The sequence below is a fragment of the Humulus lupulus genome, chromosome 6 (assembly GCF_963169125.1).
Source record: "Humulus lupulus chromosome 6, drHumLupu1.1, whole genome shotgun sequence".
Taxonomy (NCBI): Eukaryota; Viridiplantae; Streptophyta; class Magnoliopsida; order Rosales; family Cannabaceae; genus Humulus; species Humulus lupulus.
Window position 1 is genome coordinate 198,879,892 of NC_084798.1, and position 72,089 is coordinate 198,951,980.

The 72,089-nt window shown below is 37.5% G+C and overlaps 1 protein-coding gene across 4 annotated transcripts; it reads left to right on the forward strand.

The window, feature by feature from the left end:
- Positions 1–18,724: 18,724 nt before the first annotated feature.
- LOC133782935 (sister chromatid cohesion protein PDS5 homolog B) lies at positions 18,725–41,431 on the forward strand. 4 transcript variants are annotated; one of them, XM_062222411.1, is made up of 31 exons: positions 18,725–18,959; positions 19,375–19,605; positions 19,903–20,084; positions 20,495–20,615; positions 27,094–27,315; positions 27,475–27,691; positions 27,795–27,940; positions 28,062–28,219; positions 28,306–28,455; positions 28,576–28,624; positions 29,720–29,908; positions 30,254–30,433; positions 31,289–31,428; positions 32,925–33,051; positions 34,711–34,857; positions 35,001–35,069; positions 35,443–35,564; positions 36,507–36,624; positions 36,933–37,055; positions 37,153–37,343; positions 37,416–37,563; positions 37,652–37,762; positions 37,862–37,939; positions 38,040–38,513; positions 38,602–38,669; positions 38,753–38,804; positions 39,030–39,116; positions 39,210–39,253; positions 40,095–40,219; positions 40,792–40,862; positions 41,135–41,431. In XM_062222411.1, exons 1-31 carry the CDS (start codon positions 18,864–18,866, stop codon positions 41,165–41,167), a joined length of 4,269 nt encoding a protein of 1,422 aa, XP_062078395.1. In that variant the 5' UTR covers positions 18,725–18,863; the 3' UTR covers positions 41,168–41,431. The 4 variants fall into 4 exon arrangements, with proteins under 4 accessions (XP_062078395.1, XP_062078396.1, XP_062078397.1 ...); XM_062222412.1 differs by having other exon boundaries at positions 38,043–38,513; XM_062222413.1 differs by having other exon boundaries at positions 34,711–34,851.
- The last annotated feature ends 30,658 nt before the right edge of the window (positions 41,432–72,089 follow it).

Consider the following 72,089-nt stretch of genomic DNA (forward strand, 5'->3'; position numbering starts at 1 on the left):
ATCTATGACTTAGATTTATGATTTAGAATTATGACTTAAGATATGATATGATCTAGATGTTTGTGTTTGTATGACTTTGGTGAATATATGTTATGTTTGATTATATGACTAACTCTTGTTTGTATTTTCCTTACTGGGCTTAGAAGCTCACTCCTTATGATGTTGTTATTTCAGGCAATTAGGGATAGAAAGGCCGGTGGCGAGTGGGACCTAAGAGCTTCGTGATGTATTAGTTGGGGACCATATAGTCGAGCAAGATCAAGTGGGCCAAATTATTTATTTATTTTTTAAAAAAAGTTTATTTTAAAGTCTGTTTTATTTAAATATTGCTCATTTTTATGTTAAAGACAAGTATTTTATTTTTATAATACCATGGATCCATGTATTTTTTTAAAAGTTTTTATTAAATACAGAGCAATATTTACGATTATAACCCAACGCTGTGTTCTCGGTAGTCTATGAGAAATTAGGGCGTGACATTATGCAAATTCAAATGCAAGTTTGGGCGATTGTTTATGGTGACTGTTTTTTTATTAATAATATTATCATTATTATTAATGTGTTATTTGATTTGAATAAAAGAATATTAATGATATGATTTTCTATTATGGTAAGGATTGGTTTGTGATTGTTATTAATGCTAACCATGACTTTTTTATTTTATACCATTTTGCACTAATAGTGTAAATAGAAAATTGTGTCATTATTGTTGTTTATTTAAATTAGTTGTACGCTTATAAAAAAAAGTCTATTAGATAATGATATACATAAATAATACTGTATATTCTTATTATAATAATAATAATACAAAGCAGACCTCAAAATAAAAAATATTAGTGTTATAATAATTGCATACAAATAAAACATTCATTTGAATTCTTTTAGCCATACATAATTGTTGGGGTTTTATGCCCTAATTAAAACTTAATTTCTTTGTAATTTTATTTTATTATCAATAAAAGAATAGAAATCATTTTTTGACTTAGTCAATTACTTTGCTCACATATTTTATTTTCATGATTATTTGTTTAATATAAACTTTTATTAAATCTCGAGCATATAGCTAATCATATTTATAGTGACGTAATCACAGTGGAATATAAATATGATTATATGTTCATAATAAATCAGTCCTAAGATTAGCCAGTGCACAGGATTTACACTGACTTGTCAATCTACGATATGATCTACTTACACATTATAGTGTTATGTTCTTTCCAGAACATTAGCATAGTTGTAACGCCCTCCTAATCCAGGACTGTTACACTGTGTACTTTCAATTGTGTCAGACTCGCTAATCAAGTCATTTGGTTATAAACGTGTAACTAAGGTTAACGTCAAGGGTTAGGGTTAATAATTTTGGTCAAATGAACTGTTGAATTTTATTTAGAAAGTTTCATACGTACATGAGATCCCAAAATATTACAAACAAACATTTAAAAGGGTGTATATACATAAAAAATTATAGCCAGCTGACCTAAGTGGCAAAACCAGGGCTACAACCCTAGTTCCTCTGAGATATCCTCGATCGTGGTGGACGAGCAGCGGCATATGTACACGCCGCCACTGAAGCTCTCAAACTCATGGCTGGTCAAGCTTTCCTTTTCCCTTACGTGCACCACAAAGCACCCGTGAACCGAGGCTCAACAAGAAAACTTAAACATGTTCATGTACAGATTTCTAAATACTTATCTAGCATGCCTAATAGTAAGAACCTACTCATGCCTGCATATAATCACAAATAATTGGTCATTTGACCATTCTGGGGCCGCTGCCCCAACTAGTTGACCATAGAGTCAACCCCGGGGCCCTTTGCCCTAGCTAAGTGACCGTAGAGTCACCTAGGGCCCTCGCCCTTAGCTCTGGGTAACTAGCCATAGAGCTAGCCAAATGCCTTGTTTTCCAACGACCATTGGGTCGGCCAACGTAGTAGTACATTGCTGATTTGGGCCTAAGCCTTTTGACCAGCGTGCAGTGTGCTATTTCCATCCTTGACTAATAAGTCAAGCCCTGAACCAGATATTCGAATATAGATACAGAAACAGATATGGATAGGCATACTTCAACAATACAAGCATTCATATATATATATATATATTAATTACATAACATCATCAAGTAATCGCAAACATAGTAATAAGCATGCTCCTTAACGGGGCCAAGCCCTAGCTACACAAACCATGTGAACAGTCATGTAACACTTAATTAGGTACAATATATTCAAGTATGTTTCATCAACAAGAGAAACAATAACTTAAACATAATCATTCTCAGGGGCCCGGCCCAAGCCCTATTCATAACTATTATTAACAGTCGACCCAAGCCCTAATCACATATATCACGCATTGGGTGCATTTTTCCTACCTCAGGTCCGAGTATAGCGTAAAGTAAGAACGAACATTGAGCACGATCCTAGTTATGAGCCCCTAGCGATAACCTAGTCACAACCATAATATAGGATTCCATCAATAATGAGCAAATAAAGGCTTTTAGACTGAGTCCTAGCCTCCGGGACCTCGAATTCTACTAAATCAGGTAGTAGAATAGATCATGAGCCCTTGGCAATAAATTCCCATCACTAAAAACTCACAGTGGCCAAACACAGCCCAAGCGGGCTGTGACTTGCCCTTAAGGGTCGCGACACGCCTCCCAAACAGAAGCCCCCTAGGGCCCTGGGTTTGGTTGGGTCGCGACGCCCCAAGAATAGGGTCGCGACCTGACCTAGTGAACCCAGAATTCCTCAATTTTTCCCCAACCAAACTCAATCAAAACTATCCCAAAACCACCCTAAAACAACAATTAAATCCTCATAACCGATTCAATATCCTCCCAACAACAAAACCCAACTAAAATCCAGATAAAAAACTCATCAAAACTCCCAATTCAACACTTGAGCTACAAATCTCAAGAACTCCTCAAGAACAACCAAACTAAACAGAATTTCAATGGAAAACAAGATCTAAAGCTTACCTCAACTGTGAATGGTGATTTTCCCCTAGCCACAAGCTATCCCGAATCCTAACTCGAGCCTTCAGTTCCTTGGTTTCCAGCCAAAATCTTCTTAATTCTTCAAGAACTTACTTAGGAAGTTGAGAGAGAAAGAGAGAGAGAGGGAGAGTCGGTTGGGTGAGGGAGTGTTTTGAGTGTTTTTTTTTTTATCTATTTTCCTAAGGCTTAAGTTTACTTAAGCTAATCTCGAGGCTCGGGGTACCAAAAATGTCCCCGGGGGCAAAATGGTCAAAATCCCCAGTATTCCATCATAATCTAACTAACTCCAAATATATCCTCAATTATTCATTCCCATTTCCCGATAACCCGATACTGTGCTAAATACCTAAAATACCCCTTGATTTGCCCCAAATCAGGTATTGGGTCTCGTTGTGACTTTCTCACTAACTCGCTCCCTAGGATAGTCTCGTGTCGAGTAACCCAAATAAACCCACATAATAATGTGGTCTCTCACATATATCACATATATGCAATTATGCCCATAACGGGCCAAAGACGAGAATTGCCCTTCTAATAAGAAACGAGCCCACATGCATATTTAACATTCCTAAATATGCATAACTAGTTATATTATCATATAACTCATATAATCACATAATCATACTCAAGTATATCATATAAGCATATAATTCCATATATTGCCATTCTGGCCCCCTAATCAAGGCCCTAAGCCTTATTATGTAATTTGGGACGTTACAATTATCCTCTCCTTACAGAAATTTCGTCATCGAAATTTTACATAAACAGCTCGGGATACTGAGTCTCCATATCTGCCTCCAGCTCCCAAGTCGCTTCCTCGACCTTACTATTCCTCCATAATACCTTAATTGAAGGTATAGTCTTGTTCCTCAAGACCTTGTCCTTTCTGTCTAAAATCTAAATTGGTTGTTCCTCATAGGTCAAGTCTGTCTCCAGTTCCAAATCCTCATAACTCAATACATGAGTCCCATTTGATACATACTTTCTCAGCATGGAAATATGTAATACATTGTGCACACTAGACAGTGCAGGGGGTAAGGCCAACCTATAGGCCACCTGATTGATCCTCTCTAGGATCTCAAATGGTCCCACAAACCTAGGGCTCAACTTGCCCTTTTCCCGAATCTTTTCACTCCTCTTAGTGGTGAAACCCTAAGGAAGACATAGTCTCCCATCTGGAACTCCACGTTTCTCCGCTTGGGGTCTGAATAACTCATTTATCTACTCTGAGATGCGAGCATTCGAGCTCTAATCTTCTCAATAGCCTCAATGGTCCTCTGAACTACCTCAGGACCCAAATATTTTCTCTCACTCATCTCATCTTAGTGAACGGGCGATCTGCACTTCCTACCATACATCATCTCATAAGGTGCCACTCCAATAGTAGACTGGTAGCTATTGTTATAGGAAAACTCAATCAGAGGCAAATATTTACTCCAGGACCCTTCAAACTCCAATACACAAGCTCTTAACATGTCCTCCAATATCTGGATAGTCCTCTCAGACTGACCATCAGTCTGAGGATGGTAAGCTGTACTGAACTTCAACTGTGTACCCCTTGCCATCTGTAAACTTCCCCAAAGCTTGGAAGTAAAGATAGGGTCCCTATCAGACACGACACGATAGACCTCGGAGTCCCATGAAGGCGAACTATCTCTCTCACATAGAGATCTGCATATTGGTCGACTGTGTAATTCGTCCTCCATGGTAGAAAATGAGCTGATTTTGTATACCGATCCACGATGACCCAAATCGAATCATGATGGCCCACCGTCCTGGGCAATCCTACCACAAAATCCATCGTGATATCCTCCCACTTCCACTCTAGGATATCCAGAGGCTATAACAGCCATGCTGGCCTCTAATGCTCCACCTTGACCTGCTGACAGGTCAGGCACCTTGCCACGTATTTAGTCACGTCTCTCTTCATCCCAGACCACCAACTTTTAGATCCTGGTATATCTTCGTGGTGCCCAAATGTAGAGAATAAGGGGTAGTATAAGATTCATCCAGAATCTCTTGTCTGATCCCAGTGTCCATCGAAACGTAGATCCGATCCTTGTTTCTCAACAAGCCCATGTTTGACATCGTATAGTCCTTAGCTACTCTAGCTAGGACATCCTCTTTAATTTGTCCCAACTGTGGGTCATCTAACTACTTCACCTTAATCCTCTCCAAAAGAGTAGACTATAGGATGATGTTGGCTAACCGGCCCACTAATAACTCAATTCATGCTCTAGCCATATCGTCAGCCAACTCACTTGATATCTGCCTGGCACTATATAACTGTCCCGGACTCTTTTGGCTTAAGGCATCTGCTACCATGTTAGCCTTCCCAAGGTGATAAAGAATCTCACAATCATAATCCTTTACCAACTCTAATCAACGTCTTTGCCTCATGTTCAGATCCTTCTGAGTAAAGAAATATTTTAAACTTGTGTGGTTAGTGTATATCTCATACTTCTCACCGTATAAGTAGTGCTGCCACTCCTTCAGTGCAAAAACCACTGCTGCAAGTTCTAATTCATGTGTGGGGTATCTCTGCTCATATTCTTTCAACTGGCGTGATGCATAGGCAATCACCTTCCCTGTCTACATAAGAACACAACCCAGGCCCTGCCTTGAGGCATCACAATAAACTACAAATTTGTCCTGATCTGTAGGAAGACTCAAAATCAGAGCGGTGATCAAACTCTTCTTGAGCTTCTGAAAGTTGTCTTCACACTTGTCTGACCATATGAACTTCAGATTCTTGCGTGTTAACTCTATCAGTGATGATGCAATCTTGGAAAACCTCTCTACAAAGCATCTATAATAACCTGCCAATCCCAAGAAACTTCTGATCTCTGAAGCGTTCTTCAATCTTGTCCAATCTCTGACTACCTCAATCTTTGCTGGATCCACCATAATTCCATCCTTACTGACTATGTGACCTAAGAAAGTCACCTGTGGCAGCCAAAACTCGCATTTCTTGAATTTTGCATACAACTTGTGCTCTCTCAACCTTTGTAGTACCAATCTGAGGTGCTGCTCGTGTTATGTCTTTGATTGAGAGCATATCAGTATATCATCGTTAAAGACGATCACAAACTGATCAAGGTAATCCTTGACACCCTGTTCATTAGATTCGTATATGTTGTTGGGGCATTAGTCAATCCAAATGACATCACCAAAAACTTATAATGCCCGTACCTAGTGCGAAAAGCTGTCTTCGGTATATCCACCTCCCTGATCCTCAGCTGGTGACAACCAAATCAAAGATCTATCTTGGAAAATACCGTCCTACCCTGCAATTGATCAAACGGATCATCAATCCTTGGCAGAGGATATCTGTTCTTGATAGTTAACTTGTTCAGTTCTCTATAATTGATACACATTGTAATGCCCTGAATTCTCCGATGTGTTTAACGGCGTGAATAGTAGGCCGGGAGGGCCATACTTGCTTAATTATGTTATTAATTGATAAAATGCATGGACATGTTGATTATATTATAATATGATGTGAAATGCATGCATGTGAGTCCATATTTTTAATTACAGGGGTGTGATGGTAATTTGGCCCGTTGAGGGTGAATTGTCTATTTGTACGCATGTTGGTGATATATTTCGAGACCATATTATGATGTGGGTTTGTTCGAGCCATTCGGCATGAGACGATCATGGTATGTTAATTATCGGTTTGGTCATAACGGGCTTAAGCTCGGGGCTCGGGGCTCGGGGTGAGTCTCGGGGTGTTTTTAATGATTAGAGTGTTACCGGGCATTAAAGGATAACGGGATGTGAATTATTGGTGTTTGAGAATAATGAGATTAGCGGGAATTGGGAAGCGTTAATTATGATTAACGGGATAGGTGGAAAGTACCAATTTTACCCTTAGAATGGTTTAAGAAGCTTTAGATGACTTAAGGGTATTTTGGTCATTTGGGGTTTGGATATATATGAGTTTGGAGGGCTGTAGAATAAACAGAGCAAAACAGGATTTTCTTCTTCCTTCCCGTACACTACTCTTCTCCATTTTTCTTCTTTTGTGTTCTTGAACTCTAAGAGGGGTTTCAAGCTAGGAAATCCAAGGGCTGGGTTGGTGGACTTAGTTCAGCCATTGAAAGAGGTTCAAACTTGGGTTTAAGGTGAGTTTTAGTCAGTAATGTTTAGTTGTAACGCCCTGGTTACCCCAGAACAGTTACGGTGAACGGTGGACCGGAAATTTGACTCGCTACCCGAGTCCTTTGGTAAAAAACGTGCTCTAAGTGTAATTAACGGGTTAAGGTATAAAACTAATAAAAAGGAAAATGATATTTTCATTACAAACTGCTCTGCAGAGCTAGTCTAAACATTTACAAGTGGTTCTCAGTACAAAATGGTCATTATTGTTTTAAATTTACAATCCTGCTGACCTAAGCGGCAAAAATAGGGTAAGCCCCCTAGTTCCTTTGAGAACTCCTTGGCCGTGGTGGTCAAGCGGCCGCATATGTACACATCACCACCTAAGCTCTCCACTCAAGGCTAGGTGAGCTTCTCTTTTCCTTTACCTGCACCACATAGCACCCATGAGCCAAAGCCCAGCAAGAAAACATAACACTATTCATAAACATTATCAAATGATTATCTTTATAATCACACTGAGCATAAAGCTTTCAAACAAATGAGTGAACATCACATGAGGTCCTGATAAACCATACTGAGTCACTGACAAGCAAGTCACTAATTCAAATGGAAGAGTGACTGCTAGGTAAGCCACTAGCCTTCAACAGGTTCTGGTAAACCATACTGAGTGACTGACAAGCATGTCACTATTTCAAGTAGGAGAGTGGCTGCTAGGTAAGCCACTAGCCTCCAAGCGCTTATTTCATTCATCGACCCTCGGGGTCGGTCTGGCATTAATGCTCTTTGAGCCATTCAATGCTGATAGTCGATTAGATCTAATCTTTGTTCGCTTGCGTGATACACGCTAAGGCCGTCCTGACTAATGAGTCAGCGCAATGTGACCAGTGCCCAGTACCACTGCCGAACCTGACTAATAAGTCACAGCTTCACAGTTGATACTAGCACCTTTGCCAAATCTGACTAATGAGTCAGTTCCATGCACAAGTGAGCAACAGATGCTAAGCATTCTATATTCAATCCATGTCCATATTTACACAACCAACATGCCTCATGTATAACCATGCATGTCACACTTGGGGTGTAGTTTTCTTACCGCTGGTTCGAGCTAGAAATAATATAAGAACGACCCCTGAGAACGATCAACCTTTTGGTCCTTTAGCGGTTACCTGGTCATAACCAATTATGGGATTCCATCAATAAAATGAATAATAAAAGGTTCCCAAACCAAAACCTAACCTCCGAGACCTCAAACAATACTCAACCGAGTAGTAGGTTCAACCCTGAGGCCTAAGGTTTGAATCCCCAAGCTAAAAACACTAATTTGGCCAAAATGACCTTAAGGGTCGCGGCCCTCCCCTGCTGTGCCGCGGCGCGCCCTCCAGACAGAGAGGGCCTTCCCTGCCAGACGCCAAGGGCCGCGGCGCACCACAGCCGTGCCGCGGCGCCCAGCCCAGACCAGCCATAAGGGCTACACGCACCAGAAATTATCCCCTGTGTTTTTCCTCTCAAACCAGCCCTTCAAACCAACTCAAAACCTCCTCCAAACACCCATTTTAATCTCTAAACACCACCCATAACTCACCCTCATCAAAACCCAAACTTATCTTCAATCAAAACCTCTTCAAATCCAACTTTCATCAAGAAATCAAAAGCTGAAAACTCAAAACTAAAACAGGGTATAACCAGAAATTACTGACTAAAACTCACCTTAAACCCAAGTTTGAACCTCTTTCAATGGCTGAACTAAGTCCACCAACCCAGCCCTTGGATTTCCTAGCTTGAAACCCCTCTTAGAGCTCAAGAACACAAAAGAAGAAAAATGGAGAAGAGTAGTGTACGGGAAGGAAGAAGAAAATCCTGTTTTGCTCTGTTTATTCTACAGCCCTCCAAACTCATATATATCCAAACCCCAAATGACCAAAATACCCTTAAGTCATCTAAAGCTTCTTAAACCATTCTAAGGGTAAAATTGGTACTTTCCACCTATCCCGTTAATCATAATTAACGCTTCCCAATTCCCGCTAATCTCATTATTCTCAAACACCAATAATTCACATCCCGTTATCCTTTAATGCCCGGTAACACTCTAATCATTAAAAACACCCCGAGACTCACCCCGAGCCCCGAGCTTAAGCCCGTTATGACCAAACCGATAATTAACATACCATGATCGTCTCATGCCGAATGGCTCGAACAAACCCACATCATAATGTGGCCTCAAAATATATCACCAACATGCATACAAATAGACAATTCACCCTCAACGGGCCAAATTACCATCACACCCCTGTAATTAAAAATATGGACTCACATGCATGCATTTCACATCATATTATAATATAATCAACATGTCCATGCATTTTATCAATTAATAACATAATTAAGCAAGTATGGCCCTCCCCGCCTACTATTCACGCCGTTAAACACATCGGAGAATTCGGGGCATTACAACTATCCCCTCCTTACTGAAATTTCGTCCTCGAAATTTACCTGAATAACTCGGGATACTGACTCTGCATATCTGACTCCAGCTCCCAGGTCGCCTCCTCGACCTTGCTGTTCCTCCACAACACCTTAACCAAAGGTATTGTCTTATTCCTGAGGACCTTGTCCTTTCTATCAAGTATCTGAACTGGCTGCTCCTCAAAGGAGAGATCTGGCTCAAGCTCCAGATCTTCATAACTCAGAATATGGCCCACATCAGATACATACCTTCGAAGAGCTGATACATGGAATACATTATGCACGGCAGACAACGCCAGAGGCAAAGCCAATCTGTAAGCCACCTGACCAATCCTTTCCAGGATCTCAAATGGACCAACAAATCTGGGACTTAGCTTGCCTTTCTTCCCAAACCTTCTCACCCCTTTCCATGGTGAGACTCTGAGGAAAACATAGTCTCCTACCTGGAACTCCACGTTCCTGCGCTTGGGATCTGCATAGCTCTTCTGTCTACTCTGAGAAGCAAGCATTCTAGCTCTAATCTTCTCTATAGCCTCACTGGTCCTCTGAACTGCATCAGGACCTAAGTATCTCCTTTCTCCTGTCTCATCCCAATGGATGGGAGATCTGCACTTCCTACCATACAACATCTCATAAGGTGCTACTCCAATGGTAGATTGATAACTGTTGTTGTAGGAGAATTCTATCAAAGGCAGATACTTACTCCAAGATCCACCGAAATCCAGCACACATGCTCTCAGCATGTCTTCCAATATCTGGATCGTCCTCTCAGATTGCCCATCTGTCTGAGGATGATAAGCTGTACTGAACTTCAACTGTGTCCCCATGGCTTTCTGCAAACTCCCCCAGAACTTGGAAGTAAAAGTGGGGTCCCGATCCGATACGATCGACCTAGGTGCACCATGGAGCCGCACGATCTCTCTCACATAGAGATCTACATACTGATCAACTGTATATGTAGTCCTCACTGGCAGAAAGTGAGCTGACTTAGTGTAGCGATCCACTAACTCTCCAGTGGGCAACAAAGTACCAAACCCCACAGCATAATTAACGCTTCCCAATTCCCGCTAATCTCATTATTCTCAAACACCAATAATTCACATCCCGTTACCCTTTAATGCCCGGTAACACTCTAATCATTAAAAACACCCCGAGACTCACCCCGAGCCCCGAGCTTAAGCCCGTTATGACCAAACCGATAATTAACATACCATGATCATCTCATGCCGAATGGCTCGAACAAACCCACATCATAATGTGGTCTCAAAATATATCACCAACATGCGTACAAATAGACAATTCACCCTCAACGGGCCAAATTACCATCACACCCCTGTAATTAAAAATATGGACTCACATGCATGCATTTCACATCATATTATAATATAATCAACATGTCCATGCATTTTATCAGTTAATAACATAATTAAGCATGTATGGTCCTCCCGGCCTACTATTCACGCCGTTAAACACATCGGAGAATTCGGGGCATTACACACATCCTCAAAAAAACCATCTTTCTTCTTCACGAAGAGAACTGGTGCGCCACATGGCGAGAAACTGGGCCTGATAAAACCCAAGTCTAGTAACTCCTGTAGTTGAACCTTTAGTTCCTTCAGCTCAGCTGGAGCCATCCTATAGGGTGCCCTAGACACTGACTCTGTCCCTGGCATCAAGTCAATCACAAACTCAATCTCCCTGTGTGGAGGTAACCCTGGCAGATCCTCTGGAAACACGTCCAGAAACTCATAGACTAATTGGGTCTGTCCTGGTCCCACTGGCACGACCTAAGTGGTATCCACCACGCTAGCTAAGAATCCCATGCATCCCCCTGTAATAGGTTTCTAGCTCTAAGTACAGATATCATAGGTATACGGGGTCCATGCACAATGCCAACGAATACAAAGGGGTCCTCACCCTTAGGCTCAAAGGTTACCATCTTCTTCTTGCAATCTATCGTTGCCCCATACTTCTCTAGCCAATCCATACCCAGAATTATATCAAAATCAGTCATCACCAATTCCACCAAGTCAATGGATAATTCTCTGCCATCCACTGTAACTGGTAGTGATCTAACCCGTCTCCTGGAAACCACTAACTCCCCGGTAGGCAGCATAGTACCAAACCCCACAGGATAAAAGTCACATGGTCTACACAATCCATCTATAATCCTACTAGCAACAAAAGAGTGCATAGCACCCGAATCAATCAAAATAGTATAAAAGGTTCCAGCTCTAGAAAGTTGACCTGTGACCACCGAGGGACTAGCCTCGACCTCTTCCTGGGTTAAGGTGAACACCCGAGCTGGCGTCAGGCTGTCCACCTTCTTGGGCTCTTCCTTCTTCAAATGTCCCACACTGCCACAAACAAAACAGGCCTTCACTTGGCATTCCCCAATATGGCGCCTCCTGCACCGGGTCCACTCTGGAAACGCTCTCCAAGTCTCATCGCCACCCTGGCAGCCCATCTGTATGCCCCGTGGCCTCCTATCTGGCCCTGGAGCTGAAACTGTATCTAAAGTCTTTCTCTTTTGGTCACTGGAGCCTCCTCCCCTACCAAAGCCTGTAAATCCTAGAATCCCTTCTGGCCGCATTCTCACGCCAGATCTTGTTTTTTGCGCTCTCAGCTATAAGCCCCTTCTCCACAGTAACTTGTGCATAGGTGGTCAATCCTGTCACAATAGTAATACGAACATCCCGGGCTATCATAGGCTATAGCCCCTAGAGAAACCTCTCTCTTCTGGTCCCATCAGTGGGCACCAAATCTCAAGCAAGCTTTGCCAATTTATCAAACTTCAGGGCGTAGTCAGTCACTGTCATGTTACCCTAAAGCAACTTGCTGAACTCCTCAACCTTCGTAGCTTTAACTGCGTCATTGTAGTACTTCTCATTAAACAAAGTTTTGAACTCTTCCCATTTCATGGTGTTTACTGCTCTGGTCTGGGATACCACCTCCCACCATATTCGGGCATCCTCCTGAAACATGTAAATAGCGCATGCCACTCTCTCATTACCACCTACCTTCATAAAGTCTAGAATGGTGGTTATCATGGTCATCCATTGCTCAGCCTTCAGTGGATCTGAGCTGCCCTAAAAAACTGGAGGGTGCTGTTTCCTGAACCTCTCATACAGTGGTTCTTATCTATCTCCCCTTGACTGGGGCTGCACTACCGTCGGTACCTCTAGCTGTATCATTACCGGTACTACGGGTTGTGGGTTCCCTGCTGGAACCTATTGCTGTCTCAAGAGGCGAATCTCTTTTTCCTACCTCTCTAATCTGGCTTGCATGTCAAAAAGCACCTATTGCCAGTTTTCTAGAGTTGGCAGTGGGGCTTGGCCCTGGTCATTCCCTTCCCTGGCCTGTAACTCTAGGGCTAGCCAACCTCTCTGACCTTCGAGGATTCATGCTAATATCTACCCACTCTGCAGTAACCAAATCGGCCGTTAGGTAAGTAATAACCATACCTCTTGCCGCCTGACAGTCCAAGATCAAACAGATAGACAAACAGATGCAATGTTATTAAGCATGTCAACACCTAATATATTCATTCATGGTGCTAATAAGCACTTTCTGATATCCATCAACAAATAATGATGCTAATAAGCATTTCTGGCATCCATAAACAATTAACGATGCACATAAACATATTAAGACATTTACACATGTATAACAATGCTAATAAGCATGTTCTTTATCATTCATGCAACAGTCAAGGGCCAAGCCCTATCAGATTATCTCATGCTTCCTAAACAGGCACGCAGATAAGTCATTTATTTCATATTTAAGTAGTTAAGCACATAATCACATAAAAATTTACCAAACCCTAAGTCAAGCTTGTCTTTAGTGGCAAGTGTACATGCCCGACCAGTCTTCAGGAACCCTTAAACGGTGGCAGCTTTGATACCAAGTTCTAACGCCCTCTTAATCTAGGATTGTTACACTATGTACTTTAAATTGTGTCAGGCTCGCTAATCAAGTCATTTGGTTATAAATGTGTAACTAAGGTTAACGTCAAGGGTTAAGGTTAAAAATTTTGGTAAAAGGAACTGTTGAATTTTATTTAGAAAGTTTCATACGTACATGGGATCCCAAAATATTACAAACAAACATTTAAAAGGATGTATATACATCAAAAATTACAGACGACCAACCTAAGCAGCAAAATCAGAGCTACAACCCTAGTGCCTCTGAGATATTCTTGATCGTGGTGGATGAGCAGCCGCATATGTACACGCCACCACCGAAGCTCTCAAACTCATGACTGGTCAAGCTTTCCTTTTCCCTTACCTGCACCACGAAGCACCTGTAAGTCAAGGCTCAGCAAGAAAACTTAAACATGTGCATGAACAAAAAATACAGATTTCGAAATACTTATCTAGCATGCCCAACAGTAATAACCTACTCATGCATGCATATAATCACAAATAATTGGTCATTTGACCATTCTGGGGCCGCTGCCCCAACTAGTTGACCATAGAGTCAACCCCGAGGCCCTTTGCCCTAGCTAAGTGACCGTAGAGTCACCTGGGGCCCTCGTCCTTAGCTCTGGGTAACTAGCCATAGAGCTAGCCAAATGCCTTGTTTTCCAATGACCATTGGGTCGGCCAACATAGTAGTACATTGCTGATTTGGGCCTAAGCCTTTCGACTAGCGTGCAACATGCTATTGCCATCCTTGACTAATAAGTCAAGCCCTGAACCAGGTATTCGAATATAGATACAGAAATAGATATGGATAGACATACTTCAACAATACAAGCATGCATATATATTACTCACATAACATCACCAAGTAATCGCAAACATAGTAATAACCATGCTCCTTAATAGGGCCAAGCCCTATCTACACAAACCATGCGAACAATCATGTAACACTTAATCAGGTACATAATATTCAAGTATGTTTAATCAACAAGCGAAACAATAACTTAAACATAATCATTCTCAGGGGCCCGACCCAAGACCTATTCATAACTATTATTAACACTCGGCCCAAGCCCTAATCACATATATCATGTATTGGGTGCAGTTTTCCTACCTTAAGTCCGAGTATAGCGTAAAGTAAGAACGACCATCGAGCACGATCCCAGTTATGAGCCCCTAGCGATAACCTAGTCACAACCATATAGGATTCTGTCAATAGTGAGCAAATAAAGGCTTTCAGACCGAGTCTTAGCCTCCGGGACCTCAAATTCTACTATATCGGGTAGTAGAATCGATCCCGAGCCCTTAGGAATAAATTCTTGTCACTAAAAACTCACAGTGGCCAAAACAACCCAGGCAGGCTGCGACCTGCCCTTAAGGGTCGCGGCGCGCCCCTCAAGTTAGAGGCCCTCCTCTTGGAAATGGGAAACGGGCTGCGACCTGCCTTTGAGGGTAGCAGCGCGCCTCCCAAACAGAAGCCCCCCTAGGGCCCTGGGTTCAATTGGGTCGCGACGCCCCAAGAACAGGTTGCGACCTGTCCCTGCGAACCCAGAATTCCTCCATTTTTCCCCAACCAAACTCAATCAAAACTATCCCAAAACCACCCTAAAACAACAATTCAATCCTCATAACCGATTCAATATCCTCCCAGCAAAAAAATCCATCTAAAAACTAGATGAAAAACTCATCAAAACTCCCAATTCAACACTTGAGCTTTGTAGCTCAAGAACTCCTTAAGAACAGCCAAACGAAACAAAATTTCAATGGAAAACAAGATCTAAAGCTTACCTCAACTGTGAATGGTGATTTTCCTCTAGCCACAAGTTATTCCGAATCCTAACTCGAGCCTTCAATTCCTTGGTTTCCAGCCAAAATCTTCTTAATTCTTTAAGAACTTACTTAGGAAGCTGAGAGAGAAAGAGAGAGAGAGAGGGAGAGTCGGTTGGGTGAGGGAGTGTTTTGAGTGTTTTTTTTTATTTGTTTTCCTAAGGCTTAAGTTTACTTAAGCTGATCCCGAGGCTTGGGGTACCAAAAACGTCCCCAATGGCAAAATGGTCAAAATCTCTAGTATTCCCTCCTAATCTCACTAACTCTAAGTATATCCTCAATTATTCATTCTTATTTCCCGATAACCCGATACTGTGCTAAATACCTAAAATACCCTTTGACTCGTTCTGAGTCAGGTATTGGGTTCCGTTGTGACTTTCTCACTAACTCACTCCCTAGGATCGTCTTGTGCTGAGTAACCCAAATAAACCTGCATAATAATGTGGTCTCTCACATATATCACATATATACAATTATGCCCATAGCAGACTAAATACGAGAATTGTCCTTCGAATAAGAAACGGGTCCACGTGCATATTTAACATTCCTAAACATGCACAACTAGTTATATTATCATATAACTAATATAATTACATAATCATACTCAAGTATATCATATAAGCATATAATTTCATATATTGCCATCCTAGCCCCATACTTAAGGCCCTAAGCCTTATTAGGTAATTTGGGATGTTACAATAGTAGATAAGATCGGATGTATTTGTTACATCAGACTAGACCGATATTGATAGTAGATGAGATAAGTTAACTTACCGTTATTATTTATTATAGTCCTTCCTTCCGGTTCTCTAACCTGTGTATCATTTTTGTCGTAGGGTATCACCAAGAAACTGAACCGTTCTTCAATTTTCTTCACAACCTAATGTTTTATAAACAAAAACAATGAATGTAATGTCGTTAAGAAATAAACAAAAGCGTTTATTAAAAAATACTTGTATGTTTGTAAATATTTTTTTTATAATTTTGGAATGCAACATGACAACCAAACCCGTTAAAAAAAGTTTATGAACGATTTTAAAAAATTAACATGATGAAATAAACGAATTGGTTAAGTTATATATAATGAATAAAAAGAAAATTGTGGGTGTTAAAAAAAAACGTTAGCGCATCTTAGGTAAACATAAAAATTTATTTAGTGACCATTCAACTTACATTAAACAATATTGTTTATTTACTTGTTTAGTTGAGCAATAAAATCATATAATAACCTAATTAGTTTTGTTTAATTTATAACCCATTAGTTTGATGCACATATAACACTTACAATTCGTGCTCCCGAATTTTTCATGTTGTTAAAAATAACTATGCACCGTTATTGAATATGAGACTTTCTTGAGTTTCTGGGTGACGTGGCTGATTTGGCAATGCCACATGTATAATTAATTAAAAAATAATATATATTTTCCTTTTTTTCTTTTTATTTAAATATTAAAAAATTAAAAAAAATCATATATACAATAGTAACTTTAATAATATTTTATTTGTGTAATTTGCTTTAGTTTTATTTGCATGTACAATAAATTTATTGTTTGATTGATTATGTTTTAATTTTTTTCCTCAAAGATAGTGAATTTTAAAAATTAAACAAATAAAAAAAAATATTTTATGAATTGGAGTAGAAAATAACATTTTATAAATATTGTATGACCATAATATGACCCCGACCACCACTATCTAATAATTTACAATTTTTTTTCTTCTTTTTTCCTTCATGAATATCACTTAAATACTAGCCGCATCATCATTTTCTATTGTAATTCATAAAACATTATTTTTTTAATTTGTTTAATATATTTAATTTTTAAAATTTGCCATCTTTGAGGAAAAAAATTAGTCCAAATATATAGTTTAATGTGTATATCCGAATATCAAGGTAAATCTTGTCAATTTACCTTTTCAATTACTTTAATAAAAAAATACTTTAATTTGAGAAAAAAATAAAAATCATCATTAACTTATCATAATTAAACACAATACAAAATAACATTATAAACTAATATTTATGTAATTAATAGTATTATTATTGCATATCTTATCATATTTTATTATCTAAAATGTAATTTTTTAACTGAAAAATTAATCCCTTATTTTCTAAAATATTTTTTCTATTAATAAATATACTATCACAATATGTTTATATATTGTATGTATGGTATGATTTTGATTTTTATGTGTGTTTAAAGGGTATTTTTTTTTACATATCAAGTCACTCCCTTCTAGTATTTTGTTTTGTTTTGTTCTGTTAAGTTTTGTTTTGTGGTGTCGATGGAACTTTTGCAACCTTGAATGACTCATTTTTTGAAGTATTACCATTGATAAGATAAGTTTTTTTTTTATATTATCTTCTAAATTTTTTTATTCTTATTTTTTATTTATTTATTTATTTTATCAGTATAGCTTTTGATTTTTTTTAGAAATTATTGGTTGTTGCCTTTTTTTTTTCAAAAAATGTGTTGGTTATTCTCTACTAGTTATTTACAAAGATGGGTTATTGATGGGAGTGACACGAGATGAGAGTTCAAAACAATATTCTCACATTATTATTATTATTTAATTAATATTATATATATTTTTCTTTTTTCATCTTGTGCACTCATCTACTTTTTATGTATCTTTTTTAGTTTGGTTGGAGAAAATCATTACCTGTCATTTTAATCGGTTTCTGTTTATTATACAAACTTGATGATAATTGCTTTTGAAGTGGGCTATTTTTCGAGACTTTTGGACTAGATTAGTATTGTTGCAGTTATTTTCATTGATCTTGGGCCTTGCTTTCTTCTTAAATTCTTTTTGTCCTTAGGTTGCTTATCTTATATATATATATTTTAAGTTTGGTATCCCATTGTATAGACGTATCCCTAACTTATGTTCCTCATAGATTAATTGTATATAGTCTCATAGATTAGTTGTACATACAATACAAAATCTTAAAACTTATTTCTATGAATTTTTTTTTCTTTTTCTTTTCCACTTGGTTGTAAGACTATCTATATATTTTAATGTGGAACTTGATTTCAATTTTAAAAAAAATAACGAGAGACGAATGATCTCACCATATAAATATTAGCTAAAAGATTTATTGTTAAAATTTTAACCTAAGTATTTTTTAAATTGCCCCTAAAATCTACTTTTAAAATGGTTATTGGATTACCTCTTGGTTTTTGGCGTAATTTCAAAAATTAAAATAATAGTAAAAAAAACGTGAATTTTAATATAACAAATATGAAATATTTATTTTTTTGGCATGTCTGTGAAATATTAATTAGTTTCCACCAAATTCTCTTATTTATTTTATTTAAAACATGAGTACACTAAAATCTTATTTTGCAAATATGAAGGGTGAAAGAGTAATTTCACGATTTTCTAACGCAGTCAGTTTCTAAATGCAGAGAGCACTAGCAAAGAAGGAACGTTCAAATCACGCGCGCCTGAAGGAGGGAACTCGGAAGCAAAACCTCTCTCCCTGAAGGAGCAAGCAATGCCCTTAAAATTTCACTGAAACCCTCATTTCTTTCACTGAATCAGGCCTTGTCATCCATGGACGAGTCAGCGTTGAAGCTCATCTCCACAATCGGCACCCAACTCAGCAAACAAACTCGCCCAAACAAGGATCTCATTGTCAAATCTCTTCGAGTAAGCTCAATTCACTACTACACTTCTATTCTTCTTCGATTGTTCTCCAAGAGCTCGGATAAAACCAATGGATGCTCAACTTTATTTTTCCATAGAATTTCGTAGTGGTTACTTTTGATGTTTCATATCAATTTAGTGGTCGCTGAATTCGGAGGTATCGTTTTGTTCTTTGGTTATCGAAGTACGATATGTTGGAAAGATCAACAGATCATATTTTGTGTAGCATGGAGTTTTGTTTGAAGTGAATTGACCATGTTGATTTTCATTTTCTTTTCTGGTAATGTTTCGAACATGTTATGAGAATTTAGTGTTTTCAAACAGGTTTCTCGATGTTCATCGATTTATCGCTATTCTTTATCGTCGTTCTTGACTTACTGTTTCTTCTGTCTGTGATTTTCTTGGTTTCTGTTTGCAGCAAGCTGCAAATGCTTTGTCACAGTTGGAACAGCCTTCTTCTCTTGACGCCAATCAAAAGTTGGAAGATGCCAGAAAGATAGAGGCTGCGATTGATCCTCTGAAAAAATGCATCACACGCGGATTGCTTCAGCATAGAGATAAGGATGTTAAGCTATTGGTAGCCATATGTGTCAGTGAAACTTTTCGGATCCTGGCACCCGACCTACCGTTCGAGGATGAATATCTTAGGGTAAAAGCGTTTCACTTTCGTATAGCTATGTTGCCTGTGCTTATCACGTTCGTATAATTGATGCATATTTTAGCGTTAAAACGTTATCATTTTCGTAGAATTATGTTTAATAATTGATATTCTTGTCCATGCTTACTCTATCAACGCCTTCTTAAAAGAAAAAGAACAGAAGATTTATGTTATTGTGTATGTTTTTGGCAATCGTTTTCTTCTTGTCTCTCCATTTGTGGTTATGCAGTGTAGTCTGTTAAGATTTCGTGGGGACTGATTAGTGCAATATACCTAACCTTATTTCAGGATGTTTTTAAACTTATCATTAGCATGTTTGCGGAGCTAGCTGACACCACAAGCCCATACTTTTCTAGGAGGGTTAAGATTCTGGAGACTGTCTCAAGATGTAAATGCTGTGTGATAATGTTGGATATTGACTGCAATGACCTGATTATGGAGATGTTCAGTATATTTTTCTCTGTCGTGAGGTCAGCATCTTCTCTCTTTCTTTACTCTATGTTCCATCATTTTGGTATCCGTCCTTTTTTTTTTCGTGTAACCTTTCTGTAATATTACTCATTGCAGATTGTTGTTACACTAGTTCAAATAAATAAATTCGGTACTTGTTTCTTCTGGTGATTTTATTTTAAAATTATTTAGGATAATGAGAAACTTACTCTTATCCCAAGTACAGTTGTAGATCATGTAATGTTGGACTTCATCAAAGAAAGTTTGCTTTTCAATAGTTAGCCATTCACATGTTTTAGTAGGTTATAATATATCTCATATGTGAATATAACTTAAGTTTGGTATTTGTATTTGTTATGCTGGGTTTCAAAATTTTGGTGATACAACAATAATGGTATTAATTTTTTTTTGTTATTATTAATTTTTTCAGAGAGCATCACCAGCGGAGCTTGATTAATGATATTTTGTCTATAATGACTCATATTCTTAACGAGGAGGCTACTCAACCGCTTTTGGACGTGATTTTACAAAATCTTTTGAAGGAGGAAAAGGTGAGTGTCAGTTTAGTATGCATATGTTTGCTCTACACTGTTTTATTTTTTATTTTGATACAACTGTTATTTTTCAATTTAATATTCATGATTGAGTCTAGACAATGGATACTAAAATCATGTTTGGATAATTTTTATAATGTAATTTTGTAATCAAATTAAAGGGCATATTGAAAAAAATTAATCCAACAACCTAAATAATCCCCTATAACTTAATCCTATTGAAAAATTTGAGCCAATTCTTATCTTCATGCATTTCTATGGTAAGAAAAAAGAATTGTTACTTTTCATCCAACCTATTTTCTATTAACTTATTGTTGACAAATGATCAATTCATTCATTTTTCTACATTTTTTTGTTATATTTTTTATTCCAATCCTATCCCATTTTCTATACGTGACCTAAATGTATTGTCTCGAAACAACATCTTATATAGTTTTTCCTGTCTTCATGGTTTAAGAAAGTCATAATTTTGTGGTATGGGTTACAAGTCCTGGGACACTGGTTGCCTTTGTAAGATTCTGATAGGCCACCCTTGACCTATGTGTACACGAGGAGAGCAAATAGGGAGCAGATGGTCAGGTCAGCTTAGGGAATATGTTTGTGAGTCAGCCTTGAGTTAGTTATGGGAGAGGGTTTAGTGTGTGACAGGGTACACGTGAAGAGGTGTGTACCAAGAGAAGTAAGAATAAGATAGGCAGGAGAGGAGTGTGTTAGGTGTGGAGAATTTGAGTAGATTGTAATGGGAGAGAACCAAGCTCTCGAACTCTTGGATATTCAATACAATTTATGATTGCATTTGTTCCAGTTTTCTTTAGCTGTGCCTTTATCTCTCTGTTAATACTAGATTTAGCCTATCAATTTGTATCAAAGACTTCAATCTTCCATGGGCCCAAAGAAGGATCTACAGCTTGAAGTGTTAGACGAAAAATTGGAGAATCTCCAATTTGAACTTTGTACTGAGCTCACGGCAGTCAGAGTAGATTTCCAGCATCTGCCGAAGGAGATGGAGTTGCTGAAATCAGAGATGGAGTCGATGCAATAGAAGATGGACTTCTTGGTGGGGCATTTGACTCGGGGGTTACTGGTTCCAGGACAGACGCGTATGGAGACGATCAATGCAAGCGACGATCGTCGGTGAAAGACGGTAGAGGGTGATGTTTCGTCCACGGCGGCGCCGACGTCATTGGGTCGCCAATCTTCTCCACCATTTCAGCAACCGACAGGGAATCCATTGTCGTATACAGAGCAGTGTTTTGGGAAGGATTACAGGCCACCAAGGATGGAGTTACCTCTCTTCTCTAGTCATAATCCGGATGGATGGGTGTTTCGAGTGGAACATTATTTTCTTCTTAACAGATTGACAGAGCTTAGATGCTTGAAGTAGCCATGATTGGTTTGGAAGGTGATGCGTTGACATGCAGTGGGAGAACCAACGCAGGCCGATTACTTCTTGGGTTACTCTCAAAATCTGTTGTTGTTGAGGTTTTGTGCGGTTCCGGTGGGTTCTACGGCGGAGGAGTGGCTGTCTATTTCACAGGATTTGTTGGTGAGGGAGTATCGGGTAAGATGGAAAGCTCTAGCCTCTCGGGTTCATGGGGTACCCGAGCATATTTGGAAGGAAGCTTCATCAAGGGCCTCAAGGATGACATTAAAGGAGCCCTGCACGTATTGCAGCTCGTGGGCCTGGCCCAAATTATGGAGATGACCCAACGTGTAGAAGGAAACCCATTGTTGGCTATAGCCCAAATAACGAAACCAGTGGGATTGAAGACCATTCCCAATCCAATTTCATTACCCAAGCCATCGTATAATCCCTTCCCTATGAAGTCAGTGACACACATCCACCATCAACTTACTCATCGACAGCACCAGTAGCAACCATCACTGCAAAGTCCACGAAAGCCACCAACCAGCCACCTATAAAGCGGTTGTCGAAGGCAGAATATCAGGACAAGAAGGCTAGAGGGGTGTGCTTCAAATGCGATAAGAAGTTTCATCGTGGGCACCAATGTGAGCAAAAGTTTCTGCAAGTGATGCTGATATTAGATGACGATGAGCCCCAAGGCAGCTATGATTCTCCTCCTCTGACTCCAGACTCTTCAAATGAAAGCTTGGCTGAGGAAACACTTGCAACATTATCGTTGAATTCTTTGGTTGGGATATCCTTAGCACACACAATGAAATTGGCAAGAAAGATAGGAGAGTGACCAGTTATGGTACTCATCGATAGCGGGGCTACACAATTTTGTTTCGACAGAGATAGTAACAACGGGGCAGCTGCCAATCACTGCTGCAACTTGCTACGGAGTACTATTGGGCATCGGTGGGAAGGTACAAACGGAGGGAATTTGTGCTCAAGTGGAACTTGATTTGGGGCTCTCAGAGGGTAACTGATTTTTTACCACTAGAATTAGGAGCAGATGTAATTTTGGGAATCAAATGGCTGGAAACATTGGGCAATATACAAGTCAATTGGAGGACAATGATAATGAAATTTGAGATGGGGGTTTCGTGTGTGACATTGTAGGGTGACCCAAGCTTGTGCGAAACTCAAATTTCTCTCAAGGCTATGTTAAGAATGGTTCAGCAAGAAGGTGAAGGTTATTGGGTGCAATTGGGAACTTTGTCATTGGAAGCAAAACCAGTGCAGCTGACCCAAGAAGCAAAAGTGACAGAGGATTTTTTGCAATTGTTGAAAGAGTATCAAGCTGTCTTTGAGATGCCGCCTGGGCTACCACCACCGAGAGACCGAGAGCACTCCATTACATTGAGAGAAGAGGCAGGCCCCATTTCGGTAAGACCATACCGCTATGCGCAAGTACAGGAGGATGAGATTGAGAGATTAATGACAGAGATGTTGCACGTAGGGATAGTTCAACCAAGCACAAGTCTATTCTCTAGCCCGATCTTGTTGGTCAAGAAGAAAGATGGAAGTTGGAGGTTTTGTGTCGATTATTGAGCTTTGAATAGGGAAACGGTAGCTGATAAATTCTCTATACCGGTCATCGACGAGCTCTTGGATGAGTTGCATGGAGTTAAGTCGGGGTATCATCAGATTAGAGTGGCTGCCAAAGACATTGAAAAAACAGCATTCTGAATCCATGACGGATGCTACGAGTTCTTGGTCATGCCTTTTGGGCTAACAAATGCCCCGCTACGTTTCAAGCACTCATGAATGAGGTATTTCGTGATTACTTGCGCAAGTTTGTTTTGATATTTTTTGATGATATTTTGGTGTACAAGTCATCATTGGAGGCACATAGAGATCACTTGAGGTTGGTATTGGCAAGGCTTGGACAACATCGATTGTATGCCAACCGCAAAAAATGTTTGTTTGCATAGCCTTGTTTGGAGTACTTAGGCCATATTATTTTGGCCAAGGGTGTATCGGCGGACCCGAGCAAGTTGGCAGCCATGAAGGAGTGGCCCGTGCCTAAGTCATTACGAGACTTAAGGGGATTTTTAGGACTTACGGGCTACTATCGTAAGTTTGTAAAGGGGTACGAAGCGATTGCAAAGCTATTAATGGACCAGCTACGAAAGGATGCTTTTGGCTGGAACAACGAAGCTCAAGCAACATTCGACCAACTAAAAGAAGCAATGTGCTCTGTTCCGGTATTGGCCTTACCAAAATTTTCAGCTCCGTTTGTGGTTGAAGCAGATGCTTCGGGGTCAGGTTTGGGGGCTGTCCTAATGCAGCAACAACGTCCAATTGCCTTCTTCAGTCAAGTGCTCTCATCAAGGCTCGTACAAAGTCAATTTATGAAAAAGAATTAATGGCCATTGTGTTGGCAGTCCAAAAGTTGTTGGGAAGGAGGTTTTTGGTGCGGACAAACCAAAAGAGTTTGAAGTATTTGCTGGAACAACGATGGGTGGCTACTAAGCACCAAAAATGGCTAACCAAACTGTTGGGATATGACTTTGCGATCCAATACCGACCAAGTTTGGAAAATAAGGCTGCTGATGCTTTATCTTGCGTGCACCAAGAAGCCTATTTAGCAATCATTTCAGCACCTACTGTGTTGTCAATGCCTGACCTGAAGGCGCATGTGGCTAGAGACCCAGTTCTATCCAAAATAATTAAGGAAGTGCAGTTGGAAAAAGCCAGCAAAGGGTATACGTACAATCAAAACTGCCTTAAGTTCAAGGGCCGCTTAGTGTTGCCATCTTCGTCGCCATTTATACCAATGTTATTGAAAGAGTATCATGCGAGTAATACAAGAGGACATTCAGGGGTTTTTAAAACCTTCCAAAGGCTGGCTGCGGACTTATATTGGCAAGGAATGAGAAAGGATGTCCAAAAATATGTGGCTTAGTGCACAATATGTCAACAAAATAAGTATCTAATGCAATCTCCAGTGGGACTTTTACAACCACGGCCTATTCCAGAGATGGTTTGGGACGATGTGTCCATGAACTTTATTGAGGGGTTACCATTTTCGAATGGGTTTGATTCTGTCTTTGTCGTGGTAGATCGTTTGACAAAATATGCTCACTTTGCACCTCTTTGCCATCCTTTTTCAGCAACAACAGTAGCAGAAATATTTGTAAAAGAGATAGTCAAATTGCACGGGGTGCCTCGCTCAATTGTTTCGAATCGGGACAAGATTTTTCTCAGCCTATTTTGGAAAGAGTTGTTTCGCTTGCAAGGCACAACTCTGAAGCACAGTACCGCATACCACCCGCAATTAGATGGTCAAACAGAAGTCATCAATCGCTGCCTTGAAACATATATTCGCCGCTTTGTAAGTTCCAAACCAAGTCAGTAGGTGAAATGGCTTCCTTGGGCTGAATATTGGTATAACACTTCATACCATTCAGCTGCAGGAATGACGCCATTCCAGGCAGTGTATCGCAGAGAGCCGCCTCCTTTAGTCTGTTTTGAAGCATCCAGCACTAATGTATCGGTAGTAGAGCAGACTCTCCAAGCTCGGAATGACATTATTGTCTTGTTAAAGATGAACCTTCATAGAGCTCAGCAAAAAATGAAGGCACAAGCAGATCGAAAATGGCGGGATATAAACTTTTCGGTGGGTGATTTGGTCTATGTCAAACTGAGACCCTATCGACAGAAATCAATGGCTAAGAGGAAGAATGAGAAGTTGGCTCCGTAGTTTTTTGGGCCATTTCTAGTGTGGGGGCAGCAGCGTATAAGCTTCAATTACCTTCAGATTCTCGCATTCACCCGGTGTTTCATGTATCGATGCTTAGAGCAGAATTGGGGACTCATCAAGCGGCAACAACACTGCCCAACGATCTTATTGCCGAACTGGAATGGCAGCTGGAACCAGAGAAGGTTTTGGACATTAGACCAGAGACTCACAAGCAACAACCACAAGCTCTTATCAAATGGGTCCATCTGCCTGATTTTGAAGCAATATGGGAGGACTTCAAGGTGATCCAGCAACAATTTCCTCACTTCCACCTTGAGGACAAGGTGAAACTTTGGGCAGGGGGTATTGATAGGCCACCCATGACCTATGTATACACGAGGAGAGCAAATAGGGAGCAGATGGTCAGGTAAGCTTAGGGAATATGTGACTCAGCCTTGAGTTAGTTATGGGAGAGGGTTTAGTGTGTGACAGGGTACATGGGAAGAGGTGTGTACCAAGAGAAGTAAGAATAAGATACGCAGGAGAGGAGTGTGTTAGGTGTGGAGAATTTGAGTAGATTGTAATGGGAGAGAACCAAGCTCTCGAACTCTTGGATATTCAATACAATTTCTGATTGCATTTGTTCCAGTTTTCTTTAGCTGTCTTTATCTCTCTGTTAATACCAGATTTAGCCTATCAGATTCAGAGTAACTTTTGATAATTTTCTAGCAAAATTTTGCATTGTCTTGTTATCTTATATATATGATGGGATTCTTGGAAAAACTATAATGGGAAAAAAAAAATTTATCCTGTAATTGTCCAGGCTGTATCTATTACGTTGAAATTTGAAACTTTGGATACGATTTAGAGTAACTTAGGCTGTGTATTTGAAAAATATCTCCAATCAACTAAAAGTTTTGCTCGTTTGAGATTTTAACAATCGTCAAGGTTGGATAAGATTCTGAGAAACTTAGGTTGTGTATTTGAAAAATTTCTCCAATCAACTAAAAGTATTGCTTATTTGAGTTTTTAACAATCATGAGCAATTAAAAGGGATTATATATTGTGGGTTTGTCTAGAGTTCGTAGGTTCTTGAAAGTTGATAATTCTTGTTGTTGTTACCTTACCTATTTGGTTCACTTTTTTATGCGTTCTCTCAATGGTTGTGCATTACAGATTGCAAATTCTGCATTGTCGTGAACTACTTAATTTTGAAATTTTCAAATGTTAAATTCCCAATTTGCATTGATTTTGGTTGTCATGAGTGGAAAACATATCTAATTCAGAAAATAGAAAAATTTATGTCTACAAGAATGAGGAACATAACATCAATGTTCACCTTCATTTTCTCCTGAATTCTCTCATCGATTTTGTCTTTACAGGAAACACCATCTGCTGCTTCTCAGCTCGCTATTTCTGTGATTCAAACTTGTGCAGAGAAGCTTGGGCCTATTGTTTGTGGGTTTTTAACATCTTGCATTTGGAATAGAGATGCTGTAAGAAGTGAAATCAAAGAATTTTACCATGAAATTATCTTTAAAATTTCACAGTGTGCACCTCGTATGCTTCAAGATGTCATTCCGAACATGTCTCAAGAATTAGTGGTAAGTATTCTTTCTCAATCTGTGTTGGTTTTTGTACATCGCTTTACCTTATATTAAGGTTCATAGAGTCACAAGGATCTCATTAGTTGTATTTTATGTTGTATGCGTCTTTCTCTTATCCATGAATGTATTATATCTATTAATTGTATGTATTTGTAGACTGATCAGGTAGATGTCAGAATAAAGGCTCTTACTCTGATTGGGAAACTTCTTTCACTGCCTGAGTTCCATATTGCACAAAATCACCGTGATCTTTTCATAGAGTTTTTGAAAAGATTTGCTGACAAATCTGCAGAAGTTAGAGTGAGGGCACTTCAATGTGCTAGAATTTGCTACATCACCAATTCCACTGGGACAGAATCACATGATGTTCTCTGTAAACTTTTGAGCTATTTGTTTTTTAACTGTGTCACCGTGGCTGATTTTACTTTTTGCAATTCACATTATCTGGTTTATGATTCTTTTATGGATTTGAACAGCTGCCCTTGAGGGACGACTGCTAGATTTTGATGACAAGGTGAGAATGGAGGCTGTGATTGTTGCCTGTGATCTTGCTAGGTCTAACTTAAAAAAATTTCCACCCAAATTATTGTCTCAAACTACTGAAAGACTGAGGGATAAAAAGGTACATCCACATTAATGCCTAAGGCAGCAGTATTATTCTTATTGCGTGAATTTTTTTGTTTTGTTTTTAAGTTATTTATTAATATAAATAGTCTTATTTTATATTTTTGTTGTACATGCAGGTTCCTGTAAGGCAAAAGACACTGGAGAAATTATTGGAAGTATATCGTGATTATTGCAACGAATGTTCTGAAGGTCGCATGACAATATGTGACCAACTGGAACAAATTCCATGTAAAATGCTTATGCTTTATTATGACAAAGACTGTAAGGAGTTCAGGTTTGTTTATTCACATGTAATAGCTTGTTTTACAAAATAAATTATTGCTTTAATTGTCAAATGAAATATTCCCAATTATCACACAGACCCCAAAACATGGAGCTCATTTTGGTGAAGGATTTATTTCCAGCACTTCTTTCTGTAGAGGAGAGGACAAGGCACTGGGTCCATTTATTTTCACTTTTTAACTCTCTACATTTGAAGGCATTGAACTCAATTTTATATCAGAAAGGAAGGTAGAGTTTCTTATCAAGAGAGAAATAAAATCATCAAAAATTATTATGTTGTAGATTCAGAATACTGCGATGAATGTGCTGGAATTTTTTATTTTGTTTACAAGGTCTCTACTATTTTAGGTTGCAGAATGAGATGCAAACTTATTTGGCTTTCCGAGCAAAAGAGAAGGTAGATTATCGTTGGCATTTCTCTAAATTTATTTCCACTTTCCTTCCTCAACATGATAGCATTATGTTCATGAACTATATTATGTTAATTCATGTTGGTGTATTAAATCCTTTCTTTCAGTTCTTAAGTCTAATTTGTGTAGGATTATAGATATGTAAATTTGCTTTGCTGAAACTCTACTCGTGGCACATCTTCAGTTGCAATTAATGTTTATTCCTTTACTTTGCTTATTTTGTTTGGTTTTTTGACATTCATGATTTATCTTCGTTTAGCATGCCCAGTTTCAATTTTGCTCTTTCTTTTGTTTTGGTCATTACTTGAAGTGTTGTTTACGGTCTTTAGCATAAAGGCTCCCTCAACTTTTTGCTTTTGACAATCTAGCTTCTAAGATACTTTTTGCAATTAAGTCTTTGAGTTGTTTCTTTCTTTTTTTTTTTTAATACAATGGGGATTTGAATTCCTCCCCCTCCCACCCACACTCTGACACCCAACCACTTGAGCTAGCCCCAAGTGGCAATTAAGTCTTTGAGTTTTATAAGCAATAGCAATTATATTTTTATTGTTAATCTTCTAAAACAAATTTTTCTGTTTTTAAATGTAAAATTTGAATTTCTACTGCATTTGGGGGTGTATAAGATATAAAGAAATACTTTGCCTTAAAAAACTGAGAATTTTGTTAAAAATAAATAAAAATATGGACTTAATTACTATGGCTTTTAAATTTCAAGGTCTTGAAATTGCAATTTTTTTCTCAAAGACTAAATTGACAAATAACAAAAAACTTTGAGGGTATTAATGCTAAAATCCTGCTTTATTTCTTACTGAATAAGGCTCTCTCTTTGGTTAAAGTTCTTGAAGTAGCCTCTACTGGACTGTTTGACTTGATGACATCTGTGCTTGCCACATGTTTCCTACCTCCTTTCTTTAATCCGAATTTAGTTTTGTAATTATATGTTCATTTGTGTTTGTATTTTGTGGCTCTGCACCTTCCTTCTTATATTAAAATGGGCTTCATATATCTATGTACGCAGCACAGTTTATTGTTTCTGGGCTGGATTGGTTTAATTAAAAGAAATGTTGGAATATTTGTTGCAGGAGAATTGTTCAGAAGAGAAGCAGAGTAGATGCACAAGTTCATTCATGAAAATGGCAGCATCCTTTGCAGATCCTTCTGAAGCAGAAAAGGGCTTTAAAAAATTGAACAATATGAAAGAAAATAAAGTATTTAATTTTCTGGAAACTTTGTTAAAAGACCTAGGGCATGAAAATGCTGAGACTACCAGAGTATGTCGATTCCTTTTCCCCTCTAATTTTGATATAAAAGTATTAGGTCTTGCCTTATTTGTATGTTCATACTGTTGTTGCAGTAAAAGTTGTCATAAAAATTGGGAAGTCACCAATGCCCCTTAAAATTTAGGGAGTTAGATGAATGTGTTAAGTGGTCTTTTCCCTAAGAGATTCTTCAATTTAGGATGTCTCTCTTTTCACTAGTATTTATTTTTTCTATACGATTTAGATAGTTGATTATACAAAAAAATGGTGTAAACATTCTTTAGTTTTCATCCCTTTTACAAGTGTTTTTAGTCTGCACATTTCTAACTTCACTTTTTCCTTTTTTCTTATTTCCAGGACAAGCTTTTGAATTTGATAGGAGATAAAAACCAAAATTTTGAGTTTCTGCAAACACTCTCCTTAAAATGCTCTCACAACATATTCAGTTCAGGGCATGTCCGCTGTATTTTAGATAATCTTTCCAGTAATGGTTTTGGGGATAAGCACTATGAGGATTCTTCTCTCCGGCTTCTTTTGGTATGAATAATTGCTGTTAACCAGATGTTTTATTGCCTTTCTAAATCCCTTGAGTTTTATGTTGGAAAAGAATATCTTATCACAAAAGTTAAATGTGTGAACGTATCACATGAACAAAATGTGGACATAAGAGACATATGATACAAATTGGTAAGTTGGGTAGCTTTAATGGGCATTGGACATTGTTTTATGTCTTTGTTCATCGAGAAGTTTGTAGGATTTGGATCAAGCTAAAGGTAGTGGTGGTATCTTTAGTCATTATGGCAATATGTTTTTGTTTTTATGTTGGAAAGATGCAAGAGTCAATGAGGATAAAGTTCAAGACGAATTTCAGTTGGTCTACAATGAAATCTGTGAATTTTTTGAATGTTTCTTCATTAGAAGAGTTTAAAGACAGTCCACTTTTCTTTGTTTTGTTGAGTTGGAAAGAATATTTTAACTTATTTTTTTCTTCTTGATTTTGTGCTATTGTAGCTTGTCATTGCATGTAAAAGTAACATTTTCTATTTGAACTAGCTATGTTTAATTCATTCCCTAACTGAACCTAGACAATCCATTAGTTACTTGAATTTAATTGGCATGAGAGGGCTTTGTAAAGATCATTATGTCAAACAACATCATTCGTATCACCTGATCAATTGCTGGTGGTTGCACGCTGTCGGTGGACCATTAAGAGAGAATTTAGTGGCAGAAAGAAATCAAAACTTTGAATGATGATAATTTGTACGAGTATATTATGTTCTCTTTCTTTTTCTTTTTTTTTTGCTGTTTGCAAGTTGCATGAATAATGTTTGTGGTACAATTACGGCTTAATATAACTTTTTTGTAAAACTACTGCTACTTAATCTCACTCAGGCTGTTACCAGCGTCTTCCCTAAGCTTTTGAGAGGTTCAGAAGAGAAATTCCAAATGTTATTAAAAGGAAGCAATGCATTTTGTGATAAGATGATTGAAGTGTTAGTGAAAGCAGGCCCTCATATATCTGTTAAACTAAGGTAACTTCTGCTCTGTTTCATCCCCTTTATGGGTGGCAGGCAATGCTTGCTTTCTGATCACATTTCTATTACTTTTCTATGATGATTGATGAAAGCTATGCATTTATATAGATTTTAGGGATAATACTAAAAATAGAATACATATATATATATATATATATGTATGTATATCGTTAACTAAATACCATGTTTAATTATTAGTTCTTAGAAAACCCAAAAACATCCCCTCTGTTTTTTATTTTGAAACTAGGATCCCTGCCTAACCCTACAATATTTGCATCCCCTCTATTTTTAAAACAGGGAAGAACCATAACCTGTGTCGTTTTGGTCAAATTTTTGGCATATTGTATCTAAAATATAAAAACTATTACCAAATACTCTTATTACTCACTGTTGATGTTTTTTTTAAAGGAAGGGGAAAAGAAAAGGGGATTCATCAATCTGTTGAGGAATTTGGCTAAAAGATCCTCTACTAACCCTGTTTTGCAAAATAACCTCATCTCTTTCTTTTTTTTCTAACGTGACGGGTGAAAAACATAGAATACTCTTGTTGAGCTTGACTTGACCTAGTGAAGATGACAAAATAGTAATATTGACTCAAGTCCTGTTGAACTCGACTGTGACTTTTGCCATTGCACATTTTCACCTTAAAATTACAGTCCTGAGCTTCTAATCAATATTAAGGCATTTTGATTTAACCTTCTAAATATGAAAATCCACTGCTGAACAACATTTCAACTTGCCAAAATTTAAATATTTGTTTTATTGAAAAGACTTGAGGTGATTTGGTATTTTTTAGTAAATTGGAGTTATAGGGAAGAAAGGGAATGTTACAATGCCAACTAACAGCTGTAGAATGTTGTGGAAATAAAGAAAGGTTAAATACTAAAGGGCCTCCTATCTGCTGGGCTTAACGTATCATAAAGAGATGATGATGATTTGTGTTTATTATTTGGAAAGTTATTTGAATTTATCAATATCTCTATTCTTGTAACTGCTTATTGCTTTGTTATGTGCACTATTGGAAAGGATAGAGCACATTGCATAAAAGTCAAGTAGAATGATTAATCTTGCAACAGGGGCAAGTATACTAAGTAGTGTTGTAAGTTGTAACATATACTTTTTCTATTCAACAAGTGGCAATTTAGTTATTGGGCTTTTGATACATTAGCAAGTGTAAACAGGTTGTTTGAAATAACTATTTTCTTTGGTTTTAAATAAAATATTTGTAAGGATGATGGTGGCCAATTTTGGTTTAATCATAGGAGTTCACTAAAACATGCCTTCTAAAGCTATTCTATTTTTTTTTTGTTATGGTTGCTATAACTTGTAAGGACTATTATTTATTTATTCTTGTATAGTTTTTGCTTTCCTTTTAAATTTATTTATTCTTGTATAGTTTTTGCTTTCCTTTTAAATTTAAAGTAATATATTTTATATTTTTATTGAAGTTGCTAAAAATTGCCATTTAATTTTATTATATTGTGTCTTTTTAGTGAAATTTACCCTTTTCTGAAGAGGGTGTGTCTTGAAGGGACTCGTTTGCAGTCTAAATTTGCTGTTTCGGCAATTGCAGCATTAATTGATACATCAAAGGAGCTCATTTTTTCAGACCTGTGCAAGGTACAATTATTGAGATGGAATTATGCAGTTGCAAACTAATTTCTGCAAGAGGGTCGTTCTTAACATTTCTCAGAATACCGTGTATTTATGTCTGCTAAGAGGATAATTTCTTAAGAACTTTAATATAAATCATTTGGGCTGTGTGATATTGTTAGTTCATGTTTCTTTCAACCATTTTTCTTGATAACAGAAGGATACTAAACTTTAATGTGAAATAAAGCTAACTTAAAGGAGGACAAGCATTGTGTAAACAAGATGAAAAAAAATTACATCATTGATAACCCTTACCTCTGCCTATTCTCTCTTAGGCAACTACTGGACTGCTGGGGCCAATAAATCTGTAAGCATAATATTTTAATCTTTCTCATCTTGCAAATTACAAAAGCCAATCAAACTTTACTATCCCACAAAGCCTTGACATTCTAATTTTATTTTGTAAACTGGATCTCTTAACTTGTATTATTGATTGGAAAAACAATACAAGGATCAAGAGTGGAAAGCATTCCATCAGAAGAAAAGGGAAAAAATTTACATAAAATACTGCCGTTCCCTAATTGAATCAGAAAATAAAACCCTTTTATATTCTTTTGCATTATATAACCACAATGCTACCTAATGTTTATTGTGTCCCATAAGAACTCCCCTATTATCTTCCTTATCCTCGAAAATTCTCTTTTTTCTTTCTGACCACAGCGCCCACCAAAGAGCCATCACCCCTTCCTTCCAAAGCATTTGTCTTCTATTTCCTCCCACTATGTACATAGATAGACTATCTAAGCAATATAAGCCAAACTCTTTCAATATTGTGTTCCATAAAGCCAAAGAGAAACTACAATGTAGGAAAATGTGATTAGTTGTCTCCTCATGTTGTTTGCAGAAAACACACCATCCTGGAGATAGCACTTGAGAGGGTCTTTTTTCTTTTTGCAGAATTTCATGAACATTTATATGATCCAAAAATAACAACCAAACAAAAATCTGAACTTCTTTGGGATTGGGCTTTTCCATAAAGTTTTTTTTTTTTCTATAAGATAATTCTGAATGTTATCGTTCATATTGAGTATTTTAAAGGCTGACTTACATGACAAAATTTCGTTACTATCTCCCAACCAAACTCTTCGATCTGTATTAACTCCCTCCAATCTCTGCATTAATTCAATCAACTCTGGCACTTCTATATTTTTGAGCTCTCTTACAAACGGAAATTCCATTCCCTACCACTTCCACTTGTTTCCAAAAAATCTGCTGCACAGCCATTCTTCTTAACAGAAATTCTTGCCAAACCTTGGAAAACAGCTTTCAACTACTCTAGCCATGTTGCCTCACCAAACAGCAGGGATGTTTTCTGTTTAGAAAGGATAGATTGTTAAGATATATCATGAAGCTATGACTTTGACAAAATAATGAATTTTAGTGAACCCTTCAAACATTGATTGATTATTATTTTTTCATGGATAGCTTGGTTTCTTTGATCGGTAACATCTTCTGACTACACACTATCGTTGTTTCTTGATCAATAACATCTTCTGAATACACATTGTTGATCATCAGTTAATGATTTGATAAGATCAGCTAAACGATTAGGAGTGTGCATGTAATTTCTTAGTTGTATAAAATATTTTTTGCCGTCATTATCAACTTCGGGCTCTTTCTGCGCAGGAACTTGTGGATTCTTTACATTGTGGAAGGAACACTTTGACGGTGTTGCAGTCTTTGGGGTGTCTTGCACAACATTCTGTTTCAACATTTGAAGCTCATGATGGAGAGATCACTCCATTTATTTATGAGAAGATTTTACAAGTAAAAGTATTATTTTTTGTTTGATTTTGTTGTGTCTGCAATAGTATCTTCCCTTTAGGTTATCAGCCGGTGGAACTATTTTTGCTAAGTTTTTGTTCTTCACGTGCTTGTGGAATTTTCTTCATGTAATGACTGTAAATTTTGTGTAGGTGCACTTAACAGAATCTTCAAGTTCATCTGATGATAGTTTTGGTTGTAGTGATTCTTGCAAATTGAAGGTAAATATTGTTTAAAAAAAGTGTTTCCTTGAATGTATTTGTTAATTGCACTCTAACCATTTTCATGGGGTTGGCATCCATTGGTGTATGTTCTTTTGGTGTACTGTGTACCCTGTCAATGTGTTTTTTAGAGAATTAAGTTTTAGTTCAAAATGGACAAACACAGAATATGTATCCACACCACCTCTCATGATAAGATGTAATACTCCTTTTTTAGCTCATGTTCCAGTGAAAGCTTTCTAGCCACGCCAACATAATATTAACCTTCCACGTGCAAATTGGATTTGAAGATTACTGTACTTTTTAGTTTTAGCTGAACTACATTTTCCTGTAATCGACCTTCTTGAGTCATTTTTTTTTTCTCTTTCTGTAGATATGTGGGCTAAAATTACTTGTGAAGAGTTTTTTGCCACACCATGGAGCTAAACTCAGACGGAATATCAAAGAATTGTTGGACAGATTGTTGATTTTAATGAGAAATAATGAGATGTGCAGGTACCTGTGTTATTCAACGTACTTAAAATAATTTATTGTACCAGTGTATCAATTTCACACCATTGTTATCATTGATTGATGTACATTTCCTGCTTTTACATAGCATTACAGAATTCGGGAAGATGAGGAGTGAATGGTTTAGGGTTGTAGTTTGCTACCAAGTGGTCTGGGACTCAATTCCTCAGAACCACCTATTTGATGGATGACCCTAAGTCTTACTATCCTTCCCAAAAATTTTAGGGTTAAGTGGGGCTCAATTTTATAACCTGTGCCCATAAGTGGGTTTTAGGGATTTTTGGGATATCAATAAGTGTAGGAAGGTTGGCACATGAATGTAGTTTGTATATTTATTAATCTTCTTGTATGTATTTTCTGGTTAATATTAATGGTTTGTTCAATTTGCTTGGTTTAATATTAGCATTTTATGCAGCATGGGTTTTATGGTGAGAGGGGATCTTGTTCTCGTGTAGTCTTGTGATAGTTATCAGTTTTATATTCGTGATACTGTCTTCCTGTTCACCGAAAAGTAATTTCTACTTATTGATTGCTTGCTTGCCATTTACCTAATGACTTAAGATTCTTAGATATTTTTGAGTTGTGGTGGGGAAACACTTCCTCATGGAGGATTATTTTTATGTTTCTGAAAATTAAAATAAATAAATAAACAGTATATATATTTTTTGCTTGTAAACTCGAGCTGTGTATCAATTTTAAAAATGTTCTTGTTTGTTTGTTGTCTTCATCTATTGTATGAGTCATTTATGTAGTTGTACAGTTAGGGTGTGCTTATATGAATGGAAAACAAAGAAGTAGCAATGTTTCCCTTCCTTAAGGGAAAAATTATGCGGTCCATATTTTGAACCATGAGGTCTAGGGTACAATTTTCAACTTTATATTATTATACTAAGTTTACTATTTGCTTGTTGATGTTGTGTAATGCAGTGAAAGAAATGTGTCCTTTTTGAGACTAGCTGCTGCAAAGTCTGTTCTCCGACTTTCTCAAAGATGGGATTTGTATATTTCTCCAGAGACATTTTGCTCAACGGTTTCAATGGCAAAGGTACTATATGCATGACCATTCAGAAATAGGCAAGTTGATGAAAAAGGACTATTTATAAAACATTGAAATATTGCTTCAAATAGTTGTTGAAACTACATTATTTTACATACACTATGTTTTTTAAGAATACCCATGAAGGAAAGATTATTCTAGATTTTTTGCATTTGGTTATGATGTTCTTCAATTTCTTAACATTAAGAAAGATGTTGCATATTTAACGTTCCTCTTGGTATGTTGGCCTTTTCTGCATTTGTCTTTTTTTAAAGATCTTATTTACAAATATGTCTATTTTCTCCATGAAATTCCAGGATGACTCATCTTTTGTCAGAAGGTCTTTTCTCGATAAAACACACACAATGTTGAAGAAGCGTGCCATACCAAGTAGATACGCATGTGCTTATGCATTGGCCTCCTCAGATTGCCTTAAGGATGTATGCTATTGTCTACGTTAAAGCAGCTCTTTTATCATTCTTATTTTGTTTGATTTAAATTTGTACTTGTATTGTTTTGCTGATTTTATTGGTTTAGTCATATAAATATATGGCAGAATTTATCAAAGAGTATGGTAGAGAAGCTCGTCAAACAACTGGTGACAAGGAGGGATTAATAACTGCATTCCCTGCGTACATAGTAGTATTCTTAATTCATTTGCTTGCACATGATAAAGATTTTCCTCTTGAAGATTGTCAAAATGAAGAATTATATGCTCAGTTTTGCAGGTACATATATTCTTGGACTGATTGCCTACCATGAATTTAATCACCAACTATATTTATAATTTCTCGTTGCAGTCCACTGTTTTCAGTATTGCAGGCGTTACTCAGTGCTATCAATTTTGATAATGACTTGGGTGTAGTTAATGACACTGTCTTGTACTTGCTTTGGATTTTCCGAGCTATTAAGAGAGCTGACGATGCTGTTAATATTAAAAATACTAGTGTAAGATTTTTATCTTCAAAGATTTATGCCCATCTTTAATTATGTGACTCTATTATCTGTGACAAAAAGATTGTTTTGTACATTGCAGAAGCTTCATATTCTAGCAGATATCGGGCTCTCTTTTGTCAATGCAGTAAATCAAAGTGGAATCTCAGCCTCCTCCCCTGGCCATATTTTGCTACCATCATCTTTATACAGAGTAAGTCATGGTAAAAAGAATTATAAGAAAAAAAGACTTTGAATTTGTCAAAAGATGTCAAAAATGATTTTGATTTCCTATTTTATTTATTGTGTGCAGGCTAATACAGAACATCCTAAAAATAATGAAGTTTTTGCTAAAAAAGTGGTTCATGTATTTCAATCTCATAGCTCTTTGGTATGCGTGTAAAATCTTTCTTTTATTGATTCAATCAGGTGATATTATATAAGATAATTTCTTTAACCACTGTTTGTATTGTTGTTTTCTTGTTACTTAGCAGCCTGAGACTAATCCTTCTAAACGTGGCCGGAAGTATAAAGGGGATTGCACACAATCAGCTGTTATCAGGGACAGAAATTTGTACTTTCCGCCTTGCAAAATAGAAGATTTACCCATTTCTAAATCAGCAGAGACTGAAAAAAATGTGAAGCCAGACAGTACCACGAGAGGTAGACGAAAACAGGCTGCCTCTGTGAATGCTTCCGGGTCAGTTCAACTGCACGAGTGTTCTAAAAGTGATCACCATATTGATGCTTCTGAAAAATCAGAATCAAAGCCGGAAACAGAACATGTATTACCCTCTCGTGGTTCTGTGCCTAAAAAACCTTTAGTGGCTGAATCACATGTTTCAACCCGAAGCATGAAAAGAAATGCTGCTTCTTTAAAAGGAAGTGGTGGTGTGAGCAACAATAGTTGTGCTGAAGGTTCCAAATTGAACCAGGCTAAGCTCAAAGACTGTTCCAGCTTGAAAGTAATTATAAATTTAATTGAGCCTATTTGGATTACTTTCATATCATTGATCTTTCATCAGAATATCCTAATATATATGAACTATATAGGAAACTACTGATAAGGGTGAGGCATTAATTGGAAAGCGGATCAAGTTGTTATCACCAATTGAACGATGGTGAGAATTTTACTGGAAAAAATAGCTTGGGGCTCTTGTTTAATTTGTCCATCTAATGATTTATTATTTTTTTTCTTTTCCAGCTTTTATGCAGGCACGGTGGATGGTTATAATTCTGAAAACAATACCCACAAGGTGAGTGGGTACAATGTACTCAAGCAGTTTTTTTTTTTTGGCTAAGAAACAAAACTTTTTATTGAAAGTAAATCACAACCAAAAGGGGTTGTATGGAAAAACAACCATACTAAACAACCCCAGCTACATAACAGAAAAGTACTGAAAAATAAAATACAGAAATTTCTTTTTAAAATGGGTTGTTTTCTTGTGGGCTAGTTGTTAAGTTATTGGATTGATGGACAGATTGCATGCGATAATGGGAATGTAGACTTAGTATGCTTGGATAGTGAGAGCTGGGAGACTGTGGGTGATGAATCCCAACTGGAAACGGTAAGAGTATAAGAGGTTTCTGATGGACTGCAATATCATATGTTTGCTCAATTAATTAGAGGTCTTGACAATGTGTTGCTTATACACTTGAAGGTTATATCAGCAGAGAATTCAAACGCCCTTCATTTGCAGTGTCGGTGAGTCACTAATAATTTATCTCTTTGTTGTTTCTTCTCTTTGGACTATCTAGTATGCTCTATTATGATGTCACTAGACCTATCCATTCGACATGTTAACTTCATGTTCTACTTTCTGTCAGTGTCTGCATTTGAATTAGTTTTCACCTTCAGTTTTTGATACAAGGATTCCATTGCTAATTTTGAGTTCCCTTTTGCACTACTTTTTAATAATTTCTGAGTAATGAGACTTAACCCTGTATGGAGCATGAGATATTAGATATGCCATTGTTTGATTGATTGGTTATAAATATAGTTCTATTCTATTTAAAACTTTAGAATTAGTTTTTATCATAATTTTTTGCTTATTCCCATCCCAATGCTGTATTTGGCACAATATAATAACACACTAAAATTGGCTTCAATTATTTTTTTTTGCTCTAATGCATAATGCTATTTTTGAATAAAATAATAAAATGATCAATAAAAATTCTAATCCGTGACCAAATTGTCATTTTTTGTTGTTGCAAATTCTAAGGGTTTGAAGTTAGAAGTGCTTACGTCATTCATGTGTTAATTTATATTGAGAATGAAATGTCTGTGCCTTACACATGGTAATTACCCCTTTGTGAAACTCCTAGATTCGTATTTTGGGTATATCTTAGGCAAGTAATCAATTTAGTCTCTAAAATCTCCTATTTTGCATGTTTTCAGCTGTCTTGAGGAATCATTTTGTCTGGAAAGTTGATTTATTTTCCATTTGTGAGTGTGCTTTGTTATGATATAATGTAAAGGTTCTTTTTGTACATTAGCAAATTTAACCCTTCACTCTGTAGATTTGTTGAATTAATGTTGTTTATAGGAACACTGATTTCCATAAAATAGTGATACGGGGAAGTTTTTATTTCAGTGGCAAAAAGAAACCTACTGATGATACATACAGTAAAATTCCTCCTCGACCGACTAGAAATGTTGGAAGGGAAAGTGGTAAGTTTTCTATCAGAATGTTTCTATGTCTTGGTAATTCTTGGAATCTGTTTAAACATACTGTTGTATTTCTAGCATGTGTGTGTGAGTACATATATCCTTCTATTTAAACTCACTGATATGTCATAGTGGCCTAGGTGAAATGTTCATGGATTTAGTACCCCCATAAAAAAGAAAAAACAATGAATTGTATTTTAGTGGTGGGTACATCCTTTAGGCATCCTCTATTGCAAAGCTAACCATGCTGCTGCTATCCTGTAACTATGTTGTGTCTGGATGAATGTTGTTAAATTTTCATTCATCAGTTTATGGAGTTGAGATGGCTTTCTCTACTAGGAATCATTAACATTTTAATGATTTTATGATGTATTTACTTGGATCTGGGATCACTGCGGTATATGTGTCAGGAACATGATGTTTTATTATCACACTTTATGTGCTAGTTTAGGGTTGCGCTTCGGTAATATGATCCTCTCTTTCTGCATGGTTGTGGAGTCAAAAGTAGTGCTCTGAGTGCTTTAAGATTCTTTGTTCCAGTGATTTTTTCCCTAACTTTTAGTTTTTGGATGCAGAGAAGACAAAGAGCCAGAAAGCTTCAGTAGATGCCTTGGCATCAAAAGTTATTGATACAAATGAGGACATTGTAAGTATTAATCATTTTGTTGAGATATACATTGTGCTGTTATCTTGAAAAAGCCAAATTGTTAAGTTCTGGTTGCGCCATTTAAAAGTTTTATCTACCTCTTAACTAACACACATAAAACTTTTTTAAGAACACCAAATCAAATTTTTGTTCTTGTTTGTTTTTTTTAGATTCAGAAGAAATGAATTAATTTAAAAAATTTAGTACCTTTTTAGATATGTTTTTACTGATGTGGTTTCTGACAGGAGTTACTTTTGCTTTTCTTTTTGTAGGGGGTTAGAAGATCTCGGAGGCGAAAAGCATAAATAATTTTTTTTATTGCCCCTATGGAATTGAATTTTGGGGCCTTTAAAGTTCATAGAATTGTATAGCTTGATACAATATGTATAATGATGAGTTTAGAAAATCCTAATTAATCAAGTGGTGCCCACATTGCGTTTATGTAATTATCATCTGATTTATGTGGGTTTGTAAATATTATTTGGGAGGTAATACGGTTGAGAATAGGGAGGGGTTGCATATGAGTACTCGCAAGGGTCGCAAATTGAGAATGAATATTCCTTTGCTTATTTGTTTCTTTTCTTTTCCGCACTTCATTTTTCTCATTTTCTTTTGTTGAATATAGCTCTTAAATCTTTTTTTTTTTTTAAAAAAAAGAAAAAAGAATATAGCTCTTAAATTTTGTGATAATGTTTTGTTTTATAGATTAGTTTTGTTTTTTTTTCTTTGGGATAAAATGGTCGGGGTTTAGGGGTTGAAAAAGGAATAAGTGTAAAGGTTGTCCCTAAGTGTAAAGGCTATACTTAATTAATGCACTAATGTTTTTTTAGTACAAGTATTACAAGCGAAATTTTAGTTTTTATGCTGATAAACATTTCTTATTTACCCTTTCAAAAAAAAAAAAAAAATCACCCCCTTATTTATAAAGGAAAATTTGAGTTTCTATCATAGTGTATTCTTAAATCCAAGAAGTGCCACCCTATTCCAACATTATAAAATCATGCTATTATTTTCTTTTTCTTTTGTTTCCAAAAATACCCCATCTATTTTTTGGCCTCCATCTTTCTCTCTTCTCTCTTCTCCATCTCTCTCTTGGTCCACACTCTCTTTCTCTTGGGAGAGCAACGACAGCCACCACCACACCATTGTCACTACTAAATTTCTTTGAAAAAAACGTCCGCAACTTTAGCACTCTTTTTTTTTATTCTTCTCTTTTTTGTCTTCTCTCTTAAATTATCCATAGAGACTAAAAATAAATATCTCATGATAGTTTTTTATGATTTAAAACTTAAACCGACTAAAAGTTCAATTAAAATACTAATTTATGCATTTCGAATATATCTGGGTATGATTTTTTTGGTTTTTTTTGTAATTTTTTTTCAGTTTTTTTTTTGCGATTTTTCAGATCTGAAACGTAAAAATTTATAGAAAACTTGATATACCATAATGCACCTCGATGTCCCTTAAAAATCATAATTTTCATGAAAAAAAACGACTTGCCTTGATGAAATTTGATGCACCTCGATGAAACTCAATGCAATAATTGAAAATGCATAACTTTTTACTCATGTGTCTGTTTGAGGTGATTTTTTTTAATTTGGGTATTTTTTCGAGATCTATACGTTTGAGATGTGTATATACATATCTTAAATGTGTAGTTCTCAATAAAATACGCAAATTAAAAAATAATCACCTAAAACAGACACCTGAGTGAAAAGTTCTGCATTTCAATGAATTGTAATGAGCTTCATCGAGGTGTATCGATGTGCATCGAGGCCTAGCTCGATGGGGCCTAAAATCAAGATTTTCAAGATAAAACTCGATGCACCTCGATGTACCTCGATGGATCCTTAAAAATCATGATTTTCATGGAAAAACGATCTGTCTCGATGAAATTTGATGCCAGCTCAATGAAACTCGATGCAATTCATTGAAAATGCATAATTTTTCACTCGAGTATCCGCTTGAGGTGATTTTTTTTTAATTTGGGTATTGTTTTCGAGATCTACATTTTTAAGATGTGTATATACACATTTGAGAAGTTTAAATGTTAAAACCATACCCAACTTTGAAAAAAATGGGATATTGTTTTGAACTTTGGGGTGTTTTCAAACTTTAAACGTCTCAAATGTGTATATACACATCTCAAACGTGTAGATCTCGAAAAATACAAAAATAAAAAAAAAATCACCTCAAATGGACACTCAAGTGAAAAGTTATGCATTTTCAATTAATTGTGTCAAGTTTCATTGAGGCGCATCGAGGTGGCATCAAATTTCATCGATGGGGATAATTGTTTTCATGAAAATCATGATTTTTAAGGGCCTATCGAGTTTTTTGCAAATTTTTACGTTTCAGATCTGAAAAAATTGCAAAAAAAAAAAAAAAAAAAAAAGAATTGAAAAAAAAACACAAAAAAATTATGCCCAGAACCATTCAAAATACATAAATTAGTGTCTTAATTGAACTTTTAGTGGGTTTAAGTTTTATATCATAAAAAACTATCATGGTATTTTTTTAAGTCTCCATGGATAGTTTAAGAGAGAATAATAAAAACGGAGAAAGGTGCCGAAATTGTTGATGTTTTTTTCAAAGAAATTTGGTAGTTGTGATGGTGTGGTGGTGGCTATCGTGGCTCTCCCAAGAGAGAGAACCAAGAGTGAGATGGAGAAGATGGAGGCTAAAAAAATAAAAGAGATATTTTTGGAAACAAAGTAAATAATAGCATAAGTTTGTAATGATAGAATAGGGTGGCACTTTTTGGATTTATTAGTCCACAATATGGATAGAAACTCAAATTTCCTTTTATAAAACCCACTTACAAAACTCATTTGAAAACTATGTTCCAACATTTAATTCGGACAAAACTTCTCTCTCTCCTTTCTCATTCTCTCTATCCAAGGCAATTCTCTCTCCATTCTGAGCTCTTTTTTCTGACTATACTAGGGATTCTCATGCTAGTATTCAATCAAAATTTTAGGTTAAAAATATCAAATTGAAGCATTCATTCACCATTATCATTGACACTTAATGATTCAGCATTTAAAAAATTAAACTCACAAATCTTCACTTTACTTAAGGTACTAATTTATATTTTGAATGCCTCTATGTCTGAATTTTGGGTTTTTTTCTCTTTCCAAATATGAAAATTTGCAAAATTTTCATAAAATTTATGCAAATTGATGCCAATTCGATGGTTCCATCAAAACTTAATTTTAGAGATCAATTCGATATAAAATCATTGCCAATTCGACGGTGCAAGCAAAATTTGATTTTGATTGCAAAACTTAATTTTGGAAGACAATTTTAATACAGAATCAATGCCAATTCTATGGTGCAAGCAAACTTGATTTTGTGATGGGTTTTATTTCTTTAAACATCAAAATTGTCTTAAAACAACAAATATGTTAGTAAATAAGTTTCCCAAAACTCTATGGCAATAAAATTCGGGAAGTGGATTTATCAAGCAAGAATTTAAAACCCGAGTTATTGAGAAGGAAAGAAGAGGAATTCGAAGAAGAACGAGAAAGGATAGGAAGAGGAAAAGAAAGAAAAAAAAAGGTTTGATTTTTTATATTAATATGATGAAGGTGAACCAAGACTTCCTTCAGACCATGTTGAGGTCACGTAGGCCTGATCGATAGTGATGCACATGGGGCGAGGAATTGGCATGGATTGCCCCCCCCCGTCCCCGCCCCCATTTATATTTCTAATCACCGTCCCCGGCCCATCTCCGCTTAATCCCCATCGGGGGCGGAGTGGGGAATCCCCTATTGGGGCAGGGAACTCATTTATTTAAAAAATAAATTTTAAAATAAAAATAATAAATTATATGTAAATTAAAATATTGCACAATATTTATTATTTAAAATATTAAACATTATCCTAAATAAATTTTAAAATATTAAAAAAGTTACTACTATACTACAAAAACACATAAAGAAAGATATAACATACATATAAAATATTACAAAAATATATAAAAATTTAAACGGGGTCCCATTGGGGTGGGAAGTGCTATCCCCGTCCCTGCCCCATTTAACATTCGGGGATTGAAAATTATCCTCGTCCCTGCTCCGTTCCCCATTTAGACTGGGATTCCCCGCCCCATTAGGGGCGGGTCCTCGCGGGGCCTCGTTCCCATGGGGAAAATGTGCATCCCTACTGATCGGTTTGCGATTAGAGAAAATTATTTTTAAAAAGTGTGCTTTTGAAATAGAAATTTAGATTTCGTGTGTGAAAATATGTTTATGAAAATGTGATTATATATATTGTTTGTAAACTATTTTTGTGTTTTAAGAAAATTAAATATGTGATTGGTTGAGAATTTGAAAATAAAACTAAAAGAGAATATGTGATTGGCGGAGCTAAATTTGATTAATAAATTTTAATTTACCTATAAATTTAGTTAAATAAACTTTAAAATTAATATATTGTTTAAATTCATATTATTAGTTCATTCACATAATTTTTTTTTCAATTAAAGTTTTCTTAAACAATACTTGCAACATTGGGTTGTACTTAGGGATGCACATCTTCCCCGAGGAGCGAGGCCCCGCCCCACTTCCTAGTCTAAATCGGGAACAAGGCGAAGATGATGACAATTTTTTGCCCCCGAATGTTAAATAGGAGGGGGCAGGGGCAAAGATGGCACTCCCTGTTGGGGTTTTATGTCCTAATTAAAACTCAATTTCTTTGTAAGCTCATTTATTATCAATAAAAGAATACAAATCATTTTTTGACTTGGTCAATCACTTTGCTCACATGTTTTATTTTCATAATTATTTGTTTAATATAAACTTCTATTAAATCCCGAGCATATAGCTAATCGTATTTATAGTGGCGTAATCACAGTGGAATATAAATATGATTATATGTTTAAAATAAGTTAGTCCTAAGATTAGTCAGTGCACAAGATTTACACTAACTTGCCAATCTACTATATGATCGACTTACACATTGTAGTATTATGTTCTTTCCAGAACATTAGCAAAGTAGATAAGATCGGATGTATTTGTTACATTGGACTGGACTGATATTGACAGTTGATAGGATAAGTAAACATACCGTTATTATCTATTCTAGTCATATCATATAGTTGACCATAGGTCAATTCAATCTTAATTCTGAGTGGTTAGTATTCTAACTGATTGTATTATTTGAGTTCTTTTACTTGTTTGTTACCAGCTTACCCTACGGACTAGCCCATACTTACATCTTGGGAACTCGGTTGAATAATTGAGTGAGAGTGTTAATCACATATATAAACATCTATAGCTTCAGATGAAGAAGTGAAACGATGGTTTCCTTTTAGTTTGGTTTAAGATGCTAGATGATAGAGATCTCATTTCAGTAATTAATATTAGTTTATTGAAATATCATTTACAAGAAACTAAATGTTTTAAGGATAAAATACAATGATGGGTAAAACTGTATTTTAGTCTCATCTCATTGTAGACCATCTATAGAGGATTGAGTGACAATTATGGTTGTAACAATGGATAATTGATAGCGTATCTATATTTGTTATAGAGCATTCTATGAATTCAAGAGTGCAATTCCGAGTCTTTAGTAGAGTCACGAGGAATTAATAAGTTAGTAAATTTATTTGTTAGATTTAATATAACTTATTGGAGCTTGATTTCATAGGCCCATGGTCCCCACTGTACCTTGGATAAAATCATCTAGATAGTCTCAATTAATTGATTTAATTATCAATTAGAATTATCAAAGTTGACCAGGTCAATTTTGGATAGTTTCATAGAGTTATGTAATTTTGAGAAGAAAAGAGAAATTATGGTAGATTTATTAATTAAGATAAATTGGTATCTAAATTAATAAATAAGTTTAAATCAAGGTTCAAATTATAAATAATTAATTTGATAAAGGATTTAAAAAATTATTTAATTAATTAAAACAATAGAAAATAATACAGGCCTTGATTTTAAGTCCAATGGGCTTATAATCAAATGAGAAATTTCACAGGCCTAAAACCCATGATAATTTCGACCTAGGGCTATTAATTAGCTATTATTTTATTGATTTTTTAATTAAATAAAGGACCTGATTGAGTCTATAAAAGGAATGTTATGAGAGAGTTGAAAAAAAAAAGTCAAGTCAGACAGATAACAGACCTGGTTTGCTAATAGGTTTTAGATTCTCTCTAAACATAAGTCATTTTCTAAGCCACATCATTCTTTCTCTTCTTATCTCTATATCTATCTCATGTGTTGAGAATTGCCCACTCTAGTCTAGGTGATTCTAAGGATACTTTGGAAGACTGTGAAAATAGTAGAAGATCGGTTCAGTTTCTTGGTAATACTCTGCGACAGAAATGATATAAGGAATAGAGAAACTGAAGGAATGACTCATTCATTTCGCTGCATATAATGTAAGTATTCTTATAATTATTTCTCTTTGAATTCAATTTTAGAAACATATTCTAGGTTGTCTCATATTAACTTGTTTAATATTAGATCTGCATGAAAATAAATAAAGATTCTATATATGTTTTCCCAACCAATGGCCTCAGAGCCTTTGGTACTTTTTATTTTCATGCATGAACATGTTAAAAAATTGGATTATTTGATGTGTTTGAATAATTGGATGGATTTTCATGTTTTTATGAAGCATATTGATTTTATGTAATTATTAGCAATTTTTAGGTTATTTTGTAGTGTTTTCTATGCCATTAATTTTTATATATGCTTTATTTTTGTGTAAAACATGTTAAAAAAGTAATTAGAAAATGTTTTTGGTTTGAAAAATTGCACAAAAAAATTTCCCAGAAATTTTTGGCCTGACTGCCTATACGTGCGCACACCAGCGCATGTGCACCTGCGCGCGTTGCCCCACCCGCCTGTGCGCGTCTCCTCGGTACCTACCACCGCCTGCGCGCGCACCAGCGTGCGCATCCCTATCCGCACCCGCGCACGCCCTCTCCAGCTAAGTGAACAGTACGTGTTTCGGGTACTGTTCATCAATTTTAATATTCTTTTTTTAAAATTAAAAAATAAAAATGTGAAAATTAATTATTTGTAATCAAAGCCAAAAATATCATATTTGTTTTTGCATTTAAAATTGTTTTTTAAAATAAGATATTTTTGTTGGTTGAGATTTAAATAATCAAATATTTTTACAAAGATTCAAATTCAAATTTAAAAATAGACTAACAACTTAATTTTAAATATTTTAATATATTAAAATATTAGAATTAAGATATTAGATGTTTAAGATATTTTCTTTTAAATACTTGATATTTTTATTAAATCTTTATTTGAAAATATAAATATCTGTTTATTCTATAGTTTTTAATATTTAAATTATTTGAAATTTGAAATTTATTAGTTATATATGTTCATGGATATTTGAATTTGTTTAACTATTTTAAGATATTTTAGAGCTGTTATAACTATTAATATTTTATTTTTTTAAATGGTTAAAATATTAGCTTATTGTTGTAACAACACAAGATATTTTTGAAAAGCGGTTAAGATATTGATTTTAAAAATTTTAAATTGGTTAAATTTTGAAAAATATCATTTTTTCAACCAATTAATTAAATATTTTTTTTACTAAATGGGATTTAAATTAGCTTTGGTTAATTGTTGATAAATTCTATTTAAATTAAATTAATATTTTTTTTTTCAAATTAACCTAAACTAAGTTGATTGTTGATAAATGAAATTTAAATTAACTATTGTTAATTATTGATAAATTTTATTTAAATTGACTTATTTTTTTGCAAAAATTTAATTAATTCGAATTTTTTGATAAATTCTAGAAAATTAATTGTGGTATTTTTGCAAATGAAATAAATTGTGGTATTTTTGCATAAATTCATAGAATTGCTCATATGGTAACATGATTAGGCCCATCCAATTATAACATGTCTGTTTGCACTATATGTGGTATTTTTGCAATTGGGCTTAGATGCATATAGTGGTCCATATGTTTGTTAGATATATGGATTTTTTGCCAAATAAAATATTCATAAAATGATAGGTTTTATTTGGGCCCATTAGAAAATGTAAAGTTTAAATTCCTCTTTTGTGGGTGATTCCACTTATGAAGCCCCATTTGCTTTGCATGACTATAGTGGGCCTATTCAATTAATAACAATTAATAAAACGAATGTTTAAATTCTTTTCTTTTGGACCTTGTATGGAAGATTGGATGTCTTTGTAGTGGGAACGAGATACTGGACACAACCCTCCTCCACACAAGCTCAATTGTTAAGGTCCATTTACCTGAGTTGGACTTAATTGTATAAGTTCATTATATTAGTTAAACCTAAATATTTATTAGCAACAAATTAATTCTAAATTAATTGAATTTTTTTTAATGTGACACTTTAGAATTAATAGGAAATTATAGGACTTTGGTTTTAAAAATTCTAATCTTAATTTTTTTTTTGAAAAACTATAGTCATTAATTTTCTAAACATAAATAATAAAAATACTATTTTTTAATTTTATAATGAGCTTATTTTAATAATTATATTCGATATCCACCGTTGGTTTAACAAAGTCAATAACTTAATGGGGCCTCGAGACGCTTTGATTCGTCCCCCTACGAAAGGTGTTCATTAGTTATTTTCAAAAGATAGATAATTATATGTCAAATTCTATTAGACTCACCCCTATGGTGACTACTAGGACTAAATCTATTGATTACCGAAACCGTGGGTCTAGCTCATAAAATAAGAGATTTTGTTTTCTTATTTTGATTGAATAGTAGGTTGTTAATAATGGTGTCCATTATTAAATAAGTTTACAACTTTATTTAATTAGTGGTATTTTTTGACTCTCTCCAACCGGGACAAGGATATCATAGATTATTAAAAACCTAAAGAAATAAATATATGATTATTTTGGTATTTTTTTTATCATATCTTACATATTTTTTATATATGTTGTGCTATTTCTTGAAATTTTTGTGAATAAGAGTTTTATTGAGCAAATGTGATTGATTTCTATTTTATTGATAACTTGTAGTTTTAAGTTAAGCAGTGGCTGTGTCTACTCCCATCATTTCTCAACTTTCAATGGAGAAACTCACTGAAGAAAACTTCCTTAATTAGAAGCAGAATATCAACATAGAGTTGATTGGTGACAACTCCGAGTTCATCATGATTGAGGAATCCCCAGAACGAGCACCGTGTCCGCACGTTTGTGATGGCACCGTCAATACATGTGATGGCACCGTAAATGCTTGGATAGCACTGTCTTCGCACATTTGTGATGGCACTGTAAATGCTCAGATGGCACCGTGTTTGCATGTTCGTGATCAACTCAACTATGGTCTGAAGCAGCTCATGAATGAGCATCAGACTTTCGAGTCTATCATGGGTGAACCTAGTAAGGGAGGAGAAAATAAGACTACTGTTGTTGTTGTTGATCCAGCTAAGGTTGAAGCTAACCAAGCTTCGTCTTCGAAAGCTGGAAACAAGAGGAAAGGTGGACAAAACACCAACCCCAAGCCTGCAAAGACGAGTGCACAACCAAATGCACAGACGCCTAAGGGGAAGAACAAGAAAAACAAGAAAGGTAAAGATAAGTACTTTCACTGCAAAGAGAAAGGGCATTGGAAACGAGATTGCCCTAAGTTTTTAGCAGCGAAAAACAAAGGTAATGATCATAGTTCATTTATCTTAGAAACATGTGTTTTAGAGAATGATAAATCCGTTTGGATTATTGATTCTGGATCTACCAACCATGTTTGCAACTCTTTACAGCTTCTTGAATCGTGGGATGAAGTGGACGAAGGTGGCTTAAAGCTTAGAGTTGGGAACGGAGCGTTCGTTGCGGTCCAAGCTAGAGGAATAGCTAGTCTAAAGTTTGGAAATAAATACTTAATTTTAAATGATGTATTTTTTATTCCGAATTTTAGTAGAAATTTAATTTCAGTTTCCATGTTGCAATTATAACAATTTGTTATGACTTTTACAAGTTCTAATATATCTATTTCTTATAATGGATCACAATTGTGTATTGCATGTTTGGAAAATGGGCTTTATATTCTGCAACCTAACGAACCCCTCACTCTTAACAATGATTTATTCAAAGTAGCTAAACCTAGGACCAATAAACGTCAAAAGATTGATAACGATAATATGACGTATTTATGGCACTTGAGACTAGGTCACATTGGCTATGATAAGATTCAAAGACTTACAAAGGATGGTCCTTTGAGGGTACTCACCTTATGTGAATTACCTGTCTGTGAATCTTGTCTAGAAGGCAAATTGACCAAGCATCCATTCTCTGCAAAGGGTGATAGGGCCAAAGAACCACTTGGACTTGTGCATTCAAATGTTTGTGGACCTTTGAATGTACAAGTTAGGGGTGGTTTTGAGTATTTCGTCACTTTCATTGACGATTACTCTAGATACTCATGTATTTACCTAATGCATAGGAAATCAGAAACATTTTCAAAGTTTCAAGAATTCTTAGCTATGGCTTAGAACCAATTAGGTAAAACTTCAAAGATCTTGAGATCTGATAGGGGTGGAAAATATTTGGATACGCAGTTCCAAGATCATTTAACTGAACTTGGGATTTTATCACAACTTACTGCCCCAGGTACTCCGCAACAAAATGGTGTAGCGGAACGCCAGAACAGAACTTTATTGGAAATGGTTAGATGCATGCTTAGTTACTCAACTCTACCAAATTTTTCCTGGAGTCATGCAATTGAAACCGAGAACGACATTCTCAATGTCGTGCCATCTAAATCAATCCCCCAAAACACCTTTAGAACGCTGGAATGGACGTGAACCTAGTTTACGCCATAATAGAATCTGAGGGTGTCTCGCCCACGTCCCGAGGAAAAAGGAAGGAAAGTTAGAACTGTGAATTGAAGTTTGCATGTTTGTTGGATATCCTAAAGGTACTCGGGGTGGACTTTTCTATAGTCATTCAGAAAAGAAAGTGTTTACTTCTACGAATGCTACTTTTCTAGAAAATGACTATGTCCAAAACTTCAAACCACGCAGCAAAGTAGTTTTTTTTAGTGGCGTGCGATTTGGTCTCTTCTTATCCATGGTGAGGCGTAAGAAAGCAATTAAGAAGCCAGGTATTCATTCCCCTGTGATTGAGCTCCCTTCATCCAAGATCATCAGTGATGTGGGACTGGATAAATCTGAGGATGTGGTTGGGAATCCTTCGGAGGAGATTTTCTCAGATTCAGTTATTGAATTCCCCGAGGTAGGGGAAGGGCGTGCATCTGATGATAACAATTTAAATGCTGGAGGGAACTATTCTGGATCCAAATTGTGGGCGAAGGATGTGGAGGATCTGGATTTTCAAGATTTGGCTAAGGATAAATGGTCCAAGTTTCATGAATCAATTGCAAACCAGAGAGGAGCTAGGCTGACTTATGAGGAACCGATGCTCCGAGAAGGGAAACTGATTGCGCAAGTGGATGTGGAGGAGATAGAAGTGGAAGCTTCATTCTCGCACTCGGCGATGGTATGTGTTGTTCTTGGAGCTAATCCTCCTTTTGCAGTGTTTGAAGGTTTCATTAAAAGATTATGCGGAAAACTTCGCATTGAAAGGGTAGCTAGAATGAATGCGGGCTATACAATTGTGAAGTTTCGTGATGAAGCCACTCGAGATATGGTCCTGGAAGCTGGGGTAGTTCATTTTGATAGGAAGCCAGTCATTTTAAGACCCTGGTCGACAGATTTAGACACTATGAGGTTAGTGAAATTTGTTCCTGTTTAGGTTAGATTACCTGATCTTGGGCTCCAATATTGGGGCATTAAATGTGTTGAGTACTCTTGTTAGTACCATAGGCAAACCTATGATGATTGATAAGGTTATAAATGAGAGAGCTATGGTGAAGTTTGCTAGGGTGCTTGGGGATGTTGAGATTTCAGATCAGGTGCCTCAATCCATCAGTTTTCTTAATGAATGTGGTCAATTGGTGGAGCAGACTATTGAGTTTGAATGGTTGCCTACCCAATGTTCAAACTTTAAAAATTTGGGACATAATGCTACTAGCTGTAAATGAGACCAGAGAGCTGTTTGGAGGAAAAAAAAAGGTGAAAACAGGATTCGTGAATACTGAGGATGTGAGTGAACAGACTAATTCTGGGCCATTGTCTGAACTTTTTCCAAAGGAGTCAACTGATATTGTGGCTGGAAATGACACACAGATGGTTATGTTGAAGGTGCAATGTAGTACTAAGTCAGGGCAGGAGCTAAAATGGACTACACCAAAAGGAGTGGGGGGAGTTAAACAACTTGTTTCAGATTCTTAGACTTTGATGACGAATACACATAATGTTTTACAGGAGCGTCAAGTGGAGGTCACAAAGTAGGGTCAATACTTTATCAATGTTTCCAATGGAAGGGTGCAACATTCTAAGTTGGAATGTTAGGGGTCTGAATAAAAGGAATAAGTAGAGGTCACTTCTTGACTTCTGCCGAATCAATAAGATTGGATTAGGAGCTGTTCTTGAAACTAAACTTAGGGGTAATAAGATTGAGGATATGATGAAGATTTTTTTTGTGGGTTGGGACTGTTTCAGTGGTCCGACTATTGAAGGAAGGATTTTATTGGTTTGGAAAGTTGATTATGTTTCTGTTAGTGTTCTTCAGGAAAATGAGCAGTTTGTTCATTGTAGTGTGAAGATTATGGGGAAACCTCAGGATTTTTGTTTGAATTTTGTTTATGGAAGAAATACGGTAGAGGATAGGAAAATCCTTTGGCATTCTTTGTCTTTGCTGGTGTTCTCTGTGAAACCTTGGTTATTGGCTGGTGATTTTAATGCTATGTTTGACTATGATGATAGACTTGGAGGTCGTTCAGTTAATGAATTGGAAATGGAAGATGCTTGTCAATGGAGGGCCTGTAGTATGGTGGATGAGTTGAGAACGATTCACTCCCATTATACCTGGTCTAATAAGCAAGCGGAAGGGGCCATAATTTTCTCTAAATTGGATAGAGTTTTAAAAATGAAGCTTGGGTTGATGCTTTTCCTAACACTGAGACCCTAATAAATTGGGATGTCATTTCTGATCATTGCTACTGTATTATCAAAACTTTGATTGTCAATATTTCAGGGGTCAAGCCTTTTAGATACTATAATATGTGGGCTGAGCATTTGGAGTTCAGAGACACTGTGTTAAGTAATTGGTCTAAACTGATACATGCTACTGGTTTAATGCACACTTTAAGGAAATTGAATAGACTGAAATATGTTCTGCATAAATTTAATAAAGTGAAGGTTGGAGATGTTTCTCAATTTTTTTCAACAGCTAATGAGTCGTACCAGCAAGCTCAGTTTAATCTTCAACAAAATCCTTCTTCTGCTGAGCTTCAACATGCTAAAAAAGCTGCTTGTCTAGATTTTGCTCTTCAATCCAAAATGTATGAAAGCTTTCTAAGGCAAAGAAGTAAGATCACTTGGCTTCGATTTGGAGATGAGTTTTCATGCCAGTCTTAAGCAGAGGAAAGTTGGCAATCGGATCACTTCATTCATGGATGATAAAGGTCAACTCATTGATAATTATAAAGATGTTGTTGCTCATTTCATTAACCATTTTAAAAGCTTTATGGGTAGTCCTAGTTCGGCCACTACTAAAGTCAAGCAAGATTGTTTCACTCATGGAGCAACTTTGAATTTAGATCAACAAATTGGATTAATAAAGCCATTTACCAAGAAGGATGTGAAGAAGTCATTATTCAATATTCACTCTATTAAGAGTCCTGGCCCTGATGGGTGTGGTTCAGGCTTTTTCAAAGTCTTGTGGCAGGATATAGGGGATGAAATAGCTGATGTGATTTTGAGCTTCTTTGATCATGGAGTGCTCCCTAATGAACTAAATAATACAATCCTATCCCTTATTCCTAAAGTTGAGACTCCATCTAGAGCTGCGGATTACTGGTTGATTGCTTGCTGTAATACTTTGTATAAGTGCATTTCGAAAATGATATGTTTGAGATTGGCTAGGGTGCTTCCGGTGCTAGTTCACCAAAATCAAGGAGCGTTTATCAAGAACCGCTCTTTAGCTCATAATATCCTCATTTTCCAAGACCTTATTAAAGGCTATTCTAAGAAAACTATTTCGCCTTGGTGTGTGTTGAAGATTGATCTTAGTAAGGCTTATGACTCAATTGATTGGTTATTTTTGGAGGATCTTTTGAAAGCTTATTGTTTTCCTAGCCGGTTTATTCATTGGATTATGGTGTGTTTGAAGGGCACTTCCTATTCTCTTTTGATGAATGGTAGGTTGCAAAGGGGCTTTAGTGGGAGGAAAGGCTTAAGACAAGGGGACCTTATCTCTCCCTTATTGTTTGTTTTAGTCATGGAATATCTTACTAGACTTCTTATTCAAGCCTTTCACAACAAGGATTTCAGGTATCATCCTCTTTGTAAAATGCTGAAACTAGTTAACTTATGCTTTGCGGATGACCTCATTATATTTTGCAAAGGGTCTCTCCGGTCTGTCCAACTCCTTCATGATGGATTTACCAAATTTAGTTAAGCTTCTGGTCTTTAAGCCAACTTGACTAAATCTCATACATATTTTGGTGGAGTAACCTTTGAAGATAAGAAGAGTATCTTGGATTGTGTCAACATAGAGGAGGGTTCCTCTCCCTTAAAATATCTGGGTGTTCCTCTTTGGCCTACTAAATGGAAGGCGGATGACTATGGCTTGATCATTAAAAAGATTCACAGTCGTCTTCATACTTGGTCTAGCTATCATCTTTCTTTTGCAAGAAGAGATCAATTGATTCATTCTGTTTTGTTAGGCATCCGAAATTATTGGATGAGCATTTTCCTTCTCCCCCAAAGTGTTATCCATGAAATTGATCGGCTATGTAGGAACTTTTTATGGGGTGGGAAAGGAAATCGAAGCAAACTCCACTTCACATCTTGGGAGCAGGTGTGTTTACCGAAAAACTTGAGAGGTATTGATTTTAAGGAAGGATCTAAATGGAATAAAGTATTGTTAGCTAAATATGTTTGGACGATTACTTCTAAACAAGACCTGCTGTGGGTTAAATGGATAGAAGATCTTTACCTCAAAGGTCAGAGTATTTGGGAGTATAACTTAAAAGCTGATGTGAGTTGGTATTGGAGGAAATTAGTTAAGCTGAGATATTATTTATCTTTAGCTAACTTGGAGGCTTCGGTTTCAAAAGGAAAACTTAATCTGAGTATTCTTTACAATCAGTTGCTGCAGCGGGCTAAGATTAGTTTTGTTAAGGTTGTTTGGTGTAAACTTTCTGTTCTGAAGCACAGGTTTATCTTATGGCAATCGGTTCATGGTCACCTACTTACTCGGGATAATTTGATGCATTTCCACGTCTGAATTGATTCTAATTTATGCCCTGTTTGTGAGATTGTAGTCGAGACTCATGCTCACCTATTTTTTGATTGTATTTTCTCTCAAAAAGTTCTACAACAGATTAGAGGGTGGATTGTTTAAGCCATTTGGCCTACCAAGTACTTAGATTGGCTTTCTTGGATGGATGGGAGACCTAAAGGGATTTTGCAAAGGATTGTCGCTGCTACTCTTGCTGCTTTAGTTTATTACATTTAGCTCAATTGTAATTCTTGTATTTTTGATCATCGTACTTTGTCTGTTCAAAAAATTGATTTTTTGATTAAATCTTATTTGAAAGCTAGATTGATCAGCTATGTGAGGAAGAAAATTCAGCCCAAAAAGAAACTTATGTTTGATTTCATTCAGAATTTGTAATTTGTTCTCTTTTTAGCTCTTTGTGAGCTTTTGGTTGTAAGTTGTGTTGGTTCAATATATTTCTCCTTTCTTGAGCAAAGTATTTTTAGAGGAGATGGTTAAAGAATTGACTTCAACCAATGTTCCTTAGTCATCAACGTGAGTTGATGATGAAATTCCCACTCTTCATGTCCAACCGACATAAGTCGATTTAAATGAAGAAAGTACCACTGTTCCTGAGCAAACAGTCACGAAGCCTTGTCGTAGAGGGAGGGTTTGTAGGAACCTAGTTCGCTATGGTTTGGATGGTGAAACCAATATGGTTGTTGGTGACACTAGTGATGATGATTTGTTGTCTTTCAAACAGGCAATGGCTAGCCCTGAAAAGGAATTATGGCTCGAAGCCATGAAACAGGAAATTGAGTCCATGTACTCAAATTCCGTCTCGGATCTTGTGGAAGCACCTAGTGACTTTAGGGCCATTGGGTGCAAGTGGATCTACAAGAAGAAATGAGGTGTTGATGGAAATATCGAGACTTATAAAGCTTGATTAGTGGCAAAGGGTTATACTCAAAGAGAAGGCGTGGACTATGAGGAAAGTTTTAGTCCAGTAGCCATGCTCAAGTCCATTCTCATCCTCCTATCCATAGCAGTCGCTCTCGACTATGAGATCTGGAGAATGGACGTTAAGACAACTTTTCTTAATGGGAAGCTTGATGGAGTCATTTATATGGATCAGCCAGAAGGATATAAAGTAGCTGGACAAGAAGGAAAAGTTTGCAAGTTGAATAGGTCCATCTATGGACTTATGCAAGCTTCTCGCTCCTGGAACCTTAGGTTTGATGAAATAATAAAAACCTATGGCTTTGAACAAAATATTGATGAGCCTTGTGTTTACCAATTGAAGGCAAATCAAATAGTGGTATTCCTGGTTCTTTATGTAGATGATATCTTACTCATTGGAAACAATGTTAAGAAATTATCAGATGTGAAGAATTGGCTGAGCACTTAATTCCAGATGAAGGATTTGGGTGAAGCAAGTTATGTTCTAGGTATCCAAATCATCAGGGATAGAAAGAACACACTCTTAGCTCTATCTCAAGCAGTTTACATGGATAAAGTGCTTGAACGTTTCTCAATGAAAAATTCCAAGAAAGGACGTTTATAATCCCGCCATGGAATTCATCTTTCAAAGAAGCAGTCTCCCCAGACTCTTGAAGAGGAAGATGCAATGAGAAAAGTTCCTTATGCATCTGTAGTTGGAAGTCTGATGTATGCCATGTTGTGTACTAGACCAAATAGCTGCTATACAGTGGGAGTAGTGAGTAGGTATTAGTCAAACCCAGGACCGGAACATTGGATAACAGTTAAGCATATCCTAAAGTATTTAAGGCAGACTAGGGATTATATGTTAGTCTACAAGGGTTGTAACGCCCTACTACCTTAGAGCCATTACTAAGTGAATTTAAAATGTGCATTTAACTTGCTAACCAAGCATTTAGCCCAAAAGTGTAACTAAACTGAATTAAAATCACATAATTTGAAAATGTAATCATTCATTGAAAATTATAAGTGTTTTACAGTAGGGATCCCAAAAATTATACTTATAAACATTTACAACTCAAAATATGTTTAAAGTCGACTAAACGACAGAATAGGATTCAGTACAAAACATCTCCCAAAAATACCCCTGGCCATGGCAGCCAGACAGACCATACATGTATGCATCGTCTCACGCTCTCCGTACTCATGGTTGGTCGGCTTTCCCCTTGCCCTTACCTGCACCACAGAGCACCCCTGAGCCAAAGCCCAGCAAGAAAACTCCACACAAATAGACAACATATGCATATCGATTACTCAACACAAAACAAATCCGCCAACAAGCTAAACACATACAGCCGTGCTGTCCCAGGCGCTTTACCAAGCCCTGGGTTCATGGTCTACACCGTAAGGATATCCCAGGTATCCTCTAGGGTCTTACCCTGGCAACTTGCACCTCGCGTGCTAAACACTGCTCCTGGCCCCCTTGCCATTCTCAGCTTTCGCCGTTCCCAGCCCTTGCCGTTCATTCACATATATGCATACATAGCATAATCAATCAAACACTTAAACATATTAACATAATCAATGGGATATGCCATGCACATAATCATATAGGGCCGTGCCCTGCAACACAACTAGGGCCTCGCCCTGCTCTATGGGTACAACAGTTTTCCTACCTGTGTCCCGAGCTTCTTGTGCACCGAAATCTCGAGCACGGTCCTCTAACCCGAGCCTCGCTGGAAACCTAGTCACAACACATACATAGCACTCTCATTACTAATCAATTCATAATCATCTCCCGGAACCAATCCCGTGCTCTTGGGACCCCCCCGTTTCCTCGCACAAGGTAGCGGAAGCGTCCCCTGAGCCCCCTGATCCAAAACCTTGAAAACACATTTTCCCCCTGCCCAGAAATTGGCCTAGCATTGCGGCACAACCCTTTAGGGGCTGCGACGCCCAATGTGATGCCCTCCTCCTGATTCAACCTAGCGCCGCGGCGCAGAAGAATAGGGCCGCGACGCTCATACGCGAACCCAGAAAACTGGGTTTTTCCCCAACATTTTCCCGAGCCAAAACTCTTCCAAATCAACCCCAAGATACTACCAAGTCCCAAATCAACTCAAAACCCCAAATAAACAGTATAGTAACCCAGAAACAACATCAACTAGCTTAAATACACATTCAAACCCATAATTCACCAAATGGTTTAAAACTTAAACCATAACAGAGCATAACCTCAGAAATGCATGAAACTCTCACCTCAAATGGAGATTCGACCTTAAGATGCTTTCCTTATCCAATTCCAAGATCAATTCCACTAATCCCAATCTGAACCTCACTCCAATAATCCACAAGACAACACACAATTCAACTCTTAAACCATAACATTCTTAGCTGAATTCTACAGAATAATTACTCATATTTCCTTACCTCAATATGCAGAACAATCCTCTAGTTTTTCCTTGGTTTGATTCCCCTCTTGATCCCACCAAACTCCAGAGATCTTCCTTCCTGATTTCTAGTTCTCTCTAGAGCTCCCAAAACACAATTCTTGCATAAGCCAAAATGTGAGAACGTTCTAAGCTTTTCCCTCAGCCAAAGCTTATCTACCACCTAAGCCAAATGACCCAATTGCCCTCCTTTCTAACTTAGATTCTAGCTAATCCTCAAGGGCATCCTAGACTTTTCCTCAATCTCTTGCAAGAATACCACTTTCCCACTTTAGACAACTATCCTCAAGAGTTACCTATAGTTACCAAAGTGCCACTAACCATTTCTCAATAATTCTCATACTCAAGTTTTAATATTCCCAAAATACCCCTAGGCTCCTCCCGAGCCGGGTATTTAACCTCGTTGTGACTTTTAGCGAAACAGCTCCCTAGGACCATCTTGGAACGTGCATCACAATTATATCACCACTCATACGTGGTATCAATCACAATATATACAAATATTACATTTATGCCCTCAACGAGCTAAAATTACAAATATGCCCCTAACAACCAAATGGGGCCCACATGCATATTTAATTCACCTAAATATGCATTTCTAATAACATATTCATTAAATTCACATATTAATACAATATAGCAATTATTACCCTCCAGGCATGCTAATCAAGGCCCCAAGCTTTATTAGCAAATTTGGGTCGCTACAATTCTCAAGATGGGTGACCTCCTGGGAAGTTTTCCCAGGAAGCGTGCGAGTGAGGACAAAGAACACTGGAAAGACTCGTGTTGGTTTGTAGGGTCAGTCATCATTCCAGAAAGCAGCCATAGTGACGTGGGGTGTTACAAGGGTGGTGTTCTGAACCCTGTAGGCTACACCGATTTAGATTTTAAGACCGATGTCGATGACAAGAAGTCTACTTCTGGAATGGTGTTTACTCTTGGGGGTGGAGCTGTGATATGGAGAAGTGTAAAGCAGTCTGCAATCTCAGATTCCACCATAGAGGCTGAGTACATAGCTGCGTCACAAGTAGCTAAAGAAATAGTCTGGCTAAAGAAGTTCTATTAAGATCTTGGTGTTATTCCAGAAATGGTTAAACCGCTTATGTTGTTTTGTGACAATACTTGAGCGATAGCCAACTCAAAGAAACCTCGTACTCACAAGAGGAGTAAGCATATAGAAAGGAAATATCACATTATTCGAGAATATGTGGCCAGGGGAGATGTGAAGGTTATGAAGATTGCAACTGAAGACAATCTTGCAGATCTGTTTATGAAGACACTACCAGAAGCTACATTTGATAAGCATATCAAGGAAATAGGATTAGTAGAATTAAGACATTAGTTTCAATTAGTGCAAGTGGGAGTTTGTTGGGGTTTTATGCCCTAATTAAAACCCAATTTCTTTGTAATCTCATTTATTATCAATAAAAGAATAGAAATCATTTTTTTACTTGGTCAATCACTTTGCTCACATGTTTTATTTTCATAATTATTTGTTTAATATAAACTTCTATTAAATCCGGATAATATAACTAAGTGTATTTATAGTGACGTAATCACAGTGGAATATAAATATGATTATATGTTTAAAATAAGTTAGTCCTAGGATTAGTCAGTGCACATGATTTACACTGACTTGCCAATCTACAATATGATCTACTTACACATTGTAGTATTATGTTCTTTCCAGAACATTAGCAAAGTAGATAAGATCGGATGTATTTGTTACATTAGACTGGACCGATATTGATAATTGATAGGATAAGTAAACATATCGTTATTATCTATTCTAGTCATATCATATAGTTGACCATATGTCAATTCAATCTTAATTCTGAGTGGTTAGCATTCTAACCGATTGTATTATTTGAGTTCTTTTACTTGTTTGTTATCAGCTTACCCTACAGACTAGCCCATACTTACATCTTGGGAACTCGGTAGTATAATTGAGTGGGAGTGTTAATCATAGATATGAACATCTATAGCTTCTAATGAAGAAGTGAAATGATGGCTTCCTTTTAGTTTGGTTTAAGGTGCTAAATGATAGAGATCTCATTTCAGCAATTAATATTAGTTTACTGAAATATCATTTACAAGGAACTAAGTGTTTTAAGGATAAAATACAATGATGGGTAAAACAGTATTTTAGTCTCATCTCATTGTAGACCGTCTATAGAGGATTGAGTGATAATTATGGTTGTAACAATGGATAATTAATAGAGTATCTATATTTGTTATAGAGCGTTCTATGAATTTAAGAGTGCAATTCTGAGTCTTTAATGGAGTCACAAGAAATTAATAAGTTAGTAAATTTATTTGTTAGATTTATGATAACTTATTGGAGCTTGATTTCATAAGCCCATGGTCCCCACTGTACCTTGGATAAAATCATCTAGATAGTCTCAATTAATTGATTTAATTATCAAAGTTGATCTGGACAATTTTGGATAGTTTCATAGAGTTATGTAATTTTGAGAAGAAAAGAGAAATTATGGCAGATTTATTAATTAAGATAAATTTGTATCTAAATTAATAAATAAGTTTAAATCAAGGTTCAAATTATAAATTTTTAATTTGATAAATGATTTAAATAATTATTTAATTAATTAAATCAATAGAAAATAATACAGACCTTGATTTTAAGTCCAATGGGCTTATAATCAAATGAGAAATTTCACATGCCTAAAGCACATGATAATTTTGACCTAGGGCAGTTAATTGGCTATTATTTTATTGATTTTTTAATTAAATAAATGACCTAGTTGAGTCTATAAAAGGAATGTTAAGAGAGTGTTGAAAAAAAAAGTCAAGTCAGACAGATAACAGACACTGGTTTTCTGATAGGTTTTACATTCTCTCTAAACATAAATCATTTTCTAAGCCTCATTATTATTTCTTTTCTTCTCTCTATATCTATCTCATGTGTTGAGAATTTCCCACTCTAGTCTGGGTGATTCTAATGATACTTTGGAAGACTGTGAAGATAATAGAAGATCGGTTCAGTTTCTTGGTAATACTCTGCAACAGAAAGGAAACAAGGGTTAGAGAAACTGAAGGAATAACTCATTCATTCCGCTGCGTATAATGTAAGTATTCTTATCATTATTTCTCTTTGAATTCAATTTTAGAAATATGTTCTAAGTTGTCTCATATTAACTTGTTTAATATTAAATCTGCATGAAAATAAATAAAGATCCTGTATAAGTTTTCCCAACACTCCCCACCCCGATGGGGCTTGTTTAAATTTTTGTTTATTTTTTCAATATTTTTTTATTTTATATCATTCCTTATGTGTTATTGTATTATATTAGTAACTTTTTAAAGATTTTAAACTTTATATAGAATAATTTATTATTTTAAATTATAAATATTGTGTAATATTTTAATTTTTATGCAATTCACCAGTTTTAATTTTTAAATAAATGGGCTCCCCATTGGAATTGCCCACCCTACCTCCAACAAGGAATAAGCAAAGACGAAATTATAATGGTTTATAGAGACGGGGATGGGGGATCCCTCCCTACCAATTTCATGCACCGTGTGCATTTATGTACCATATAACATGGTTTAACATATAGCAGGGTGTTCATTGGTATGGTTGGATTTTTTTTACTTATCCAATCAGAAAGTCGAGTTGGCATTTGGCAATCCATAATCTATCCAATTAACGAAAACCTAGTGTTGAACTTGCCTAATATATTTGAGCAATTTAGGCGGGCTAATTTGCCTAATTTTTTTTTACTAAAGTATAAATTCTAATTAAATTATTTTAATGTTCAAATTCAATTTAAATTGTATGTTTATAGATTTTAAAGAGTAATTAAAAGGCTTGGAGATAAATATTTTTTTTTTTGAAAAAAATATAGATATTTATTTTACAAATTAACTTAGAATTATTATAAATTAATTGAAGAAAAATCCAATTTAATTATGTATTATATATTTGAATAGTTTTTTAAAGTATTAATTGAATTAAAATTTAAAGTCCAATGATAATAGTTTCTAAAATCCTCACCAACTAATTTATGAATATAAATTATGTAATTAAAAATTAAAAATAATTAAATTAGAATTAATTGGGGGTTGGCAATCGATTTCCAACCTGCCTAATATAGTAACTAGGCGGGTTAGAAAAGTGCTCAATTTTTCACATTGTGTTTTCGTCGATTTTTTTGAGTTTAGATTGAGTGTGTTGTAAATTGTTTTTTAAAACCCTTAATATAATGTGGATGTGAATTTCTATTATCAAGCATTTGATTTAGCGAGTCAAACACTTGAAAGTGTCTTAGACACAACACAATTGTAGAGTCCCAGAATTTTTCTTAGCTAGTTAGATAGTAGTAGTAGTAGTAATAGCTAGTAGTAGTTACAGTATGTTTATTACTGTGGATTTTGGTTCAAGCTGGGACATAGTTGAACACTTGTAGCAACACTTATAGATTTTATTAGTTTAACCTTGTTATCCAAAAAACAAGCATGGATGACATGGAAAATATTTAGTACACGTGGCTAACATCTGGCAGAGCTTGTGCTCGACCATCGACCAGGAAGACATCTACTGTCACGACGTTCGATCTCTTCATACGACCAGCCTGGTCGTACGCATGCTATACGCGGAAAAGATCCTAGGCAGTTAAGATAGTATCCGAAATTATCTCCCATGATTTCCTGAGTATCCGATTATTTAGGAAATAATATCTGTAACAAATTAATGTAAATCCTCCTTGAGCCTATAAATAGAGAAGGAGGGCTCAAAGGAAAGGGATCTTCTTCTTCTTTTTTGCTTTCTGATCACTAGAGATTAGAGTTATCTTATTTGATATACTGTCTTGTTCTTCAGAGGTTGGTGAAACTCATTGAACCCTAGTTCTTTGATCACTCCTTTGAATCCTATATCAATAACAATTCAAATGGACGTAGGTTATTACCAGATTCTGGGGCCGAACCACTATAAACTCTTGTGTTCTTTATTATTTCGTCATCACACTCTTTCCAACGTGTTTGTCCACATCAAGAAAATTTGACTCCGTGTCAGTTGGCTAAAATCAGGGTCAACATTCTGGTGCTTTCATTGAGAGCTTGATTCATTATCGTTGAAAGATCAATGGCGAAAACTACCAAGAAACCTGGATAAGCGGCCGGCGCTGCACCATCTCACCCGCTTCCTCCTCCTCCAAACGTGGCTGAGGATGAGCCACATTTGGAATTTGATGAGGAAGAAATGGACTCCGAAACACTGAAGAGTACCCTAGGGGTATTGCAGGAGGAACTGGCCAATCTGAGGGCCGGCCAGGAAAATGCTGCCGAAATCATGGCGCGGCAGCAACAAGAAATTGAACGGCAGGGCCTGGAGCTGAGTGAAAGACAGGCGGAGATGGACCGTCGCCAGAGGGAGATCATGGCAACCCTCGAGGCAGCCCTACAACTAGCTAGGAATCAGGCTGCACCCACTTCGCAGCCTGATCAACCTGCGAATGGGCCACCCCACAGGGGTCCCATTCCTAGTCTGCCTATCCAACCCTCGAGCCCACAAAGGCCCGAGCATCCACCGGCACCTCAGGACGATGTCTCACAGATGGACCCTGAGGCACAACTTCTATCCCAAGCTGGTCGCGGCAATCCCTCGCAGCAGAGGCAGAATAGGGCCGGGCAGCCGCCTCGTAGTCCTAGACGCCACAGGGGCGATGAACCAAACCCTCCGAGCAGAGGACAACGCCCACCTGGTAACAGAAGGAACTCAGAGTTAGGCTCTGCGGTCTGAGGCCCCCCACGGCATGATAATGCATGGGGACCTACCGACCAACGCAGGCCACCCTCTAACGCTCAAGAGTTTCCAGCCCGGGAAGGCAACTGAGGGAACATTCGATCCCACCATAGCCAATCAAGATTCAGAGATGGCCATGGTTATAATGAGGCCGACTTAGGCAAGGGAAATTCTGGTCGGAGGAATGAAGAAAGAGGTGGAGGTAGAAGCCAGCCACCTCAGGATGACCAACCCGACAGACGGGATGCTGGGGGGCAGCCCATGCAAAATAACGTCTTCAACTGGCTTGAAGCTAGTGAGCAGTGGAGGAGAGATGAAGATTTGAGAGATATACTCAATGATCACCGCGAGTGACACGACGAGTACGTCCCCCCAGCACCGGAGGCCACGACGATTCCTGGTGCCGTGCAGGCCCAAATAGATGCCCTCAACCAGGTAGTGCAACAACTGGTCGGGGGGAGAACATCTTATATCGACCACGATAGGAGAAAAGACACTCCTTTCGTCCAAAGGATAGCTATGGCAGAAACTCCTAGCAAGTTTAAGATGCCTACGCTTCCAAACTTTGACGGGTATGGTGACCCGGTATCTCACGTCAACAAGTTTGAGACACAGATGGACATTCAGAAAGTGTCCGAAGACGCTCGGTGTAGGATCTTCCCTGCAACACTTTCTGATGCCACACAGGAGTGGTTTTTCAAATTCCCTCCTGTAAGTATAGTTTCCTGGGAAATGTTCATCAAGGAGTTTTACGGACAGTTCTACGCGGGTCGTGTGCACCCGACTGAGGCAAACCAGCTGGTCAAAATACGCCAGCAAGACGGAGAACCACTGAAGGACTACGTCCAGTGCTTTATGCGAGTAGCTTCTGGAGCAAAAATAGTGGGAGACGAAGGCAAGATGATGGCCATAACCGCAGGGGTTAAACACCGCACGCCTCTCTGGGACAGCCTCAGAAAACATGGAGTAAGAACTATCCAGGAATTCTTGGATCGAGCTGATCGATACATCAAGCTCGAAGATGCTATTGCCAATGAAGGAAAGCCCCCAGGCAAGGATAAGGGGACTGCCGAGCCCACCAAATCCGCCAATGGGTCCAAGCCCAACGGCAACGGCAAAGGCAACGGGAACGACAATGACAATGGCAAGAACGGGGGGAAACAGCCACACAATGAGCCTTCCACCTCTGAAAATACACGTTCCAAGGGTAATCGTTATGAACCTCGGTTCACAAACTATACTGCCCTTATTGAGTCTTGGGGAGAGGTTTATCAGGCCACGAGTTCCAGCGTGCCTTATAAGAAACCTGCTCCCATTCGAAAAGATATTTCGAGAAGAGACATTACCAAGTTCTGTCGTTATCATAACGACTACGGACACGATACCAATGAATGCAACCAGCTAAAGGATGAGATCGAGTTCCTTATTATACAAGGACACTTGAGAAGGTATATGCGGGCCTCAGGAAATTCCCAACAAGAAGCTCCAGGTGGCAATGAGCAAGCGCCTACACGCCAACGCTCGCCACCTTTGCAGCCTGACCCTGTAACTGGCACATTGTTGACCATCTGTGGAGGCCTGCACCTCGCGGGAAACAGTGGAAAGGACAGGGAACGATATGCTCGGACTCTGCGCCACGACCAAGACATCGAGATGATGATTGTGGATGACTGCGCGTCGAAAAAGGCTCGGTCAGAAGAGGGCGAAATAACTCTCTTTGATAGCAACGCCCAACATGTCCGGTTCCCACATTCCGATCCGCTAGTCGTGGATATCCAAATGGCCAACATGATGGTGAAGAGAGTGCTAGTTGATACAGGAAGTTCGGTGAACATCCTGTATAAGTCCTCGCTGGAACGCATGAAGTTGTCCGTTAAGGACCTGGAGCCCTACAACCAAACAATATACGACTTCTCTGGTGAGGGACTCACCCCCGCAGGGTCAATCAGACTACCAGTGACAGCAGGTACAACTCCTGCTACCAGGACATTACTCACTACTTTCATAGTAGTCGATTGTCCTTTGGCGTACAATGCCGTCATTGGAAGGCCTATACTGGTTGATCTACGGGTCGTCACCTCCATATGGTACTTGGCCATGAAATTCCCGACAGACGCAGGGGTAGGACACGTGTTGGGAAACCAGAGGGAGGCCAGGGAGTGTTACAATGCCTCTGTTACGAAGGCGAAGAAGGGAATGTCAAAAAGCACTCCCCCAGATAGGTTGCAGATGGCGATTGATACACAAGCCCAATCCAGTGATGAAGTCACCAAATAGGGTGTTGCCCAAAGTGAGGATAGAGATTTAGATCCTCGCTTTGGGGATTTTGAAGAAAATGTTGGACCCGTCGAGGACCTGGAAGAGGTCCAACTTGACGAGAAAGACCCGACCAAAGTCGTGATGGTCGGGAAGAACTTAGAACCAACCACAAAGCATGCGCTGGTGGAGTTTTTGCAAAAAAACCAGGAAGTCTTTGCCTGGTCACACAAAGACATGGCTGGGATAGATCTTGCAGTTATCAGCCATGTCCTGAACATAGACAAGAGTTTTCCACCCGTACAGCAGAAAAGAAGGCTGCTCGATAAGGATCGGTCGAGAGCCTTAAAAGAAGAAGTTGAAAGATTGAAGGAGAATGGGTTCATCAGGGTGGCATTTTATCCATCGTGGGTCTCTAATCCAGTACTGGTTCCCAAGCCTAATGGCAAATGGTGAACCTGTGTGGATTTTACAGACCTCAATAAAGCCTGCTCGAAGGATTGCTTCCCACTCCCAAGGATCGACCAGTTGGTCGATGCTATTGCAGGACACGAGATCCTCTCCTTCATGGATGCCTATTCAGGCTAAAATCAGATCAGCATGCATCCCCCTGATGAGGATCACACTAGATTTTGGACTGATACGGGGTTATACTGTTATAAGGTAATGCCCTTCGGACTGAAAAACACAGGTGCGACTTATCAGCGATTGGTTAACCACATGTTTAAAGAATTGATCGGCGTAAACATGGAGGTGTACATAGACGACATGCTGGTAAAGTTGAAAAAAGCAGGAGGACATGTGAAGGATTTACAAGAGTGTTTCGATGTATTGAACAAATACCAAATGAAATTAAATCCTCTCAAATGTTCCTTCGGAGTCGGATCAGGGAAGTTCTTGGGTTTTATTGTCAATTCAAGAGGAATCGAGGCCAACCCCGACAAGATAAAAGCCCTGATCAACATGAAATCGCCAGAGAAGATCAAGGATGTACAAAGTTTAATTGGGAGAATTGCCGCCTTAAGTAGATTCATTTCCAAATCAACGGACAAATGCGTCCCTTTCTTCAATCTACTTAGGGGCAACAAGAAGTTCGAATGGACAGGAGACTGCGAGCAAGCTTTTCAGGCCTTAAAAGCCCATATGGCGCAGCCTCCTATCTTATCAAAGCCCATCAAAGGAGAAACTTTGTTCATTTACCTGGCGATCACTGAAGTTGCTGCTAGTGCGGTACTAGTACGAGAGGAAGAAGGCGTACAAAAAATGGTTTACTATGTAAGCAAGAGGCTAATCGGAGCAGAACTGAGGTATCCTCCCATCGAGGGTTAGCATATTGTTTAATCTTGGCCTCAAGGAAGCTACGTCCTTACTTCCAAGCCCATCCCATTACAGTTTTAACTGACCAGCCCCTTCGGCAAGTCCTCCAAAAACCAGAGGCGGTTGGGCGTTTATTAAAATGGGCAGTCGAACAGGGGCAGTTCGATATTACATATTCACCGCGAGCAGCGGTAAAAGGACAAGTCTTGGCTGATCCTATTGCGGAGTTCACCGAACTCCCAGACAACGAGCAGTGCGAAAAGCCTAGTGCGCCTGAGCCACAAGATGAAGCTCCTTCGTGGAAGTTATTCACAGATGGGTCGTCCAACGAATCTCACGCGGGTGCAGGGGTAATCTTGATAACGCCAGAAGGGCATCGATTTCACTGCGGTTTGACTTCACCGCGTCAAATAATGAAGCCGAATACGAAGCACTCCTTGCTGGATTAAGAATGGAAAAAGACATGAGTATAAAGGTGCTGGATATTTACAGTGATTCACAGCTGGTAGTGAATCAAGTTTTAGGGGAATATCAAGCACGAGGCCTGAAAATGGTGGCCTACTTGAACAAAACAAAAGATATGTTGGCCCAGTTCGAGAAGTATACCCTCCAGCAAATACCTCGGGATCAGAATTCAAACGCAGATGCCTTAGCCAAACTCGCGAGCGCGAAAGATGCTGACACTTTGAATATCGTGCCAGTGGAAAGATTGAGCGAGCCAAGCATACGAGCAAGTGAAACCAGTATGGAGATCCGAATAGAAGATACATGGATGGTGCCTTACTTGGAGTATTTGACCGATGGTGTACTACTCGCAAATAGAAACAAGGCCAGAACTCTTGAAAGGCAGGCTGCTAGGTATATGCTGGTTGATGGTGTTCTATACCGAAGAGGATATTTCATGCCACTGCTCAGATGTATTACACCAGAGAAAGCTAAGGAGCTAATGAAGGAAGTACATGAAGGCTTCTGCGGGGATCACGCTCGGGGGCAAAGTTTGGCGAAAATGATTCTAAGGCAAGGCTATTTTTGGCCAACTATGAACGAAGATTCAATGGAGTTTGTGCGAAAGTGCGATAAGTGTCAGAGATTTTCCAAAATCCCACGCGCAGCTCCAAACGAGTTAAAACAGATGCAGAGTCCTTGTCCTTTTGCAGTATGGGGCATAGACTTGATTGGATCCTTGCCAACAGGAAAAGGCGGAGTGAAGTAAGCAGTTGTAGCAGTCGACTACTTCACCAAATGGGCCGAAGCTGAGCCACTCGCTACCATAACGACCAAGAAAGTTCTTGACTTTGTCATCAAGAATATTGTTTGCCGATATGGTTTGCCTCGAAAGATTGTCTCAGACAACAGAACCCAATTTGACAGTGACTTGTTCACTGACTTCTGCGAAAGGCACGGGATTATTAAAAGCTTTTCTTCAGTCGCGCATCCACAAGCAAACGGGTAGGTCGAAGCAGTGAATAAAACGCGTAAGGACACCCTGAAGAAAAGGCTTGAAGACGCTAAAGAAGCATGGCTAGAACAGCTGCCTGAAGTCCTCTGGTCGTATAGAACTTCTCATCAAATAGCAACAGGTCATACTCCGTTTTCCTTAGCATACAGATATGAAGCTATGTTGCCCATCGAGTTAGATCCCCCCTCACATCGACGTATTACATACGACCAGGGTCAGAATAGCCAACTAATGATGGAGTCCCTAGACTCAATTGAAGAAATACGAGAACGAGCCCAACTCCGAGTTGCTGCGTACCAGCAAAAGGTCGCCCAGTATTTTAACTCAAAAGTAAAAGAAAGGAAATTCAACATTGGTGACCTAGTGCTACGACGAGTTTTCTTGAATACCCGCGACCCCACTGCTGGAGTGCTCGGACCAAACTGGGAAGGACCTTACCAGATTGAAGAAGTCCTTCATCTGGGCACCTACAAACTTGCACGCTTAAATGGAGATCTCGTTCCACGCTATTAAAATGGAGAACACCTGCGCAAGTATTATCAGTGAACAGTCCTTCTTAAAGGACTGGCTTGTATTAATTTTTACTTTTTACAAGTTTCGAAAAAGGGTTAGCCACGTCGTATGGCTAATCGCTTATAAGTGTAAGATCTTTTTAAGATCACTCGTACAGACATGATTAGTCCATTTTAATACGAGATTATAAGGGACTGTGCGTAGCCAGTCATTCTTGCCAACCTTTGTAAATTTATTTTTACAAGTATTTGTTCATTACGTGTGTTGTTTTGCTGTATTATAAGTGTTATGTTTACTATCGAGTAGTAATGTTCGCACAGGTCGTGGTCAAGGCAAGTGACCAAGGACCTAAAGCTCCTCGATCACTTGGGGGGCATACAAGGTACATCGATAGAAAAGCATACCTATGGGTATGTAAACACATGAACAAAATGAGTGAAAGCATGCTACGGTACTTAGAGTATTTTTCAAAATTTATGTTTTGTTAAATCAAACCAAAGTACTATGCTAAGTTCGGTCATGCGAATAGATGTTATAATAGATAAAAACATTATAATTCCAATAAGGCAATCTTTTACACCGTGAGCAGTATCGCTCGGATGTAATTGTTCATTTATAAGTAAAAAAGCATCCCTTGCAGCAATAAAAATAAATTATCTTTACAAACAGACCCATGGGCCATCAAAACAAAATAAAAAGAAAATTTTTTACTGGGCAGGAGGGTCCTGAGGATTAGGGGGAGTGCCCTGGTCGGCAGGAGGACCAGCTTTAACATTAGCAGCAGGAGCCTTAGCCTTAGCCTTCTCCTCTGCCTCCAACTGGGTGGCGCACTGCGCCATTAGAGTTCTCTTCAACCGCTTGGAAAGATAGTTGAAGTTGGCCTCCCGGTTGTGCTTCCAGAAGTCGTAAAAGCAGAAGAGGGTGGCCTCCTTATACTTCTTCAAGTTCATGGCCCCTTCTTCCTCAACCTCCTGCACTCGCCCCTCAAGCTCCCGCACCCGCTCTTCAAGCTTCTTCTCCTCATCCCTGCTGGCGGTCAGATTGAGTCTAAGCTGCTTACACTCTTGGGTGACAAGTACGGAACTTTCCCTCCATTTCTGCTGTTCCTCGTTGGCTTTCTTCAAGGTCCCTTGGCTGTCCTAAAGCTCCTTGGTGAGAGTGGCTTGGTCCTCGCACAGTTGCTCATTCAGCTTGGACAGCTCCTTATTCTCCTCGAGCAGCTTGTTGTTC

Excerpts from the sequence above, each read along its gene's own strand:
- LOC133782935 (XM_062222411.1), top strand. The coding sequence starts at position 18,864 with ATGGACGAGTCAGCGTTGAAGCTCATCTCCACAATCGGCACCCAACTC. Across the intron at positions 34,858-35,000 it reads AGAAGATTTTACAAGTAAAA|GTGCACTTAACAGAATCTTC; the intron begins GTATTATTTTTT and ends AATTTTGTGTAG. Across the intron at positions 40,220-40,791 it reads AAATGTTGGAAGGGAAAGTG|AGAAGACAAAGAGCCAGAAA; the intron begins GTAAGTTTTCTA and ends TTTTGGATGCAG.